The sequence below is a fragment of the Natator depressus genome, chromosome 1, assembly GCF_965152275.1.
Source record: "Natator depressus isolate rNatDep1 chromosome 1, rNatDep2.hap1, whole genome shotgun sequence".
Taxonomy (NCBI): domain Eukaryota; kingdom Metazoa; phylum Chordata; order Testudines; family Cheloniidae; genus Natator; species Natator depressus.
In genome coordinates, this window is record NC_134234.1 from 101,559,592 (window position 1) to 101,631,680 (window position 72,089).

Consider the following 72,089-nt stretch of genomic DNA (forward strand, 5'->3'; position numbering starts at 1 on the left):
CGGGCAGGGGAAAGCAAGTCACAAAGTTCCATGAAAATGCCCTTACGCATGCGAAAGTTTCGCAGCCACTGGGAATCGTCCCAGACTCGCAACACTATTTGGTCCCACCAGTCTGTGCTCGTTTCCCGAGCCCAGAATCGGCGTTCCACTGCATGAACCTGCCCCATTAGCACCATGATGCATGCATTGCGAGGGCCTGTGCTTTAAGAGAAGTCTGTGTCCATGTCCTGATCACTCATGTGACCGCGCTGACGTCGCCTCCTCACCCGGTTTCGCTTTGCCAGGTTCTGGTGCTGCATATACTGCTGGATAATGCGTGTGGTGTTTAATGTGCTCCTAATTGCCAAAGTGAGCTGAGCGACCTCCATGCTTGCCGTGGTATGGCCTCTGCACAGAAAAAAGGCGTGGAACGATTGTCTGCCGTTGCCCTGACGGAGGGAGGGGCTACTGACAACGTGGCTTACAGGGTTGGCTTACAGGGAATTAAAATCAACAAAGTTTCTTTGCGAGAAACTGAATGGCCCCCTCAAGGGTAGAAGTCAAAACCTCAAGGATAGAACTCAAAACTGGGTTTAGCAGGCCATTGATTTCACAAAGGGAGGGAGGAGAAAATGAATACAAAACAAATCTGCTCTATTTGTTGTTTTGAGCCACTTCATCTATCTTTATACATCTTGCTGGCAGCAGACTGTGCAGTACGACCACTTGCCATTGTCATCTCCTGGGTGCTCAGCAGAAGACGGTGCAGTATGACTACTGGCCATCGTCTTCTGCTGGCTGCTGATTAAAAGACAGTGCACCGCCGGTAGGACTTAATCACCATGAGATGAAACTTAAAAGGGAAATGACCTGGCTGAGTCACTCCCATGTTTGCCCAGGCGCCCCTGACCTCATCGAGGTCGGTTAAAAGAGCACCCAGGACTACGTTGACGACAGCTACCAGTTATACTGTACCGTCTGCTGCCAAAAGGCAATAAACTGCTGCTGTGTAGCAATGCATTACCGCGTCTGCCAGCACCCAGGAGACATACGGTGACGGTTAGCTGAGCGGGCTCCATGCTTGCCGTGGTATGGCGTCTGCACAGGTAACTCAAGAAAAAAGGCGCAAAATGATAGTCTGCCCTTGCTTCCACGGAGGGAGGGAGGGAAGGGGGGCCTGACGATATGTACCCAGAACCACCCGCAACAATGTTTTAGCCCCATCTGGGATTTCTACCCAGAATTCAAATGGGCGGCGGAGATTTGGGGAACTGTGGGATAGCTATCCACAGTGCAATGCTCTGCAAGTCGATGTTTGCCTCGGTACTGTGGACACACTCCGCCGACTACATGCACTTAGAGCACTTGTGTGGGGACACACACAATCGACTGTATAAAAACGCTTTCTACAAAACCGACTTCTATAAATTTGACCTAATTTCGTAGTGTAGACATACCCTTAATTTACCATAACGTAAGAGTATCTATATTGGTGTAACCTGACTGTGTGTGTTTGTTTTTGTTGCCGAACTTTCCTCTCTGTAATACTGCTTGCCACTTCCCAGCAGTTCTCTGGATCAGTGAGGGCCACTCCATGAGTATAGCCAATTTTTTCATCCCTTAGCTTCTTGTAGAACAGGTCTCTACCAATCTGAAACATCCCTCTCTATTTTTCCTATTTATCTTTCCTGAGTTTTTCCAATTTCAGTATTATTCTATGGAAGTTTAGGTGCTATACAAGACTTCAGGGCTATAATGGGGCTAATAACCTGGAGAAAGATATTTGCATATTCCTGCCTCAAGAAACGTGGATAAACCCACTCAGTTGTACTGGTTGGAAAGTCACTCTATATGAAAGGAGGAATTTACTTGTGTAACTGTGTCTTTCTAGGGGTATGAAGAATGTGCTTCAAGTTCTTGAAGTCTAGGAAATATCAGAAATTAAGAGTCTCTGTTCCTTTTTGGGGGAGAGTTCTGAGTGTAAACTTCAGTTCGTTTAATGTTTCCATACAGCTGAAAGGCCTTAGTTTTAACTTTTCATCATTTGGAAGTCCACGCACATACAGCGAACTGCATGGAACTTTATTTATCTACCTCCCAAGGACGAAAGGCTGGGGTGACTTTGATAGGATTTGACCTTGTGGTTCCAGGGCATCTAGTATTTCATGTAGGAGTCTTACAGCAGTAAGCCATCCCCTCTGGGTAGTACCTTTTGTAGAAAGTGAGGTGTTCTGATACCCCAAGCATATATCCACAGGAGTGGATTCAGATGAAAGAGGTGGCTGCAGATCTTTCTCTAGTGCAGCTGTTCTCAAACTGATCCATGGACCACCAGTAGTCTGTAAGCTCCATTCAGGTGGTCCGTGGATAGTTCCCTCTAAGGTGCGCACCTGGGCGGCTGCACACAAGAGAATGAAGGGCCACCCACCTAATTAGTGGAGCCACGCAGCCGTGGCTCCAGTAATTAGGTGCCTGGATCCTGGAGAAGACGCACATGTAATGTGAGGTGGTGGCCCTGGGGGGATGGGGGTAGGTGGGAGGGGGCAGTGGAGTGAGAAGAGGGAGTGGTGGGAATTTGGGATTTGTAGGCTGTGGTGGCCAGAGAAAGAGGTGGCTTTCCCCAGGTCCAGGGCTGTGGCTGTCGGGGAGAGATGGCCCTCCTTCCCAGCTTCAGTTCTGTGGATGCTGTGGCAGGGGAGAGAGGGAGAGAACCCCTCCCTTCCAGCTTGGGGGGCTGCCGCAGTGGGGGAGAGAGGGCACATCCAATCGCATTAGAAAGGTAAGACTACTGATATTAAAATATGAGTTGTGTGCTTTTATTTGTAGGAAAAAAATTAATTATTGTTTTTTATATAGTGCTTTTATCCAAAGCACTTTACAATAGTTAGCTAACGGTACAAACAACATTTGGAAAGAGCATTAATTGGTCCGCTGAGACCCTCAGTAATTTTCAAGTCCGTGAAAAAAAAAGTTTGAGAACCACTGCTCTAGTGGTCAGCTTGCCCCACATTTGAGACTAAGTGGGTTGTGTTTGACAGGGCTCCCAAATATAAAATATGCTCTCCAGTATTTACTGTTGCTGAGTATGGTAGAATCCTGCTGTTCTTCATTTAAGTTCTAGTGAGATTTCATTTTATGATTATTTTTTAATAGTACCACCTATAAGCAAATGAGATTGGGGCCCCGTGTGGCTAGATGCTATACAACGATAGAGTAAGAGACAGTCTCTGCCCTGAGGCATTTACAATCTAAATAAGATAACTTTCAGAGACATGCATATGTGGCTCCTCTGATATAATTGTGCCTTTTGAAAGAGATGGGAGGGGAAGATGACGATGGAAAAGATTCTGATATGTGGAGTCTTATAGATGCACTTAATGCCGTATCTTCTGTATTTGAAATTTATATACAAAGATGTACAATTATGTGCCTACATTTGCTACTTGCAGATTGAACAGGTGAGTGTACAAATCTCTCAGGCATTCAGTTTTTATAGTCAGTTGTAGTAATTGTGCATTCAAATTTAGACATGCAGTTGTACATGCATTTCACAAACAGACCTCTGCTTTAAATGTGACCCTGAATGTTTTGAAGAATACTTGGCTTTTGAATGATTTTCCCCCCCTTTTAAAAAAATTTTTTTTAATGACCTAGATAGTGACAGCCTTAGTAAATGCTATCCTATTTTTATGAATTTGTCCAGATTATGCACTATTGGGTATAGACCTCTTGCTGTTATGAAATCTCCTCCTCCCTTATGTAAGAGTACCAAGTTCTCTGGGAAGCACAGCACTATATGACCACTTCCTGTTCAAGCTGCAGCTGTCAGGATTTATTAATGTCTTCTGGTGGGGGATTGTTGGCAGTATGTAACACACACTTTAGTGCATTTCTATCTGGGACTATTTGAGCTAATTGCAGGGGAAATCCAGTGGATAAATCTCTTTATATGTCCATCTTTATTGGAAGGCCAAGAAAAAGATTCAGGTATGTTGATAGATACAAGAAAATACAGGTTTTAGATGCCGGACACCATAGAAATTCTTACTGCCTCAATTTTCAGAATACATTCTAATTAATCTGAATTACTTTCACTGCTTATATTAAATAGTGCAGATTAGTCATTGAACTGATTAGTGCTGAAGTGCTTTTAGTTAATCATAGCAAGAGAGTATAAAATGTATTAAACATGCTATGAATTAACATTCAAAGTCTAGCAGGATGTTGTCTAGTTCAGTACACATAATGGTGTATTACGGAGATGACCTTCAGAAGAAAATGTGTGGATGCTCTGAAGGGAAATGTTTTCACAGTTTAGAACGGTTGTGTAGTGAAACAATATTGTCTGTCATGCAGAGTGCTAAAAGTCTGTTTAACAATATTCATTTCTCTGACAATCTGAAGAAAACATATACATTCTACACTGTGGAAGTAGAGGACAAACTGATCAGTATAACATTTACTAACCTGTCCATTAGCTAATTGATTATTTTATGTTGTCCCTGTATGGGTTAACAATGATAGAGCACTATGGTGGTAGGGCAAATCTGTACCTGTTGTGTGGATAAAATCATAGAATTTGAAGGCTGAACACACCACCACGTCCCTAACAATGCAGAAATGTTTTTTACTTTACAATCTCTCGTCTAATTTTAAATACCCAAGCAAAAGGGTATTCACATCTCCCTGGAGGAAATTCTTCTACAGTCCAATAGATTTTTACTGTCGGGAAGTTGTCCCTAATATTCAGCCTATATTTTCACTTTCATAACTTTATTCCTTTACTGCTGTTTATAGATCCTCTCACTTAATCCTCTCCCTCCTTGGTATTAAAATATTTATAAAGTATTATCAAATGCTGCCCACAACCATTCCTTAGCCACTCCAGCCATTTGTAGTTCTCCTAATCTATTATTCATAAATCTTGCTGCCCTGGATCATTTTTGTATTACTCTTCTCTGAACTCCCAATTTATCCATATTCATCTGATAATGAAGTGTCAAGGACTGAACACAATACTCAGATCAGTTGAACTAAATCCATACACAGAGGGACTATTAACCTCATTCTTTGCATGGAAGCTTCTGTATATGCAGCCCAAAATTGCATTGCCTTCATTGCAAACTTTTGTGTAATATTTTTGTTGAGTATATGTGTTTTGAGTTCTTTCGTGTGTGTGTGTGTGTGTGTGTGTGTGTGTGTGTGTGTGTGTTGCATTTTTTCAGTTAAGTGTTTTCTTGAATTTTTGCAAGTTGAATCTCATTTTGTTGTTTTCCTCCTATGTTTCTAATCTTTCTAGATCTCTTTGTATTATTTCTCTGTTCCGAATGGCATTTGCAACTCCTGCTTCCTGCTTATCATGTATGAATTTAATTAATATGCTTTTTACACCTCCTTCCAGATAATTAACAAAGTTAAGCAAGGCCAGTTCTTATGGTGATCTCTTTGATACTATGCTGGACAGTTTTCTCCTCCGCCATACATTTCTCATGAACTTTTTATGGTCTTTCAGCCGTATTCCTATCGAAGACAATTTGAATTAATTTTCAAGTAAGATTTAATAAAATAGTATTAAATCCTTCAGTAAAACCCCAAATTTCTATCATCTGCATTCCCTTAATCTATTTTTTCTTTGAGAATAAAAAAATCAGATTTGCTTGAGAAGATTTATTCTTTGTTCCATGCTCCTTTAGATATTTAGTGATTTTTTTTTTCTTGACATTCCATTATTTTACTAGTGATAGAAGTTATTTATAGGATTGTAATTGCCAGGATCACTCTCTTCTTTACTTTTTTGAAAATCAGTACAATATTTGCTTGTCTACATCCTGCCAGTATCTCCCCAGTTCTTTAAGATTTTTTCAGAAATAATTTCCATAGTTCAATAAATTCATTAGCTAATTTTCTTAATTGCCTAGGTAGCCATGTCATCTAGGTAAGCAAGTTTGTATATATCCAGGTTTTCCAAGTATTCCTTTATTTGTTTAATAATAATTTTTACAAGTGCTTCCTTTCTTTCTAATTGTTCATCCCTAGTTTTTATTTTATGTTGTTAATTTATTTATTTATTTATTTTTGTTTAAAACATTTGAAACAAGTTCAATATGTGATTCATTTGTGTCATTAATTGAATCACCGCAGTCGTTTGTGTCATTTCATTACTGGTCCCTACTTTGTCTCATACTGCCAGCCCGATGATATTTTTAAAACCCCATCTTATCCTTTTTAGGTAATAGCAACTCATTTTTTAAAACCACCTTTATATTTTCCCTGCAAATCTTAACTGTGTATTCCTCATTTTTTGCCTCAGCCATTTTTCCTAAGCAGAATTTTGGTTTCCAGCACCTTTTTTACACACAAAATTCTTTCTCTCACACATAGTGTATATATTTAAATAAATAATATTCCATTTGATATTTTAATAAGTATATTTTCTGTCCAGTATTGTATCACATGAAATGGACATACCATCACAATGTAATCATCTGATATCGGCTGAATTAACAAGGAAACCAGAATACAAGGAAGGTAATTTATTTTTCTTATTTGCTTCATTTTCCCGTTATGCTTGAGAAGGTTATTAAGTAGGAGGGAAAAGCGTTTTATCCATGAGGTATTTTCATATTCATTTCACTTAACGAACTGTGTTAACATTTACATAAAGATGCAATAGTGTTATTGCAGTATTGTAGTGGAAATTTGTAATGTTATGCCATGGCAGCTCTCGCAAACCCTGGCAGCTTCCTACCAAAGTTTAGAGCAGTGCCTCTGGCTGGTTCCAGTGAATGAAGTTGTTGCCATAGTTCAGGATATTAATGTCGAGTTTCTATGTGGGATGTCAATAAGCCAAAATGAATTACTTACAAGCTCAATTTCAGTCTGGACTGCCTCCAGCTTAACCCTGAGAGATCTTCACATAAAACTAGTAGCGGGATCAGGCTTTGCTCCCACAAAGCTTGTGGCTGCAGGCCCTGTGACTTTTTTTTAAAAGACCCTTAAACATCGAAGTTAATCTCAGATTTTAGGTTTAAACAGATCAAAACTTTTGAGTACTGGCTGTGAAGGAAGTTTTCAAAATGTTAATTTATAGCTAAGACTGAAAGTTAGTCACGGTGAATGGACGGTGTGCACTTAATGAGCAGCTATTCAGTATTTGCTTTCTCCTCACTGTTCAGTGTGTGGTCTCATGCCTTTTTTTATTGCACAAAATTCAAACCCTGCTTTAAAAACAATTATTAATGTCCTCATGTGTCTTTTCAATTGTATTAATCACTACAGTATCTGCATGCTTCACAAACACTAACAAATTTGTTTTCACGATACACACCTCCACACTGCCCCGTGAGATCAGGGAGTGGTATTATTCCCATTTTACTCAAGGGAAATTGAGGCACAGGGAGATTGAGGTCAAAAGTATCCACTAATTTTGGGTGCCCAATCTGAGATACTTAGGTACTGTGAAAAATCAGGTCCTACCATTAAATAGCACTTTGAACATATAAAGCTCAGTGCCCATAGACATTTGTTGCTGCTATGAGTTTTCAGCACTTCTGTAAATCAGACCCCAGGGTACCTCAAGTTAGGTAACCAGAAAAAGAGGAACACACAATTGTTAGAGGGTTTTTCCTTCACCCCCTCCCCTGGTTCTTGTCACACAGAAGACAAGAAGTCTGAAGTTCAGGCAGTGCGATGTTTATTGGGGTTAGTTTCAAGCAGGCATATCCATAGCTCTACATGCCGGCAGAGTCTGTTTCCCAGAGTTCTGTTCCCAGCTCTGACGTTGCAGAGTCTTTACCCCATGTCTCCCTTCCCAGCAGTGACGCTGCAGAGCTTTCGCCTGTGTCACTGTTCCCCATTCCCACCTCTTCCTCCTTAGTAGGCCCAAATATACCTAGTCCCACCCCTTACAACTTATGGTCATGTTCCATTTAGAAGGGTTGTGAGTCTGGGGTCTTCATCCCACCTCTTTTTGTGTCCCATGAGAGGGGTAAGGAGTGAGGTTGTGCCCTGGACATGACCAGGCTTTTCTTTGTCTTTTAGTGTGTCTTATGCTTCCACTCCTAACTGGTTGCTTGATCCTCACTTGAGAGAGGAGCCAGGCAGCCTTCCAGTATATGCTCATATATTACACTTCCACCATACCCTGTAACACTTTTGACTCCGTCTCTTCTCTTTTCACCCCATCTGCTTGTGGGCAGATGTAACACAGTGTCTTTGTTCTTTGTTCTCACGCATTAGTAAGGATATCAGAGTATCAAAAGTCAAACCCCAAATTCTATCCCAGGCTAACAAACAGGCCTATATACTAACAACAATTAGTAACCATCCATGAAAAATTTGATTTAAATGACTTGCCCAGCATGACATTGGAACTCTGTGGCAGAGGCAGAGAGAGAATCCAGTTCTCCAGGGTGGCATTCAATTGCCTTAACCATGAGACCATTCCCTCTCTTCCTGTAATCCCCTGCCTCATACACTACACACCTTCCAACTTCTGCAACAAGTGAAGCATAGGTCATACAGACAACATCGTCTTTCACATCACAGGCTAGCCCTTCTCCACCTGTAGAGCAGAGTGGAAAAAATAGCATGTAACTGTGTAATTAAAAAGACTGTATTGTAATGCATACAATGAATTAAGATTATACAGGCAACCTTAATATTGGGGTTTTCTAATATTTGAGTGCTTGACCTTGCAACCTTAATGATCCTTTAACATCGTTTTTTGTGTGTGTGTAATTTCCTAGATTTTTTTAAACAAGCCAACTGAAAAAAGAACTTCTATCATGTGGCATCATATTTCATAGAATCATGGAATATCAGGGTTGGAAGGGACCTCAGGAGGTCATCTAGTCCAACCCCCTGCTCAAAGCAGGACCAATCCCTTGGCCCCCGCTGCTTCCCGCAGTCCCCATTGGCCTGGAACGACGAACCGCGGCCAGTGGGAGCTGCGATCAGCTGAACCTGCAGACGCTGCAGGTAAACAAACCGTCCTGGACCGCCAGCAGATTTCCCTAATGGGCTGCATGCCAAAGGTTGCCGATCCCTGCATTAGAAGCCGATGAGTTGTACTAACTCATGTAGTAGCCTATGTCCCTGTCTGGCTAGCCAATTGAAGTTAAAAGGACCACCATGCTCCAGTAAAGTGTGGATGGGACTCAAGTTAGGAGCAAGACTCAAGTTAACTCTGCAGGAAAGAGAAGCCCATATATGTTATATTTCCTTCCTCCCAACCCTGAGTTTGTGTCAGTTTAGATTGTAAGCTGTTTGGGGGCAGGGATTGTCTCTTGCTCTGTTTGTACAGTGCCTGACACAGTGGCATCTCAATCTTGGCTGGGTTCCATAGATGTTTGTGATACAAATAATAATACATTGGGGGCGACAACTTACAAAAAGTTCAGCATAATAAAAGAAAAGAGTAAGTGCTGTGCAGAACTCAGTGTAATAGTAATTAATTCAGAAAAGTAAGCAGGTGTCGGTCATTTCCTAACAAATTTCTTCAGACGTAATCAGTACTGATTGCGTCAAAGTACATTCATTCACTTGGGTAAAATACACTGTTTTTTGTTACAGAGTTGACTCATGAAATGATTAAGATTTTTGTTCTTTTCTAAATTTGGATGTTCATTTATATGAAGTGAGGGGGGAAAAAGGAGGAATGCAGCATTGGGGTGCTGGTTTTTGCATGTACAAAAGCATAGAATTGCAAAGTTCTGATATCCTACAACATCTGTCTCAGTCCTTCTGTGTTTAATAAAAACTACTTCTCTATAATCTACCTGTTAATAACTTAACTTGCTATGTATGGACTGTATTGTGCAAAGGGTGCAGGTCTGTGCCAGACTAGCTCCTGGAGGCAATGTGACTGATATGCCTCAGGAAGCCCACAGAAGTAGGATATGTATCGTTGCATCCTTTCAAAAGGTGTGTGCTCCTCCTGTGGCTGGCTCAACTCCTCTGACAAATGCACAGGAAGGGGCAAGGCTGTGGCTCCTTCTGAATTCCAACACTGGGTTCTGTTTTGCTGACAGGTTTCTGCTCAGAGAGACCAGGGAGTTGACACACAGGGTCAGAGTCTAGAGGAGTAGGAGACTGAGATGGACTACAGGAGGTCTACATTTCCGTGATCAGTTGCTCCTGCCACTATAAACAAAGACTGAAGCTTGACTTTTCCATGCTAATCTAAGACTGTATGCCAGCAGACTAATAAATGCTGGCTTGTTTTGAAAATGATGCCCTTCGTTGCTGCAAATACTTACTGGTTACATTGTTCCCTAAATGAGTACAGCTTTTACCAGGAGTCTTAACTCATTTGGACTCGCTGTAGAGACACATGGCAAGTACACAGATACCATAATCCACAGGTTCAGTCTCAGAGTTGTGAGACTGCATGGTTTGCCCTTGTAAAAAGTTGTACCTGAGGCCTAGAAAATAATAGAAGTACACCCATAGAGACTATATAAAGGCTGGGGTATTAAACCACACTGTACATCTATGACAAAAGACAGATTAGATGAGGAGCTTGGAGAAACAGACTAGGACTGGGAGCCAGGGGGGACAGGGAAAATGGAGTGTCTGGATTGACTGAAGACTGTGGACAGAGAGACAGACAGATTGGGGACTTGGGCAAGGAACTGGGACAGGAAACAGACAAACAGACAGATCTAGTCTCCTGTCCCAGTTCTGTTTTGCCTACCTACACTTCCTTTGGAGTGTCCATCTGCTGTGGAGGTGTTCACTCCTCTTCCTATGCTGTTGTCATTTGTTCCTCCCTAGAGATGGCTTCGTTTCAATGGTGAGCGAGGTGTCTCTTGCCTTACTGCATTAAGGTGGTGTGAATAGTTTTATATCAGATATAAACCAATTAAAACACCTGGAGAACCTTTGCTTAAAATGTGCTTTGAAAATGCAAAGTATAATTAACTACCAGTTGGGGAAAATTGGTGGGGACCAGATTACTGAGCTCTTTCTTATGCTGCTGGGGGTGCTAGCTCCTGGTCCATCAGCAGCAGGGCAGGAGGGATTGAAATTCTGTCTGATTTCTGTACCAGGATACAAGGGGAGAGGATTACTCCCCTACTCTGGGCACCAGATCAGGGCTAGGCACAGTCTAGCTCACTAGATGCCATCTGTGCAAGGGTTATAGCTGCTATGGGAGTCATGCCTTTAAATTTCTACATCTGTGTGTATAAAGTTTCAAGCATTCTATTACATTGACATAGGGTCTCGAGTTGATTTTCATGGCGAATAAAGAAGTCCCACACCTAGAAATAAATGCAGTGCAATTACTGTATTTCAGTGTCTTGTCTTCAAAATTAACACAGATGCATTTGATTATATATTTCCAGACATACCCTCCCTCTCCCCCTTTGCAGGTATTAATAGCAATAATACTGGTTTACCGGCAAGCCCTATAAAGGATTAAGCCAAAGAACTTGAGTCAAATAGTCTCTAGGTAAATTTATTCTCTGGAAAAATATTTTGTTTCATATTCTTGGAAAGTAGCACATTACTCTTAACATGTGTTAAGTGGAGTGGAAGGATTTAGTGTTCTACACACTCTAATAATCACTGCTAGGTTGTCTAACAATTGCTATATTTAAGTAGTCTGCAAGGCTCTTCCTGAGGGCTCTTTCAAATCTGTCAAGGTCATGGTTAATGTTCTGTTCTATCTAGGTTCTTATACTACATTCATCCCAGTAATATCATCTGAGCACCTTCCAGAAGTCCATTAAGCAGCGTAACTATCATCTGTCACATTATTTCTCTCATCTTCCCTCTGGGGGAGAGGGCTATTTGCAGTAGAGTGTTTGTTTTGGAATTTTTTAAAATTATAGGTGGGTCTGGTAGATGGGGAGTCTGGAAGGATGAGACTAGGAATGACTGGGATCAGAAACCTGAGGAGTGTAGTCTGAGACCGACTAGGTGAGGAGAATGGGATGGAATAAGGAGCCAGTGTTGAAGTAGAGAGAGGACTGGTGTACAGAGACAGAAGGGGTCAAGCTTGAGGGAAATGGGCAAAAGACTCTGGCCCTAAAGTACACTCCCCCTCAAGCCTGGAATGCAACCAAAAATCCCAGAGTCTAACCATTCCCCTGCTGCTTCCTTATCCCCCTTCTAGTGCTGGTCCACATGGGGGATAACAACTTGCTACTGGTATCAGTTACTTCTGTTAGCTCAAGTGGCAGAGGTCTATGAAGTTGGATTTAAAGGTTCCAACGTTGCTAATGATCTATTTGGGTGTCAATATGATGCTGTGTGATATTTTGTTTGTTTGTTTGCTTTTTTAAAAACCTGGGCAATTACACACAAAAATACGTTAAAAACATTGTTAAGGTTTCAAGTCAAGTATGCAAAAGTCATGAAATGCCACAATGAAGGTTGCCTGTGCAACCCTGATTTGGGCCCCTTGTGCACATGCATTATGATAGTCTTTAATTACATGAACACTTACTGGTTTTTTTGTGTGTACGTACACACACACACATGTGCTTGTTAGAGAAGGTAGGTCAAAGAAATGTGCCTTGCACTTAGAGCAAGTGATGAGGTTTGTGATGGTCCTGGGCTCCTGGGGGAATACGTTCCACAGGCTTGGACCAGTCCTTCCTGAAGTTCTGTCTCCAGCATGGATGAACTTTCCATTTATGGTAGAGAGTTCTGTTGTACCTGAGGGGTGAAGTTGTAGACTATGGTCCTCATCCTGGAGTGTTAGGCATTTTTAGATACCTTGGCCCCAGGCTGTGGAGCACCTTGAAGATAGGGACTGAGAACTTGAACTTGATTCAGTGTTCTACTGGAAGTCAGTGTAAAGAGCAGAGGACAGGTTTGAAGAGTTCATGGTAGCCTGTGTTTCTGAAGAGATGAGCTGTGGCATTCTGGATCAGTTGGAGTTTCCTAAGTACTGAAGGCTACATGCCTAGGTGTATTGCGTTGCTGCAGTCCAGCTGAGAGGTGACAAGGGTATGAATAATTGAGGATTCCCTCCCTTGTTTCTCAAAGACCCATAGGACTAGGTAAAGACAAGCAGATAAAGTGAAACAGGCACAAAGATTGTGGCACTCTGGGTCCCAGTCTTGCAGCCTTTGCATGTGTAAGGAGTTCCTTAGTGGTCATTGGCTTCAGTGGGACTTTTCACAAGAGTAAGGGGGTTGCAAGATCACGCCCCTTATCCTGAAAGGTGCTAATAGCTCAATGGGACTCCACTACTCTCAGGATTGGGTCCTAATCTGGATGGAAATAGAGACCTGCTGATAGTTTGAATCTCTTTGATGTATAAATAATATCTGAAAAATGTGTTGTCATAAATATAAAGGGAAGGCTAACCACCTTTAGATCCCTCCTGGCCAGAGGAAAAACCCTTTCACCTGTAAAGGGTTAAGAAGCTAAGATAACCTCGCTGGCACCTGACCAAAATGACCAATGAGGAGACAAGATACTTTCAAAGCTGGGGGGGGGGGGACACAAAGGGTCCTCTCTGTCTGTGTGATGCTTTTCCCGGGACCAGAGCAGGAATGCAGGTCAGAACTCCTGTAAAGAGTTAGTAAGCAATCTAGTTAGATATACGGTAGATTCTGTTTTGTTTAAATGGCTGATAAAATAAGTTGTGCTGAATGGAATGTATATTCCTGTTTTTGTGTCTTTTTGTAACTTAAGGTTTTGCCTAGAGGGATTCTCTATGTTTTGAATCTGACTACTCTGTAAGGTATTTACCATCCTGATTTTACAGAGGTGATTCTTTTACTTTTTTCTTTAATTAAAATTCTCTTTTAAGAATCTGATTGCTTTTCATTGTTCTTAAGATCCAAGGGTTTGGGTCTGTGTTCACCTATGCAAATTGGTGAGGATTTTTATCAAGCCTTCCCCAGGAAAGGGGGTGTAGTACTTGGGGGGATACTTTGGGGGGCACTTCCAAGTGGGCACTTCCCCTGTTATTTTTGTTAGACACTTTGGTGGTGGCAGCATAAAGGTTCAAGGACAAAAGGTAAAAGTTTTAACCTAAGCTGGTAAGAATAAGCTTAGGGGGTCTTTCATGCAGGTCCCCACATCTGTACCCTAGAGTTCAGAGTGGGGAAGGAACCTTGACATGTGTATTCAAAATGAATAATAGCTTTTGAGGATTACCCCTGACTGTTACTAAATGCTCCCTTGTGCTCCCTCCCTCCCCCACACCCTTTAGAATTGGGAGAGTTACTATTATTGGAAGTGAAAATAAAGAGTAAATTACATAATTGCTGTAAGATGAAAGCACTATTGTCAGAAAACAATACTTTGCTCATGCAGTCCACTAATTTCAAACCTCCAAAATGTTATTTCAAACCCAAATTCTTCAGACAAGCCAAAACAAAAAACCATTCCCCACACTTATATGCAAAGTTGGACATTTTTAGGAAACCTGCTTTTGAGTTATCCAAACCCAAATTTCTTGACTGCTGAAAAATACTCTTTCCCACTGTGATAATTCAAAAATGGACATAAGAATTTATAAGAAACTTTCCACATGTGCACGTTGCTGCTTGGCTGCATCTCAACATGATAAATTTCAGCCCCCAAAATAAGTTTATGAAAAGAAAATACTAACTTGGAATGCAAATTCCATCTCCGCCTAAACTCTTTAAATTGTTGCTACAGCACTGGTACAGCATATATTGGTAGCATTCATCCTTCAGTAGTTTGAGGGCAACATTGCCATCACATTGAGTCCGAGAAAACCACAAAAGACATTAATATGCTTAAAATATAAAATGGAGCAAGTTTATTATGAAGTAATACTTAAATACAGCTAAATAAAGGTGTTATCTTCACCTAAATTGTGACTTTCGGAGCTCCATTTTAGGACAATTTGAGATACTTGAAAGGGAAGAGGCCTGGTTTTCAGAGGATGGATTCTCAGCACGTTCTGAACATCAGGCCCATTTTAAATAGCTCAGATGGGGCACCCAAATTTGCTAGTTGCTTTTGAAATTTTAGGCCCATCTATCATAGAGCTTTTGTGGTATTGTTTAGGGCTCAACATGGACTCTGACATTCAAAGTTTAGTCTGTGTGTTGAATTGGCTCATCATCATAAATATAACCATTAGAAACTGTGGTTCTACTGAGAGCCTCAAGTGTCTATATACTTATATATTTTCATTTGAAATAGCACTTGCCCCAGAGAAAATGGCCATGTCACCAGTTTGTCTAGGTATTCGTGCCATGCTCTGCAAACCTAAGAAGACCTAAGATTGTAGTGCTTGAAGGAACTGCTTGCAGTTCCAGAGCTGCACGCACTGATACATGATACTTAGAAGTACAGGGCTTGAATTAACTCTGTGGGTGAGAGAATATGTAGCTTCTGTAGCAGGTTGAATATGTTGTTGCAGAGCTGAACCTTGTCAGGTCACATCCTACATTGCAAATTGGAAGTCTTGGGTTTCTGTATTCATGTCAGCTGGAAAAGGTCTATCCAGCTGAGAGAGTTAAGGTCACAGCACAAGATGATATCACTTCAGGGTAAATAAAATTGCTGTCTGCCACATCAGACATCGAAAGTTAAGTAAGGTTAGGTTAGATCAACACTTAGAAGGGGTTATGGACTTTTTCCTGAGGAAGTGATGTTGGAGACTCAGTGGGTGGCGCTCTTGCATCTGAATCAGTGCTGTACTAGTCTACCAGCAAAGTATACAGAGAATGCTTGACTGCTGTATATGTGTCCCATGGATGAGACATAAAACTGCTATCTGTCTGCTGATAATCATTACAGATTCTGTATAGGCGGGGCATTTAATCCCATTGTTTTGGTCACATTCCAGCTTGGATACGTAACTTTTGCTTATTAACATTCCTACTACAGTTTCAATTTAATTGTCCTCACTTCTTTTCCTCCACTTTACGTGCTGTTGAAGGATGCCACGTTCCTTCCCAAAAATTGCTGCTTTTCAATAGTAGGTGAAGTGTCTGTGTCCTAACTCACAAAAGGATATGAATTTAATTAATGTTCATAAAGCACTTTATGATCTTCTGGATAAAGGTAGTCTGTAAATGCAAAGTATTAACAACTACTTATTGGCGAGAATTCATTGATTGCAAGCAAAACTGGAGTGGGCACCTGATTACTGCACCAGCGCCTTCACTACTCCAATACAACAGAGACATCTTGATCAGGCCTTGCAGCAAATTATCTGGTAATGAGGGGACTCTTTCTTAGCTAAGAATTTATTGAGGAAAGAAATTGCATGAATTCATCTTATCTCTTATAGCTGGGGTGGGCGAACTTTTTGGCGTCAGGGCCACATTGCGGTATGGAAATTGTATGGCGGGCCATGAAATTGGGAGTAGGGGTGCAGGATGGGATGAGGGCTCCAGCTGGGGGTGCGGGCTCTGGGGTGGTGCCAGAAATGAGGCATTAAGGATGCAGGAGGGGGCTGCGAGCTGGGGCAGAGGGTTGGAGTGCGGGGAGTGGTGAGGGCTCTGGCTGGGGGTGTGGGGTTTGGGGTACAGGAGGGGGCTCCAGGCTGGGACTGAGAGGTTCGGAGGGCAGGAGGGGGATCAGGGCTGGGGCATAGTAGGGTGAGGGCTCTGGCTGGGGGTGTGGGCTCTGGTTGGGCCGGGGACGAGGGGTTTGAGGTACAAGAGGGGGCTCTGGGCTGGGATTAAGGGGTTTGAAGGGTGGGAGGGGGATCAGGGCTGTGGCAGGGGATTGGGGGAGGGGGCTCAGGGGTGCAGGCTCTGTGCGGCGCTTACCGCAAGCAGCTCTCAGAAGCATGTCCTTCCTCCGGCTCCTACGCAGAGGCACGGTCAGGCAGCTCTGCGCACTGCCCTGTCCACGGGTACCGCCCCTGCAGCTCCCATTGGCAGGGAACTGCGGCCAATGGGAGCTGTGGGGGTGGCGCCTGTGGAAGGGGCAGTGTGCAGAGCTGCCTGGCCATGCCTCTGCATAGTGCGAAGGAGCCGGAGGGGGGTCATGCTGGCTGATTCCTGGGAGCCATGGAGAGCCAGGCAAGCCTCTGACCCTGCACCCTGGTGGGAACTGAGGGCCAGATCAAAAGGTCTGATGGACCGGATGTGGCCCGTGGGCTGTAGTTTGCCCACCCCTGTCTTACAGTATATCTAAAGTGTGCTAATAATTGAGGGATGGTACTCTACTCAATTTTAAGACTACTGCTTCCTGATTTAAACAATCTACTATTATTATTTAAAGTGTGTGGGTGCAAATTGGACAGTTCACAGAGTGTACCTACTTTTAAACAGATTGTTTAGAAGTGGTAGGAATACTAAGTATGCACACTCCACATAGGTCTAATTTGTCCCATTCCAGGGATTTCCTTTATCGTTAACTTAAACAAAAAACAAACAATAAACTTTAGCACAAGTTTCCTTCTGAACTCAACTGTTTTTCGATGTTTTTTTCCTGCAGGACTCCTCTGTCTCTGCCCCTGGCTCCTTCTTCTTCAGAGGGAAACTCGACCCCTTTTTTACTCCAGTTTTGAGCTAATAAAAGTCACCTAATTTGACATTAGAATGATTGAAAAGAGCTCTGCCTCCCTGTGCAAGGTTTAATAATCGGTTACACTGTTCTATAACTAGCCCTCCACTAATTAACCAAGAAGCTCCAATGTTCCAGATGATTTACCATGAGAGCCCATTTTGAAATCTATGTCCATAGTTCAGCGTAGAAAATGTTGCTAACTCCTGTGCCTTTTATGGTGGTTATATTTACATCAATTTTGCATGATAGTGTGATTATAATGCAAGTCATGTGACAGTATGTATCTAAATAAAATGTGTATGTATAAATAGAATTAAAACATGCTATTGCATCATAATGCCACTGCAGCAGAGTGTGTGATGATGACATAACTGAGGTTAATTTTCTGCTCTACTAAACAAAAATTGACAGTGTAGTCTGCGATTGTGTTAGCTGTCCTAAATGTTCTTCACACAGCAACAAGGAAGATATCTGGGTGATCTAGCCAACTGGAAAGAATCTATGTACAAAGGTATGGTGGGCTGCATGGATATGCTTATCTGCCAGCAGCAGTGCTTTCCTCTCCTAGCTGTCATAATGTGTATTGCTAAGGTTTCTGTTTCACATGTTCAGTGACCGATTCAAGTTGGTATTTTAACTCCTTTTGTACATTGTCAAAGAGAATAGCACTCTTAGAACCCATAAAAGGGCATAGGAAATAATAAATGAAAAATACACAAACAAAACTACATGAGAGTAAAGAGCATAGCTGCAGCAATTGAAAATACTTCCTATTGTGTTGTTTAAATTAATAACAAGGTATTGTCACTTTTTTCTAACTTTATATTTTCTGTACCCAGCTGCATCAGCAACAAGGAGAAGAAATGCATTATCTGAGCTGTATAAATAGTTTTTAATTCTATTCCAGGGGACTCCTCCTATGTTGTAGTTGTTAGTAGTAGTATTACCATAGAGAGTAGGACCATATCATACCAAACAATTTATTGTAAAATGCATTTCCACTATCAGGTATAAGCCAAATTGCAAGCTAGAGAGCTGCCTGTCTCTATAAACCAGTATCTTTGTGATCAATCAATTCTGCTTCTATGTCACAGTTTTGTTGCAACACTGTATAACCTATATGATCTTTATTATTTTACTTCCAGGTAAAAATGAAGATGAACAGACCGTTGCAGAAATCATGAGAAGGCGTTTTTCTCCTGCTGTTCTAACAAACATATCCTGGGAAGGTTTTCACTTTGCTGACCATGAGATAAAAATTACAGAAGCCACTGAATGTTATGGGGCAGTAGTCTGGCCATCGGTACAATATTTATGCAATATTATTGGTTTTTATTCCCCTAAAAACTCTAGCCCTTTACGTTGTTTTCCATATATGTTGCTTAGTCCTGTAAAACCAAGGGAAATGTTCTGCATTTTCTCTGCCTCTTCTTTGCAACCCACAAATCTTTTATGTTAGCAGTGTGCAAGTGGGAGCTGGCCACACATCCACAGAATTAATCATGAACTTGCTGATGCACAGGGCTCCCTTGTCCCTCAGTTGAAGGACTAAATAAAGGGAAATATATATCATTTTTCAGTTTTTGTGCTTTCAGCAACTTTTGGGTCAATGCCCCTCATTTCATTCTGAACCTGTTACAAATGAAACAAGGGAAAGAACTATTTTGTTCTATTCTGGACCACTAAAAAGTGGCCTTCCTAAAAGTCATTACTCTTGCAAGGAGACCAGAAGAGCTGGCAACCATTATATCTGTTTTTCGTGGGGAACCGGGAATTTTCTACCCAAAGTTGTCATCTGACTTTTACCTGAACTTGGAAATAGTTTTTAATTTCTGCCCAAACCTGTCTTCAGATGAGGAATGGAAGTAGTGCTTTCTGCTTCAGTAGTGAGTTGAAATATCATGTAGAATACACCAGATCTATGAGAAAAGGAGTACTTGTGGCACCTTAGAGACTAACCAATTTATTTGAGCATAAGCTTTTGTGAGCTACAGCTTCCGATGAAGTGAGCTGTAGCTCACGAAAGCTTATGCTCAAATAAATTGGTTAGTCTCTAAGGTGCCACAAGTCCTCCTTTTCTTTTTGCAAATACAGACTAACACTAACTGCTACTCTGAAACAGATCTATGAGGTTTACTGACAGCCATTTTGTGGGTATAAGTTAGGGGAGTAAGGAGGGATATAGAAAGTTAAGAGGCTGCTTGATCAGTCTGTAAGTGCTTACATGGAGAGAAGACTATGAAGAGTTCTTTAACCTAGCAGACAAAGCCATAACAAGAGCTAATATCTGGAAGCTGAAGCTAGACAACTTGAAAGTAGAAGTGAGGGAGCAGATTTTTAACAGTTATTAATGATTAAAGCTGTTCACCAAGGGATGTGGTGGATTCTCTGTCACTTGAAGTCTTTAAATCAAAATGAGATGCCTTTCAAAAATGTATGCTCTAAGTCAGCCAGAAGTTATTGGATTTCAGTCAGGAATTACTGGTGACATTCTATGGTTTGTGTTCTGCCGGAAGCCACGCTAGATGACCACAGCCGTTCCTTCTGGCCTTCAAATCTGTGAATCTATATCCAGGGTTATTTTGGCATATTTCTGCAGCTTATATAGCTCAAAGATGGTTGCGAGCCTTGGTCCCTTCAGGAGGGGGATTGTCTTTAGGGGTATGTCTTGTACAGTGCCAAAGCATGTTGTAGGCTCTTAAATAATAATTAGTAATGGCTTCCTCCAACCTGCTTGGAGAGAGGGAAGCTTCTTTGGAATACATATAAATGAGTTTTGTGTTAATCTATGCATGTCCAAGGCACTCTACAAATGTGATCTCTTTCTCTCCCCTCCGCCCCCAACTCCCATAGACTAGGAATCAACATAGTAAACAGCAACTAATGTAGATCTTGAGAAAAACTTTTCAGTAAGGATATAAATAAGAACAACTGAAATGTTGTCTTTTGAAAAGTCCCAGTGACACACATGGGAATCATACCCCAAAACTGTTATGTTAAAGGATATTCATGGTCCAACAGATAACTCACAGAAACATGGAGATTCAGAATCACTGATTCCCCTCCCTCTGCTGGGGGTGAAGTATATCTCAGTCTGCCAGCAATCATTTCTGGGTTGGTTCACCTGGTCCTGACGAAACATCTCTTCATTCTATGCTCCCATTGTTCTCATTGTTTCTATCCGAAAGTGATGGCCTTGCGTTTGAGGCACAGGCATAGGAGTCAGGAGACATGGGTTGTGTTCCCAGCCCTACCACAAGCTTGTGCTGTGAGCTTGGGCAAGTCACTTCAGCAATCTGTGCTTCAGGCTCATCAGGCCCCCTCAAAACGGGGATGACAGTACTTCTTTATCTCACACAGACAGGTGGGGAGATGTTGGACAAAAATGTATGATGTTTGTGAAGTGTTTTGAGAATCTGGAATGGAAGAAGCTATTTAAGTGCAAGGTGATATTATTCAGATGGCTGTGATTGGAAAAATAATGCTGTTCCACAAATTAGGCAGCAGAAGGCTCTGTTGGAGGCAAAAGATATAATCTTTGCATCAGGTAATGGATAAAGGTTGATCTTTTATTGCAAGAGAGAGCTGAGATAAAAATGTGCCTTATTACTGTGCAGTTGGACTTATTCAGCTTAGATAGATGTGAAATAAATAAATTACATAAAATCTTGACTTAAAAAAAAAGCTATTTTTCTTGTAATTCATATTCAGAAAGGTCAGTGCTCATATAGCTATGTATTTTATGTATGCACAGAGTGGTATTTCTTCAATATGTTCTTGTGTTTTCCCTGGCAGGCTCTTGTTCTATGTCACTTTTTGGAAACAAATGCTGAACAATACAGCCTGGTTGATAAAAGTGTAATTGAAATTGGAGCTGGAACAGGGCTGGTCTCCATAGTAGCCACTTTACTTGGTAAGTGCTGGCTGTTGCTTTGCTGGGTTTGGAAACTTCATTAAGATGACTGCTGATTACTATTGGAGCATATAGTAAGTTGTTCAGTTCCTCTAAAATGTTGAAAACCGAGGAAGAAACACTGAATTCTTTGGGGTTTTCAGCCAACTTGGAAGCCAGTTCTGCTTTTACCTCCATAAAATTACTTGTCCTCACTTTAGAATGCCTTATAGGAGGATACAGTAGATGTGACTGCCATCCAGTATTAAACAGAGGACAGAAATTAGGTGCTGTGAGAACTAGGGTTCCTACCAGACCAGGAGGTCAGAGGCATATAGAAGAGGCTGGATTCAGACACAACCTCTCACAAGAGCAGTTTATCTTCTGACTATTAAATAACCCCTTCCCGGTATCCCAAGTCACTTTTGTTTTCAGATTTGTAACCTGTTCTTTAAGAAACGTATCCTTGAGCTCGCTGTCCTGGCATTGTCCATTCTGTCTTTGCTAACAGTAACTCGAATCACTAACCACTTGCAATGTAGCCAAGGACACAGTTTAGTCTGCAGTATCTTTTATTACTGTATGAGAAGGAAAGAATCCAGGAGATTCTCAGATCCTGGCTGACTTTGCAGGGTTGATAGAAACCCCTCCCCCCATCTTTTGACTTGTATACCAAGCAGATTTGATATAAAGACCCCATAAAGGTGGATCCCCAGGATATCATTTTTACTTTGCAGAGCAAGATCATATTTTAATGAATTTTTTTGATGTGGAAACCTAATTTACATGTCTAGTGTAATGAAATGCCCAGGAGGCTTTTTACAGGTATATTGTATCTATATATGGGAGAGACCGGGAATGCAGTTGTTTGTGCAGTAGGTTTTGTGTACAGATTTCTTCTTCATTCTTGAAGTATAATCAAGGGTTAATCTGTGGTGGTTGTTTTTTGTCACAGGTGCACGTGTAACTGCCACGGACCTGCCTGAAGTACTAGGAAACCTTCAGTACAATATTCTCAAAAATACCAAAATGAAGTGTAAGCATCAGCCCCAGGTTAAAGAATTGTCCTGGGGAGTTGATTTAGAGAAAAATTTTCCCAAGTCTTTGTGTCAGTTTGACTACATCATGGCTGCTGATGTTGTGTACTACCATCCCTTCCTGAAGGAGCTGCTTCTTACCTTCCATCATTTGTGTCAGGACAACACTGTTATTCTCTGGGCCATGAGATTCAGGCTGGACAAAGAGAACCAATTTATGGGCAGATTTCAGGAATTGTTTGACCTGGAGGTAATTTCCAATTTCCCCAGTTTAAACATAACATTGTATAAGGCAATGAGAAAAGGCAAGATGATGTGATGTTCCAACTTGAGTATTAGAAAGTATGTGTGTGTGGAGTTTGAGTTTTTTCACAGGTTCCATGTTAATGCTTGATGACACCTGTAGATTATGCAAGCAGCATGCCTTTTGGGATGTCAGGGCAGCAGATGGATGCCTCTGTCCCCTTCAGAAGAGAGTCACTTCCCACCACCCTTTGCCTTCTCTTACACAGGGTGATTACAAGCCTCACAGCCTTGGGGCAAGTGGCTCCTCTTCCTCATGTTATAAACATTAACAAATGGTCTTGCGTAAGAATAGTGCAGCATACTACCAATTCCCTTTTAAAAAAAATTCTCAAATCCTTGGAGCTTTGCCTTTCTCAAAATAGACCACTGTGGACCTCTAGCTCTGAGAGCACAACAATACTAACAATTGCCCTCAAGAAAATGTTTTGCATCACTGCCTCATTGTGGTAGCTTGAGACCAAAAAGACTTACTTTGCATGCTTAATTATGGGCAGATCATAGAAAAAAGTTGCTTAGCATCTTTGGAAAGGTCCACTGTGACTGTCTGTATCCCTGTGTTCACCTTTTTACAAAACTATAATGCATTTTGTACGAAGTATGCCTTGTGAGGTATTGTTTGAAAATTCATAATTTACTGATCATTATTGTCCTGGTAAACTGTGTGTGACAACATTGTATGTGAAGTTATAAGGCTCTACTGTATGAGATTTATTGAGAGATATTCCAACTCTGCAAAAGCAGGCACAAACCAGTCCCTCAGAGACAAAAGGCAAATCGACGCCTCAGCCAGGTGTCAACAAAATCACATGGACTATCACCTGGTTAAGCTGCCATTCTTTGGTAGGAAAAAGGGTGTGAGTAAGAAATGTACATCTTGGCAAATAAAAAGCTGCAGGTTCCCATCTCCTAAGACCTTCTGTCTTCTGAACCTCAGCTGGAGATAATTTTCAAAATAAAAGAGAACCATAAGAAAAGGGAGCAGATGCCTCAGAATACTCCTCTCTTTCTCTCTACCCATGACATCAACAACACCTGAAAGACAAGGAAAGTAACACTGAACCGGGGAGGGGGGCTAGGGGAAAGAATCCTGGCCAACTGAAATCCAGACCGTAAGACTGCTCAAACGTGGTGAGAGAGACCTCTGCTTTGAATTAATTTAGCTTGTTAAGTTAGATATTAATTGCGTTTTACCTTTTATTTTCTTGTAACCAGTTCTGACTCTTATGCTTCATTACTTGTAATCACTTAAAATCTATCTTTCTGTAGTTAATAAACTTGTTTTATCTAAACCAGTGTGCTTGGATTGAAGTGTTTGGAAAACTCCATTTGCGATGGCAAGATTTGTGCGTATCACTTTCTATTAATGAAATGATAGACTTTATATGAGCTTGTATTGTCCAGAAGGGTGCCAGGCAGTAATAAGACACACATTTCTGGGGCAAAGTCTGGGACTGGGAGTTCTCTGGTGTTACCCTGCAGTGTAATTCATGGGTGGCTGGCTATAGCATTTATACAATATAGCTGGGAGTGATTTACGTTCTGCGTGTGAGCAGACCAGGAGTTGTTGCTCTCACAGCAAAGCAGTGTAAAAAGTACCCTACGTTGGAGAATTGAGGGGACACAGCTGTCTGTCAGTCAAGAATATACCCTGGGTAATTTCACTCCCACAAATAAATTGTTGTCCTGTTCTTTAATTGTAATAGATTTCTGTATGTGATGACCACACAACTTTGCTCGGAATTGACCAGAGGATTTTGTTTTAGGGAGGCTTATATGGATTTTTTAGATCCTACCAAATTTTCCTGAGTCACTTAGTAAGTATGTATAAGATCTTCAGGTCAATTCCAGCCTAACTGTGCAGAAAGGCAAACCCCAGCTGCTTGTGCTGGGGTCCACGCATAGAGTTACCATCATTTAGAAAAGTTTTGTCAAGGACAATTGTTCAACTAACCTGGGGTCTTGGGGGTTGATAGGCCCTCACCTAACACAGCCTTTCTGTGTGCATTTGTGTGAACTGTAGCACTTGTTTGTTCTGATTTACAAAATGCCTTAATCAACAGAACTCCTGGGTCAAACTGGATGAAATGAAGCACTTTGTCTAAGATCACCGAGTGACAAAACCTGTATTAGAATGTAAGGATCCCTTGTTCTCAGTCCTGCACTTGGTCCACTTGGCTATGCTGCTTCTCAGACTACTGAGCTTTCATTCTCCCAGTGGTTAGAGAGCACAGTGGCTCTTGACGGAGGGGCCAGCTGAGCTGCAGGAGGCAGCAAGGAGGGACCTTGTGGTGATCCTAGAGTCCTCTGTGGCTCCCAGCACAGTCCAAATGGGAAGGGAAATGTAGAGAGAATGGCCCATGATGTCTTCTCCCCTTTTTTTAAAATCTGGTGGCAGATATGGTAAAAACCAGCACTGGATGTTTGGTGGGGATGAAAATTAATAATTGAGAATTTTTAGGAAAAAATCAATGACAAACTTTCCACCCTACTGGATCAGTTTGTTTCCAAAACTCTCTGCACAAGGAAAAAAGGGATACAATTTTTTTTTAAAGAAAGCAGAGTCGCTCTGCCATTTCTAGATTCCCTGAATCATAGGGGCTTGTGGCTGTGAACCTGGCACCCCAAAGATCATTTGTACATAGGAACATGCAATAGATATATGAATAGTGCTGTCTCTTAACATGTAATTAACAACAAGGCCCTGCACACACCGAAAACTGGAACATTCTTTAAAAGGGGAAATGAACTCCAAAATATTTCAGGAAAATATGGCTGGTTGTTTGAAAGAAGAAAACTGAAACCTTCTGTGTTACAAAGAAGCAATAAAATGCAGCTGCTTTTCAGTGGCTGTTATACTGATTAGTTCTTCAGCTAAGGCCCAATTCTTCAGGCTGTCCACATGCTGGACTCCCTTTGAAGCCAACAGGATTGGGCCCATATGGAGAATTGTTTATTAACATTACTCTGTTTTCTCACACCTCTGTTTTAGCAAAGGTATATGAAACTTCCTGGGAATGCTTTAGTGACTATCTGTTCTATTGTGCCTGTGACCTTTGGTCCTCTGTTATGACTAGCAGTGAATTAGCCATGACCAATGAGAGGTTGGAGCTCATATATTGCATTTGCATAGAGAAATTATTTCTTTTCTTCAGTAATAGTGCTCCCACAATAATGCCAAGTATGGTTATAGCTCCCAAGGCAAGTTCCCCACAAACTATATTTTTTAAAATTACTTACACAGAGTTTCTTGTTTTTTCCTCTTTAAAAAAGATAATCTGATGCCCATGCTAGTTGTTGGCTTGCTAAAGTACTGGTATATTTGCATTGCACAGAACTCTACACTCTAGTCTAAAGATCTTTGATGTTAGCTACAACTGGTAGTTGTTTTGAAGGAGGAGAAAGCAATGAAGTCCAGCAAATTTTTTTAAATGAAAGTCCTAACTGTGAGGAATTGCTACAGAGGTTGTAATGAGATTATATTGGCTGTGAGGAGAAGGCTATCCAAATTGGGAGGTACTGTATAGAACAGTCAGCTGGTTTTCCACGTAATTTTACTTTGTTCTTTATGTGCTAATCTAACAATTATTTCACAAACAGCAATATCTGTAAAGTAATGTGACAACATTTGTTAGAATTTCCTTGCCTCAAATGTCTTGAATCTTAAGCTTTAATGTGTTTCATCCGTTTAATTTTTGAATCTAGTATTTATTCAAACATTACAGCAATGTTCTACCATTCATTGAGTATCATAGTGTCTAGAGAGTTCTATTTACATATTGAATATTTTTCTCTCTTACTGTCACACAGTGAGGTTTTCCATGTTCATGCAACTAGATCAGGCTTTTGTCTCTAACAGGTGCAAGAGGAAATGCTGGTGCTGAGCATTTCAAAGAGTGCAACTGGGGTGCTGTTCTTTTGGCTGCATTTGCATTTGGCATCACCAATATAGTGGAGAGGTGTGGCCTAAAGAATGCAACTGTCAAGAAATTTTCAAATAATTGCACGTCGGTGCACGTGGTAGTTAGGTAGCAAATAGCTCGTACCAGATTTTGCACCTCTATTAGTCAGTATAAGGTTAACAGCAACTCACTCAAGTTGCATTGCGTGGCCTCATCAACCTCTCTTTATATTGTGGAGCAGCTGGAGACATATTGACTGTCACTAGGCTGAAGAATGTAAGTAAGTTGGAGGGGTCCTGATGTTTTATAAACATTTGAGTTAACCTGAGGTACAGAAGAGTGAGGGGTCTTTAGCAGGAGGTGGCTTTTTACAGGTGCCATGGATAACACACGAGTCGGACGTAGACTTTCCTATCCACAAATTTTTGTCCTGAGATGCAGGCTTTTGGGAGATTTCTCAGCCCCTCAGGAATTCCTCCAAAGTTATGGGAATCTTGGGCCGGTCATAGCCATCAGTGCTACAGTGGTAGCAACCATGGAGTGACCTCAGATAGGTTAGAAAAGATAGAGATGTGTCCAGGCAAGACATCACTGTTGCATCTTAATACTTTAAAGTCATAATGGATTTATCTTCACAATACCTCTGTGAGGTAGGGAAGCATTATTATCCCAATTTTACATATGAGCAGGTTGTAAGGCACAGATTAAGTGATTGCCCAGGGTCACACAGGAAGTCTGTGGCAGAGCGAGGAACTGAACCCAGATCTCCTGAGTGAGAATGTAGTATCTCAAATCACAAAAATGACAACTCTTGATTCCTTGTGCCCTACTATTGTTGGAGTTCACATACAGTAATGCAGGAATTACATTATTGTTATGATTTAAGTTATTTTTCAAGTCTGGGGTGGTTGTTTTTTTTAAAATGGGAGAGAAACAGGATAGATGTGTGATGATCGAGGGAGGTCAGGAGGAAAGCCTCATGCATTTCAACTTCTCATTTTATACAAGCGTGCCCAGACTACAGCCTGAAAATAGGATCTATAGGCCACAGTGAAGTTTTATGACTTTATCTCAGAAGTCTTCTGAAGCTTACAAGTTTGACCACCTCCATTCTGCACCTCTGTGAGGAATTAAAAGGGGATATGAAGAGGCACGTATGAGAAGTGTGTTCTACTTTTGATGGTCAAAGTCAACACCACTCTGGGGTTGCTGGCAGTGTGAACATTTCAGAGACTTAAAGGAGTCACCTCCAGTGATAAGCTAGACCTCTCCAGTTGCATCGAGCAATTGTGTATTATTCTCAGGCAGGTTAATAATTACACTGATTTTTTCCAGAGGCAGCAAATCAGTATAGAAGTCTTTGATATTACAGACTTCCAATCTGTCCTTTGTGCTCCTGACTATACTCATGTTCCTCCTAGGCCTCTGGGGAGCAAAAAGGGGTTCCATTAACTCAAGCTGCAGCTCACCTGTGAGGCAAATTGAATAGCCACAGGTGTTGCTCAGGAACATACCATGGCTGTCACATTCTCAGATGCTGTGGTGTGGCAGTGAAATAAGAGACCAGAGAGATTGCGGGAGGCTGGCTTCTGGATAAAGACAGAAAATCAGCTCATGGTAGCATTAGCGCTCTTGTTATGGTTAGCTGCTCTGGGCTGGTGAACAGAGTTCTTGCTCAGAGGGAATACTCTCTATGCTTTGAAAACATGGCTCATGACGCCTTTTACTGATCTCAGCAATACCTCAAAAGGAAAATTATAATTCTCTTCACCAAGCCACCAGCTCTACCATTGACAGAGCTTTCAGAACTCTGACAATGAGATTCTGAGAGGATCTGCTGTCACCCTGGTGTATAAGTTAGTAAAGGTTTATGTACTCATTCTGGCTTATTGTATGCTGTACAATGATGCCTTGAGACATAGAGAGAACACACCCAAGGAGCTGAATATAGGTAGATGTAGAGGATCTTCATTTTCTAGCCAGTCCCTGTGAGACAGGCAGGGCAGAGAGGGGCTGATGGTTGGAAACCTCTGAGATAAATACTATACAGATAATTGCACTTTCCAATAGGTTCATGCTTCATCAGAAAAAAAGAGAGAACAGACAGAGGAAAAACAAGGAAATAATTGCAGACAGGTTAATTGTACGCTGTCTATATTTTTTTAAAATGCATGAATCCATGCAAAACTCATTAGGAGAACACAACAGATAAAATCTTCTCCGTGTGGAAGGCTTCAGTAGCAATAATAAGGAAATTAAAGCTGAGTGGTTTAAAACAGCGCCATTTTATTTAGTAGCGTGGTTGCATAAACAAATCTGCTAAACCCAGGTAGGCCACACACTGGCCACAAGCAACTGAATAACAGGGGCAGGAAAAAGCTTAAATAAGGAAAACTAAAACTCAGTTTAATGTCTCTTTCCTTCCTTTTTTATATTCTAGCATCAAGGCCTCTTGTGACTGTACTCTCTGAAGCAAGCAACTGCATGGGATTATTTTAAATCAAAGCTGCAGAAGCTATCGAAAGCCTGCATCCCAACTAAGGGAAAAAAATTCATAGGCAGGAGTTGTAGACCAAGCTGGATGAGCAAGCATCTCAGAGAGGTGATTAAGAAAAAGCAGAAAGCATATAGGGAGTGGAAGAAGGGAGCAAGGAAAGCTACCTTATTGAGGTCAGAACATGTAGGGATAAAGTGAGACAGGCTAAAAGTCAAGTAGAGTTGGACCTTGCAAAGGGAATTAAAACCAATAGTAAAAGGTTCTATAGTCATATAAATAAGAAGAAAACAAAGAAAGAAGAAGTGGGACCGCTAAACACTGAGGATGGAGTGGAGGTCAAGGATAATCTAGGCATGGCCCAATATCTAAACAAATACTTTGCCTCAGTCTTTAATAAGACTAAAGAGGATCTTAGGGATAATGGTAGCATGACAAATGGGAATGAGGATATGGAGGCAGACATTACCATATTTGAGGTAGAAGTGAAACTCAAACAGCTTAATGGGACTAAATCGGGGGGCCCAGATAATCTTCATCCAAGAATATTAAAGGAATTGGCACAGGAAATTGCAAGCCCATTAGCAAGAATTTTTAATGAATCTGTAAACTCAGAGGTTGTACCGTATGATTGGAGAATTGCTAACATAGTTCCTATTTTTAAGAAAGGGAAAAAAAGTGATCCGGGTAATTATAGGCCTGTCAGTTTGACATCTGTAGTATGCAAGGTCTTGGAAAAAATTTTGAAGGAGAAGGTTAAGGACATTGAAGTCAATGGTAAATGGGACAAAATAAAACATGGTTTTACAAAAGGTAGATCATGCCAAACCAACCTGATCTTCTTTTTTGAGAAAGTAACAGATTTTTTAGACAAAGGAAATGCAGTGGATCTAATTTACCTAGATTTTAGTAAGGCATTTGATACCGTGTCACATGGGGAATTGTTAGTTAAATTGGGTAAGATGGGGATCAATAGGAAAATTGAAAGGTGGATAAGGAATTGGTTAAAGGGGAGACTACAACGGGTCCTACTGAAAGGTGAACTGTCAGGCTGGAGGAGGTTACCAGTGGAGTTCCTCAAGGATTGGTTTTGGGACCAATCTTATTTAACCTTTTTATTACTGACCTTGGCACAAAAAGTGGGAGTGTGCTAATAAAGTTTGCAGATGATACAAAGCTGGGAGGTATTGCCAATTTAGAGAAGGATAGGGATATCCTACAGGAGGATCTGGATGACCTTGTAAACTGGAGTAATAGTAATAGGATGAAATTTAATAGTGAGAAGTGTAAGGTCATGCATTTAGGGATTAATAACAAGAATTTTAGTTATAAGCTAGGGACGCATCAATTAGAAGTAACGGAGGAGGAAAAGGACCTTAGAGTATTGGTTGATCATAGGATGACTATAAGCTGCCAATGTGATATGGCTGTGAAAAAAGCTAATGCGGTCTTGGGATGCATCAGGAGAGGTATTTCCAGTAGGGATAAGGAGGTTTTAGTACCGTTATACAAGGCACTGGTGAGACCTCACCTGGAATACTGTGTGCAGTTCTGGTCTCCCATGTTTAAGAAGGATGAATTCAAACTGGAACAGGTACAGAGAAGGGCTACTAGGATGATCCGAGGAATGGAAAACCTGTCTTATGAAAGGAGACTCAGGGAGCTTGGCTTGTTTAGCCTAACTAAAAGAAGGTTGAGGGGAGATATGATTGCGCTCTATAAATATATCAGGGGGATAAATACCGGAGAGGGAGACAAATTATTTAAGCTCAGTACCAATGTGGACACAAGAACAAACGGATATAAACTGGCCACTAGGAAATTTAGACTAGAAATTAGACGAAGGTTTTTAACCATCAGAGGAGTGAAGTTTTGGAATAGCCTTCCAAGGGAAGCAGTGGGGGCAAAAGATCTATCTGGCTTTAAGATTAAACTTGATAAGTTTATGGAGGAGATGGTATGATGGGATAACATGGTTTTGGTAATTAAATATTCATGGTAAATAGTCCCAATGGCCTGTGATGGGCTATTAGATGGGGTGAGATCCGAGTTACCCAGGAAATAATTTTCTGTAGTATCTGGCTGATGAATCTTGTCCATATGCTCAGGATTTAGCTGATCGCCATATTTGGGGTCGGGAAGGAATTTTCCTCCAGGGCAGATTGGAAGAGGCCCTGGAGGTTTTTCGCCTGCTCTGTAGCATGGGGCATGGGTCACTTGCTGGAGGATTCTCTGTTCCTTGAAGTCTTTAAACTACGATTTGAGGACTTCAATAGCACAGATATAGGTGTGAGGGTTTTTTTGTAGGCGTGGTGGGTGAAATTCTGTGGCCTGCGTTGTGCAGGAGGTCAGACTAGATGGTCATAATGGTCCCTTCTGACCTAAATATCTATGAATCTATGTAAGATCAGTGGCCTCTCATGGTTTTGAGGAGACATCTGAACATTCTGCTTCTGGTTAGTACAGAAGATACAGCAACTGTAACCTCACCTCTGTCCCTTATGAGTTGATATTAATTCATGAGGGGTAGTTGCAATGTACTCAGTCTAGTCCAGAGTAAAGAATTTTCTCTTCAGAGCTTCTAACGATTGTCCTCACACCTGCACCAAACACAGTAACTGGCTGACACTACCCTGCTGTCAAAAACAGAGACCAGCCTAAACATGTAAACTGCCAGCCTGCAAACTAAATTCCAGTGGGCCCAAATCTTCAGTGTTACAACATCACTCTGAGCTCCTTCAACATTTGTTTCAGCTTCCTGTGCCTCGTTTCCACCTCCCCCACCAAATCCAGCATCCTCCCCATTGAATCTCTGTCCTGTGCCAGAGAATCAGAGAAAGGAGAGAGAGAAGCCCAATCAGGACTGTGGGGAGTTAATTTGACCCATCTAGGCTATCAATTTGGTGTACCTGTTCTGTGGCCTTGAGTCGAGCACTGTCAGGCTGTCACCATTCCCTTAGCATTTTATTCATTCTGGGGCAGCTTTGGTCTTGGGGTGACAGTGAGGTTGGGAGGCAAGAGAGCTTGGATTTCCCCCCAGCTGTGCTGCTGACTCACTATATGGCCTTAGGCCAGTCACTTAACCTCACTGTATCTCAGTTTCCCAAATGTACAAGAGGGCACCTTGGTAAAGCATTTTGACAGGAATCCCTTACACATCCTAACGTGGGGTGAGTTCTTTCCAGCTTGACTGAATGTTGGTTAGATGAGGGGAAAACATTTTTGGGGCTCTTCACAGTTGGACCAGTTTGTCCCAGAAGTGAGAGCAGTTTTATGGCTCCAGTCTGTATACTGCCTTGTACTGATAAAGGTTTGGTGATCAGCGTGTAGTGTATGTTTGTGGTAACCTGTCAGAAAGGGAAGAGTGAAAATGGGTCTTTTGAGCAGAACAACAATTTGAATGAAATAAGCCTACCCAGCACCTCAGGACCTTCCCTTCCCTTCCCCATCACAAGATTACTTGCTCTTCAGTTTAAGCCCAAACCTAGCACCTCAACAGTAACATTCATGCTCAAATAAATTGGTTAGTCTCTAAGGTGCCACAAGTCCTCCTTTTCTTTTTGCGAATACAGACTTACACGGCTGTTACTCTGAAACCTGATTACTGAGTCTGTCAGTCCTCTCATCTACCTTGCAACCTTGAATATGAGTAACTAAAGTATCTGCAGTGCTCAGAAACCACACTGATGCGTGCCTGTACAAAACCTGATAACAGATAAGAAAGTAACTCCATTGTAAAGCCAATTTGGGGTGATAGTGGGCGTGGGTGAGTGGTTAGGTAAGGGTTAATGGAATGGAGGACTGCTATTGTGGGCTAATCGGTGTGTGTATGTAAAGAATAGAAAATTTTATTCTCCCCAGGAGGATCTGCAACTTTCAGACATTGAAGGGTTACCACCTGGAACAAATCTGATCTACCGGCCCCAAAGATATTTTGTGGTGGTTATATTCTGGACTCCTTGAAGTCCAGAATACTCTGTTTGTTCTAGGGAAACAATTTATGCTTTTTTCCTCAGCCATATATTAGCTCTTTCCACTCGTAACCCTTTCCTTGAAATTGAAAATGGAAAAGCTGGTCTCCATGTAGATTTTTGCTTTCAGATTTTTTAACTTTTTTACCTTGCCAGCCTCTTTCTGTGATAAAGGGAAATGAAAATGATGAGCTCTAAATTAAGAAATTCTGTTAGGGAGATTTATAGAAATATTTGTTATCAGTAGGGCCCTACCCAATTCACGGTCCATTTTCATCAATGTCACGGTCATAGGATTTTAAAAAATCATAAATTTCATGATTTCAGCTATTTAAATCTGAAATGTCACGGTGTTGTAATTGTAGGGGTCCTGACCCAAAAGGAGATTGTTGGGGGGGTCACAAGGTTGTTGTAGGGGGGAGTTGCGGTACTGCTACCCTTACTTTTGCGCTGTTACTGGCTGCGTTGCCTTAAGAGCTGGGTGGCTGGAGAGAGCGGCTGCTGCTGGCTCAGAGCCCAGCTCTCAAGGCATTGCCCTTGTCAACAGCAGTGCAGAAGTAAGGGTGGCATGATATGGTATTGCCAGCCTTACTTCTGCACTGCTGCCTTCAGAGCTGGGCCCTTGGCCAGCAGCTGCCACTCTCCGGCCACCCAGCTCTGAAGGCAGCAGCGCAGAAGTAAGGCTGGCAATACCACAACCCCCCTACAACAACCTTGCAATCCCACCCACAACCTCCTTTGGGGTCAGGACCCCCAGTTTGAGCAATGCTAGTCTCTCCCATGAAATCTGTAGAGTATCGGGTAAAAGTAGAGAAAAGACCTGATTTCACGGGGGAGACCAGTTTACATGATCTGTGACATGTTTTTCATGGCTGTGAATTTGGTAGGGCCCTAGTTATCAGCTTTACTTAATTTAAGTATACTTAACTTGCTAAAGAAACGGCTGAAGAATGGGTTCTGTAAACTCAGGTCTCCCTCCTTAGTTTGGAGATAATACAGCTAGCATTTCAGCTTTGATGTTGCTCCAAGGATGGATGGCTCGCCTGTCTCCCATTCCAGATCAGCATGTCACACTTAAATAATAATCAGGGATTTGATTACCCAAAATAGCATTATGAACCAAAGGGCTGTTCACTCTGACTGGCCACTGGAGGTCACCATAGCTCTACAAAAATAAGCAACTCTTAATCAATAATTCACAATAAAAACAGCTTAAAAACGGAGCTGCTCTGAGACTTTATAAGTAACTGGTGTGAAAACTGTGGGGTACAAACACAATAAACTACAATTACAAATATATGACATTCACAGGAATTATTTTAAGCAAAAAGTGTAGGAGTCCACTTCCCACAGCCCCCTTCTGTATAAAGTGAGCATCTACCATACTGTGAGTGGCTGAAGAGAGGAAAAGTTAGCCTCTGGTTTCTCATTTTTACGTAGTGGAGATGGAGTTGCTTCACATAACTGCTGTCTGAGGTTTCTTCTTGTGACTCTCCTCCTCTCCCAAAGCAGAATGTCTTTCAGCTGGCCACTGATTTAGGGAACTTGATCCGCAGGGGCCTAGGTTGAGGGTCTATGAGTGTCTGTCTCCTGAAAGCTTACCTCCTCATGAGCATGACACCTGTTATCCTGCAGGAGTATCATCTTTCCCTTCCCTGCAGCAAACCTCTACGTCAGTAAGATTCATTGGCCAAGAACTGGAAGCAACCTGGGATATACTTGAAGCACAGTTGCGTGCTCGAATTAGCTAGTAGATAGCTGCCTCGATAGAGGCATACCAAATATCCATAATTTAAAAATAAGCAAAATGTGAAATGTAATAGAAAAATGTATGACCCTTCAGCAATCCTCTAACAAGTGGGGTTTTTTTTTGCCTTTCCGGCTAAGTACCTCTCATAGCCTGTAAATACACATTCATTAGACTTCTAAAATTTTCCTCTTGTGTCAACTGAAATAAGGCCAAATCCTCCTCTGCTCTCTGAATTGTAGCTCTCTTGTATGTACCATGTACAGAATGAGCAATACAAACCCACACTACTCCTGGGAAAGGACTGTTTTGCCCACTAAGAGCTCTGATCCTGGGAGGTACTAAGCAAGCTGGCTCTGATCCAGCAAAGCACTTAAGCACATGAGCAGTGCCATTGACTTCAATTATTCAAACTAGACGGGGGTGAGAAGATGCTGAGCATGTTGAGACACAGCAGCCATGGGTGCTTATGAAGCTCCTTAAATTATTATTTGTTATCTGTGTTCTGGTAGCACCTATCCTGGGCACTCTGCGGTCAAATAGGAAGGCACAGCCTTTGCTCCAATGAGCTTACAACCTCAGGCAAGCAACACAGGAAAAGGGAGTGAGCAAGACAACACGCAGGGCCAAAGTCTCTGGTCTGCTGCAGTTCCTTTGCGCCACTCACATAGCACAAAGGGGTGGTATTTTGGCTGGAGGTGGCTGGGGGAGAATTCCCCTTGTGCAGGGGGGGTGGGGGGCATGCTTTCTCTTCTGGCATAAAGCTGTGGGAGGTGGCATAAAGGCCTCCTGCTCCAACCACCCATCCCCCCCCCCACCTGTGATGCAGGGACTGAGGAAGGGAAGGGGAGGAAGTGTGCAGGGAGGGTATGTGGTGGAATGGAGCTTATACTCGGCAGCGTCTCAGCCGCTCTAATTTGCTCTGGGACCTGCTCCCTGAGACCCCTCCACGCTGTGCCAGATGGAGTTCCGATACAGGGGACAATTTGAGCCACAATCAGTATTAGTTACGTTTAAATATTGGCTGTTCCCCTCTGTCCTGCTACTTATTCATTTGAAGTGGGACTCAAGGAGGGATTTGAAGAAGGTGAGGGAAATGGCTTTACAGTTCCATTCAGGGAAGGTGTCCCAGGCACAAGCAATAGCATAGAGACGTCTTTAGGAAAAAGCAGACAAATGGGACACGGTCAGGACTGGTGTTATTACTGGAAGGCCTGTGGGTGACTACAACGAAGTATATAGACATTCTTGCATGTAAAGAGTTACTGAGGTTCGACCTGTCCTGTGGCAGATCCTAGACTAGGTTATAAAAGGAAAGAAAACTGGTACGAAGGAGGCTATGAAAGGGGAAGGCTGTCCTCTTGCTCCTCTCAGCTTGCTGCAGCTGGAAAGGCCTAAGGTGGTTAGTATCCAGTAGTCCAAGTTGTTTAGTTCTGGTTTTGAGTTTGGTTTTTGAAAACTGAGCCAGCCTCAAAGAAAGGGATGTGAAGAGGCCTTAGCTGAAACCTTACTTTTTTCCTTCTCTTGCAGTTGAATCCGCACTGCAGATTGGCAATGTGGTAATAAACAAGAGTGGGTAGAGAGCAGGGAGAGGAGCACTGTTAAGGCGAGTAGTCTGGACTTGATGAACTGGAGGAGAGCTTCAAAGAGAGAAGTGACATGATCAGAGAAGCAGGCAAGGCAGATGATCTCAGCAGCTGTGATTGATATAGATTGGAGGCGGGCAACATAGGTTTCAGGGAGGCCAGAAAGAAGTTGCAATAGTTACTGAGTTTTCAGAAACCTCCCACTCTCCTCATAGTTGAAATAATATCACATGCTCTTAGCATCTTCTAACCCAATCTTCAAAATAAAAAACAGGAAGTGTTTTTTTGTTTTGGGTTGATCTCTAGTGCGCAGTGAGCACCACTATATAGTTTGGAAAACCAATGCCCTAGTTGCTGATTAGAATGCGTGGATGTTAACTCTGCAGAAACCAACAGTGCTTTAAAAATGAGCTCTGATATCTGAAAGACATAATCCAACAACCCGTTTTCAGCACCACACATCACATCCCCTAATAGAAGCAGCCTAGTCTGCAGGAAGGACCACAGAGCTGGGAGTTGAGAGCTCTAGGAGTGCAGTCCTAGCTGTATCACTGACTCAGTGGGAGGTCTTGCTCAAGGGACTTCACCCCGCCCTATCTCTAAAATGTTTGCTTACTGCAGAGTTGTACTACATCTGCCACCTTGATACTTCTCCACAATTCCGGCATTGCTGGTTTGTTCACCAGTCCCTCCCTCTGTTCCACCCATATGTTTAGTAGTTATATGCAGGGACTGGCAACCTTTGGCACGCGGCCCATCAGGGAAAGCCGCTGACAGGCCGGGACGGTTTGTTTACCTGCAGCATCCGCAGGTTCGGCCGATTGCAGCTCCCACTGGCCATGGTTTGCCATCCCAGATCAATGGGGGCTGCAGGAAGCAGCAGCCAGCACATCCCTTGGCCCATGTTGCTTCCCACAGCCCCCATTGGCCTGGAATGGCAAACTGCAGCCAGTGGGAGCTGCGATCCACTGAACCTGCAGATGCTGCAGGTAAACAAACCATCCTGGCCCAGCAGCTTTCCCTGACGGGCCATGGGCCAAAGGTTGCCGATCCCTGAGCTATAGTCTCATTGTTTTGTCTGGCTGTATGAATAGTAATCCCAAAGGAGGAATGCGCAGAGAGAGAGAGAGAGAGAGAGAGAGTTATTCACATAAGAAACTTAAAATGCTGTGAGATTCATTTAGCGTAAATAACTCTTCCTATAGACCCTCTTTCATGATTCTGCGTTTCTGGTTATAAATAATTTTTAACAATAAAAGTGACGGGTTGCACATCGATTTGTATGGGGGGTGTGCACGGAGAACTTGCATTTAACTAGGAAATAATTATCAAAATATCACATAATGCAGCAGAAAGCCTGCTGTAAGCTTCAGACAGCAGTGTCTGTTCTGTCCTCCTGGAGTCTAGAGCCCCACTTTTCTAAACGGAGGATGACCTTTTCTCTCTGCAGCCATGTCTCACATCCGTACACCACACAAGCAGCTGCTGCACACAGACTGTAGGAAACTTCACAAATAAAATGAGTTACATTCCTCAAAATGAGGAAGTGCTTTTGAGGGCTATGCCGCCAGAGAAGCCAGTTCCTCTCAGAACAGGAGAGAACTTGACCCTAACTACCCCACTAACACAAAGCACAATATGTCAAAGAAAAGGAACATTGCCAACTCTTGCAAATAGATTGAGAGCCTTGTGATGTTTGTTGTTAAGATCCCAGCTCCTGGAATCAAGTTGTTTTGTGAGAATCTCAGCTTTGTTTTTGTTTTGTTTTTTAAAGTAAAGGTCTGACACTCCTGGTTGCAGACAAAGGCTTGAACACTTAATCCAGTGCAACCTTGGAAACTAGAAGGCAAATAAAAAGAATCCAAATGTGTAATTTAAAAAAAAATCTCATAATTTTGAGGGCCTGACTCATTATTTTTGAACACTTGGGGTTGGCAGGACTGGAAAAAAATAGTATTAGGTTGTGTTGAAACTATTTTTAATGTTTGAACTGTAAATAGAAATTCATAATGAAGATATGACACTTTATTGTACAGTTTCTTTAGTCTCCTTATAATGTCAGTATTAAGTCAGACAGATGGATACCGAACAGCCCATGCCTTACAATATACAAAAGTACTTACATATTCCAGCACATCTCCTTGCTTGTAGTTTCTAACTATAGTACTTTCTACCTGAAATCCCTTTACTTTATTGCCTAAGAGCCACAGCCATTTTCTCCTGAGACATTCTCTTTGGAGGAGGATCGATAAAGATTAATGAATTGTTTTCCAAATTAAAAAAAGAAAAGAAAAGAAAAGAGCAGTCTCAACTCATATTATAGTTTAAGCTAATTGCTCAAATCAATAGGAGATGTAATGATAATATTTAACATATTTGCTGCTTGGAAAGCCACAACACTTCAGCTTTCCATATAGCCATGCTAAAAATAGTCTTGCGTCTTATTCAGCTACGAGCATGTGTTAAATAGAAATAGAGACGCAAAATGACTGCCTGATGCCAATTCAAAGAATTAAAAAAACTAGTAAAGAAAGAACCGAACACTGATTTTAGAGTGGTTGCATGGTTTGCACACTGCACAGGAAGCCTGATTTCCACTAAAGACACTGACTTCTATGGCCTTGGGCAAGTTGCTTAATTTCTCTGCCTTGGTTTTCCCCTCTGTGAAATGGGAGTAATGATACTTATCTAGTTCATAGGATAGTTGTAAGGATTAGTTAAAGTGCTCTGAGCATGGAAACCACTGTATGCATGGTTGGTGTTATCAGGGCGTAATGCACATATAGCATTCCTGTTCACGTGTTGTTTCTGATTATTTCAATGAATACATTGTACACATGCTGTCCGTGGCCATGCCTCTTCCTCTATCAGCTTTTGGAGATGGCCAGTCTTTCTCTTGTACTGCAGGAATAATGATGTATGCCTTATAATTCATTTGGACATATGGACTGTATCTAAAATGAGATGGTTATTAGGGCAGCAGCATTTGCAACTTAGGGCTTGTCTAAACTACCGCTTAGGTTGATGTAACTTACATCACTCAGGGGTGTGAAATAACCACCGCCCTGAGCCACGTAAATTACATCACCTTAAAGTGGTGTTTCCACCATGCTGTGTCAGTGGGAGATGCTCTCCCACCGACATAGCTTCTGTCTCTTGTGGAGATGGAGTAATTGTGTTGATGGGAGAGCTCTCTCCCATTGACCATGCGCATCTTAGCATGGTAGTGAGGACAAGCCCAAAGAGATTTAGTAGAGCCTTTCCATGTTGTCTATCAGCCAGTGTGAACATCATGTGTAGGCACAGATGATATAAGTACTCTGGCTTCAATTCACCAGTCTATCTCTATTCAGCAAAGCACTTACATACGTGGTTAACTTTAGGTAGGTGCTTAAACGTTTCCTAATGGTGATGGACTTGAGGAGGTGCTTAAACATTTTGCTGAATTGGCAGCTATAAGCCTATCAAGCTTTCCCTAGTGAAGGAGGTCAAAGGAGAGGTGACAGAAGTGATGGGCTGACTAAGGAGGGGAGAGAAAAGCCGAGAATGAGGAAAGATGTGATGCAAGCGTTAATGTCCACACTGAAGGTGAAATGTGGAGGGGAGGTTGTTAAGCAGAGCTGTTCAAAAATGGAAACCAAAAATCCACAAAAATTCTTTATTGAAAAAAAGTCGTTTTTATTGAACGCTCCTTTTCATTCAGAAATGTGACCATCTCTATAGTTAAGAGGATCCAAAATGAGGGACTGCATAGGGCGAGGCAATGCTCAAATTGGGTGAGCATTTTGAGGCATGCCATACCCACTATAATCATTACTGACAATCGAAAAGGCCCAAGGAATTTGCCATCATTTTTTCCTCCCATATGAGTTCTGAGACTTGCAAAATATGGCAAAAATTAACCAAGCACTTACAGTGTGTGTTATATTTGAGATGGTAAAAAAATCATGTAGCAAAAGAGGGGTTTGAACAAAATAGAGAGTCCCAAATGAAAAACAAAAGGGTCCAACTAGGTAGCAATTCAGACAGGCCAATATATTGAGAAGCTGGGCTGTTTTCTGATCGTCTGACAAGTTGACCATGCCTGGCAATCTGGGGGAGAGAGAGACTGAATTTAGTGGGTGATGGTGGGGGCTGGAGAAAGAAAGAACAGTGAGACTAATGAATGCTTGGTCTTGCTCCTTTCTACCTCTCCTCCATGCAGAGTGCTCCCAGCTGCAGTAAAGGAATGGAACTATCACTTACCTAGTCCTGCACCTACTGTGTCTGCTGTGTAATATGTTTACTGGTAGCTGTCTCTGTGTGCTATATATATGTAAGCAGAGTCAGGATGAGCTCTACCCTGACATCTGGTGACGAGTTGTCGAAAAGAACTTTAGGGCGGATCTCATTTGCATAGGCACACCCACCCCACCTAGATGGTCACTTTGGCTGCTGTAGGAGCCCCAGTTTCTCTGTTATTTGGGCAGGAAGAATAAACTGTTATTAATCTGATTATGTGAATCAAGGACAGTGGAACTGTACTTGGCCTTTTGTTATGATGGAGGGACTCGCCATCAACCTAGCAGCACTCGCTAGGCAAGGGTCATGGGTTTCAAAACCCAGTGAATGGAGAGAGGCTGGGGACAGGTATTAATACTTGGTGGTGTGGTCTCCTGGTGAGGGCTCTAAATACCAATTGCACCTTCTTCTTTCTCCACTATCGAATATCAGATCTAGTTTTGATTCCATTAGGAGTCTAGTTACAAGCTGCTGAGCTGAATTAACTTTGGGTCAATGGTGCACCAGTAGTGAGGCTTCCCTACTACAAGCTGAAATCGCTAAAGAGCTAAAATTACTAAAAGCTGAAATCACTGGGTGCTGTGTTAAGTAGGGGGGGGCTGAATATATATTGCAGAGTGGCTCACGGGATGGCTGGCAGAGCGGAGCAGTTGGCGGGATGGCTGGCAGAACAGCTGGAGGAGTGGGACAGCTGGAGTGGCTCATGGGATGGCTGGTGGAGTGGAGCAGCTGGCGGAGCGGAGCCGAGCGATTTGTGGGACGGCTGGTGGAGTGGAGCGGAGCCCCACGGAGAGGCGAGGCAGTCGGCTTTGGACCATGTAAGGTGCCCCTTAACCTTCCCCATTTTCACCCAAGCTGGGAGGTAAAACTCTGCAGATAAACTTTCGAACTCTGGGGCTGCCCTGATCAGGGACAGAGACTTTTGGGTTGTTGGACTTTTGGGACTTTGGTGACTTTTGTGTAGCTGGACTCAAGAACCCAAGGGAAAGGACACGGCCCAATTTGCTCGGGGTGGGTTTTTGCTCATAGGTTGTGTTATGAATCCTGTTGGTGGTGTTTCCCCAATAATATGCCATGTTGTTTCTCTCTGTTATTAAAAGGCTTTTGCTACACTGAGGTTCTGTGCTTGCGAGAGGGGAAGTATTGCCTCTTAGAGGCGCCCGGGGGGTGGGGTGGTATACATTTGTCCCAGGTCACTGGGTGGGGGCTCGAGCGGTTTTGCATTGTGTTATTGGAATGGAACCCCTAGATACTGAACCAGGCCCTTGTTGCTGCCAACTCTGATGGGCAGAAGGGTTACATATAGGCAGAGTGTGGTCCCTGGTAAGCAATTGAGATGAGGCTGAGCCTCAAACTGTGCGAAGCCAGTTTCTTTGTGTTTATAGTTTAATTGTTTGTTTTCTTTACTAAATGATTCTTGTTTAAGGTGAGACAAGGTGGGCTAGGTAATATCTTTTATTGAACCAGCTTCTGGGGGTTAGAGAGACAGCTTTCAAGCTACATCCAGCTCTTCAGGTTTGGGAAAGGTACTCCCAGTGTCACAGCTAAATACAAGGTGGAACAGATTGCTTAGCATAAGTAGTTAACACAAATTCTAAGGGACCATTCAAGGTCTATTAGAATTCTTTGTGGGGGCAACAAACATGTGCACAAGGATGATCCAGTAGATATAGTGTACTTGGACTTTCAAAAAGCCTTTGACAAGATACCTCACCAAAGGCTCATAAGCAAAGTAAGCAGTCATGGGATAAGAGGGAAGGTCCTCTCATGGATCAATAACTGGTTACAAGATGGGGCAAAAGGGTAGGAATAAATGGTTAGTTTTCACAATGGAGAGACCTAAATAGTGGGGTCCCCCAGGCATTTGTACTGGGACCAGTTCTGTCCCACATATTGATAAATGATCTAGAAAAAGGGGTAAACAGTGAGGTGGCAAAATTTGCAGAGGATACAAAATTATTTAAGATTGCAGTCTGATCTGGACATTACTAAGAGTTACAAAAGGATTTCCCCAAACTGGGTGACTGGGCAACAAAATGGCGGATGAAATTGAGCACTGATAACTGCAAAGTAATGCACATTGGAAAACATAATCCCAATGATACATACAATATGATAGGATTTAAATTAGCTGGTACCTCTCAAGAAAGAGATCTTGGAGTCATTGTCGATCGTTCTCTGAAAACATCTGCTCAGTATGGCAATCAAAAAAAGCTAACAGTGTTAGGAACCATTAGGAAGGGGCTATATACGAAGACAGTAAACATCATAATACCACTTTGTAAATCTGTGGCATACCCACACCTTGAATACTGTGTGCAGTTCTGGTCACCCATGTCTGAAAAAAGATACATTAGAAATGGAAAAAATACAGAGAAGGATTACAAAAAATTATTAAGAATTTGGAACAACTTCCATCTGAGGAGAGATTTAAAAGACTAGGACTGTTCATCTTAGAAAAGAGACGACTAAGGGATATGATAGAGGTCTATAAAATTATGAATGATGTGGAGAAAGTGAATAAGGAAGTGTTATTTACCCCTTCACCTAACACAAGAACCTGGGGTCACCCAGTGAAATTAGCAGCAAGTTAAAACAAATTAAAGGAAGTACTTCTTCACACAAGGTGCAATCAACCTGTGAAACTCATTGCCAGGGGATGTCATGAAGGCCAAAACTATAACTGGGTTCAAAAAATAATTAGATAAGTTCATGGAGGATAGGTCCATCAATGGCTATTAGCCAAGATGGTTAGGGATGCAACCCCATGCTCTGTGTGTTCCTAAGCCTCTGACTGCCAGATACTGTCGACATGGGATGGATCACGCAATATTTTCCCTTTTCTGCTCATTCCATCTGGGGCATTGGGCATTGGCTGCTACTGGAAGATGGGATACAGGGCTAGATGGACCATTGGTCTGACCCAGTATGGCTGTTCTTCTGTTCTTAAGGTGAAGTGGCCCATTAACACCTCTGCAGCCATAGGAAAAACCAGAGGTGGGAGGAGTTAGTGGGTTACAGATTGTTGTAATAAACCACAAAATGCAGTGTCTTTATTAAGACCGGGATTTTCAGTATCTAGCAAAGTTATGAATTTAAGCTCCCAGGCTTCTCTTTTGAAAACTTTGTCCAGGTTTCCAATGAGGACTGAGAGGTCAGATATGGAGTGATCATTTTGTGAAAAGTGTTTGCCCACAGGTGATATGGTGTTTTTCTCTTTTATCATTTTTCTGTGTGAGTTCATTTGTGACCGTAGCGATTGGTTTCACCCACATAGTTGTTGTTGGGGCATTTAGTGCACTGGATGAGGTACACTGCATGTGGTGGTAGGCTGTGTGTGTGTGTGTCATTATGGAGCATACCTTTTTTATTATTGTAGTGAACTTTCATAGCTGAAGAACGGGTCAGATTATTTCCTCCGGGACATTTTATCCTTTGTTTATTCATAGGACAGGCATAGTGTGGGAAGTGACAGGGCAAGTTCCCCATGTTCCCCCTGCAATGTTCCTCATCCCTCACTTGGAGGAATTACATCTAAGGGGTGAACGAGTAGTTTTTCCTTCAATTATTGGCTCCTCTGGGGCTGAGAATGCCAACAAAAACCAACTAGGATGATGGTTTTTGTGATGATGCCATTTGCTCATGGGAAACTTGGCTGAAGTGCTAATTATTTCCCAGATTGGTGCATATTCATATCTAGTTGTTCTAGAAAAAGAGGATAATAGAACTGGGTGGGGGAAAAAACCCAAAATTTGTCTGTTAGTATCGAAGGACTTATTCATTTCAGTCATGTTTGATTGAAAATCCAATAAAAATAACCATTAATTTTTCCTTAACGAAGTTAAGATCACATCCTACGTCTAATCAATAGCTTGCTTTGACATCTGGGCCATCAAATGATCATGATAGTCCCTTCTGGTCTTAGTCTATGAGTCTATAAGAATCAGGAAACTCATGATATATATGCCACATAATTATATCTGGGACACAAATTCACTGCCTCAGCTGTGTCTTGCAAACATCAGGGAAGCTTTAAACCTAACTATGCATGAAATTTCAAACAGACTTAATATATATGAGAAAATTTGCCACCTAGCATTTAAAATGGTAAATTCTTCTTTTAATTGTGTTCTAGTTTGATGGACAACAAGATACATTAGTTTCAAAAGGGCTTGGATTCTTAGATATCTCATTATTACAATTAACAGTATCACTGCAAGGGAAAATCAGTTTGAAGGTTGCTGGTCCCTAAGTTGTCATGAAAGCTAGTAAAAAGAATTGCTTTTTACTAGAAAAAAGCAAGCTGTGAGATTTCAGGATAAGTTATTACACTTGTGAAAATCTACTTGGCAGTTCATTTCATTTGTCAGGGTTGCCATTCTTTTCTTTTTGAACAATTTCTTGCAGATCTAAATATAGCCTTCACTTTTAAAGAGAGCTCTTTGAGGCACGGACTGTCTTTTCGTTGTGTGTGTAGGGCCTAGCACATTAGGGCAGAGGCCTCTTCTGTATTTTACCACAATCATAGAATCAATCATAGGACTGGAAGGCACCTTGAGAGGTCATCTAGTCCAGTCCCCTGCACTCATGGCAGGACTAAGTATTATCTAGACCATTCCTGACTGGTGTTTTACTAACCTGCTCTTAAAAATCTCCAATGATGGAGATTCCACAACCTCCATAGACAATTTATTCCAGTGCTTAACCACCCTAACAGTTAGGAAGTTTTTCCTAACGTCCAACCTAAACCTCCCTTGCTGCAATTTAAGCCCATTGCTTCTTGTCCTATCCTCAGAGGTTAAGAAAAAAAAATTCTCCCTCCTCCTTGTAACAACCTTTTATTCACTTGAAAACTGTTATCGTGTCCCCTCTGTCTTCTCTTTTCCAGACTAAACAAACCCAATTTTTTCAATCTTTCCTCATGGGTCATGTTTTCTAGACCTTTAATAATTTTGTTGCTCTCCTCTGGACTTTCTCCAATTTGTCCACGTCTTTCCTGAAATGTGGTGTCTAGAACTGGATGCAATACTCAAGCTGAGGCCTAATCAGCGTGGAGTAGAGCAGAAGAATTACTTCTTGTGTCTTGCTTACAACACTCCTGCTAATACATCCCAGAATGATGTTCGCTTTTTTTGCAACAGTGTTACACTGTTGACTCATATTTAGCTTATGGTCCCCTATGATCCCCAGATCCCTTTCTGCAATACTCCCTCCTAGGCAGTCATTTCCCATTTTGTATGTGTGCAACTGATTGTTCCTTCCTAAACGGAGTACTTTGCGTTTGTCCTTATTGAATTTCATCCTATTTACTTTAGACCATTTCTCCAGTTTGTCCAGATCATTTGGAATTATAATCCTATAATCCTATCCTCCAACGCACTTGCAACCCCTCCCAGCTTGGTATCATCCACAAACTTTATAAGTGTCCTCTCTATGCCATTATCTAAAGCATTGATGAAGATATTGAACAGAATCGGACCCAGACCTGATCCCTGCAGAACCCCACTCGTTATGCCTTTCCAGCATGACTGTGAATCACTGATAACTAGTCTCTGGGAACGGTTTTCCAACCAGTTTTGCACCCACCTTATAGTAACTCCATCTAGGTTGCATTTCCCTAGGTCATGCAAGACAGTATCCAAAGCTTTACTAAAGTCAACATATACAACGTCTATCACTTCCCCCCCATCCACAAGGCTTGTTACCCTGTCAAAGAAAGCTATCAGGTTGGTTTGACATGATTTGTTCTTGACAAATCCATGCTGACTGTCACTTACTACCTTATTATTGTCTAGATGTTTGCAAATAGATCACTTAATTATTTACTCCATTATCTTTCCGGGTACAGAAGTTAAGCTGACCGGTCTGTAATTCCCTGGGGTGCCCTTATTTCCCTTTTTGTAGATTGGAACTATATTTGCCCTTTTCCAGTCGTCTGGAATTTCTTCCCATACATATAAATAAATAATTATTAATGGTTCTTTGGCTAACACGGGAAACATCAAGATTCTTTCTCAACTTTAGAGCAACACCTACAGTGTGGATGACAGAGTCATTTCTTTTCAAAACGAGGATTGTATTGATTGCATATGGTGAAGCTAATTATAAAAATCTCTTGGGTTTATAGATTCATAGATGAGCCAGAGGAGTCCAGGTCATGTTTTGCAGAGTATAGGAGGCTGTGCTATCACAGGAGCCCCAGAAGAAATTCCAACTGACTTTGTCTCCTGGTAAAAATATTGTCCTATTGTGATATATGTACCGTGATGTCTTGGAGCTGTGTCATACCATTGTGATAAAGGATCAGGGCATAATGCTGAGACTTTGTCTCAAGAGATATTTTTGGATGCCTTAAGTGTTTTTGCTGGGTCAGGGCCTAAAGTAGAGCCCTGCGTGAGACTCTTTTTTTTTTTTTTTTTTTTTTTTTAATCCCACTCCCATCCCAGCCCACAATATACATTTCTACACCCACCTGTGCCCGCATTGTCTTTTGTATTTTTATCTCGCTCCCACCTGCAAAAACCTTAGATCCTACAAATCCTGCAAGGGAGACCGATTCTCCCCTGCTACTAAGAACAAAACAAACTCCACCCCCACAATACACATATATATATAAATGGAATTCAGACACAATTTTACCACTAAAGAATAAAACAAATCTTGCTTAAGCACATAAAAATACTTTAACTCCAGTTATAAAGGCCCTAAATCTCTTTCTATCCCTCACTTAAATTTAAGTATTAAAACCTTTATTTAATAAAAAAAGAAAAACTTGCTTTACATTGCTGAAATTCTATTTATGACAAACTAATCAGAGATTGTATTTTCTTGCAAATTATCACAGTCTGTTTCCCCCCGCCCCCACCCGTCCAATCCTGCTGGCAACAAAGTACATTTTACCTGCTATTCTGGCAGCAGGTCCTGCAGGATCCACGGGATCCCAGCCAGAGGTGAAAGTAAGCCGGTGCGCCCCGTACCGGGGTAGATCGGCTTCCCCAGGCGCAATTTAAAGGGCCTGCAGCTCCCAGAAGTGGCTGGAGCCCCCGGCCATTTAAATTGCTGCCAAAGCCCGGCTGCCAGAGCCCTGGGATAGCGGCAGTAGGGCTGGGGCTGCGATTTAAAGGGCCTGGGGTGGTAGCGGCGGCCGAGGCCTGGGCCCTTTAAATCGTCCCTGGAGCCCTGCCGCCGCTTCCCCAGGGCTCTGGCAGGCTCCAGGGATAATTTAAAGGGCCTGGGGCAGTACTGGCGGCCAGAGCCCCGTCCCCGGAGCCCTGCTGCTGGAGCCCTGGGGAAGCGGTGACGGGGCTCCGGGGACGATTTAAAGCCCTTTAAACCACTGCCAGAGCCCCCGGCTGCCGCTGTTACCCCGGGGAGGGGGAAGGAGGCACTTGCCAGTACAGGGTGGGCTGGGGCTGGCTCTGGCTCTGACCTCCTCCAGCCCTGCCCCTTCCGCCCGAGGCCCTGCCCCTTCCGGGGGCCAGAGCCGGCCACAGCCAAGCCCTATACCGGTAAGTCCCTAGACTTACTTTCACCCCTGATCCCAGCCCCTCTGCAGGGCTCTACACTTAAGCACATACTTAACTTTATTATTCCACTGACCAAGACCACTCCATTGACCATTATAGTCTGAGAATCCAACAGCCCTCAGCCCCCGTTCCAAACAGTACAATTAAGAAACTTCATGATTTGAAATTCAGAGTTGCCTGGCTTCCTGCAAGAGTTTTTAACCACACTGGGCAGCAGGTAACACTAAACCTGGTGGGATTATGGGTCAAGGATGAATATAAAATAATATGTTCACAAGGGGAAATTGAAAAACAGTATCTTTCCCTGCAGGCTTAGAGATACTAAAACATTGTACAGATATTTGATTTAAAATCAACTAAACTAATCAACACATTCTTTAATGAACTCTACCACTGCAGCTGCAGTCCCAGCTGCAGTACAGGATTTAAGACACAAGACGACCCAGTTTGCTTTTATAAAGAAAGCCATGTCAATCTACCTACAACAAGAGCACTGAAAATCCTTTGAGTAGACTTTGAAGCTGCATGATAGGGACTAGCTTTTTGATCTGTGTTTATAAGCACCTAGCACAATGTGGTCCCTGGTTCATCGCTAGAGCTCAGAGGTGCTACAGTAATTAAAAAAAAATAGTAGTGTGCTTTACTAGTGAAGTACAGACACACAGTCATACGTTCTATTGCAAAAATTTATCAGCAATTTAATGCTAGTATTGAAATGGAAATTCAGGATTTAAAAATCTTCTAGTTAATCTTTCAATGAACCTCTTTCCCCTCCCCCAGGGGAAAAAAAGAGTTTTATAGCTTAGGTATTTTAAATACTTCAGGGCTAAATCTCAGGGCTAAATTTGGCACCTATTTTTACCCTGCACAATCCCACTGATGTACAGGATGCAAGTCAGCACAGATGGCTTTATCTGGTTAAGCAGTATTTTCGATACAGATGGTTCAAATATAGAATTAAGTTCAGGCTTTGGTTGCCAGAAGCACACTATGGTATGGCAAGGAGGAGCAGAGCTGAAGCATCTGAGAGGCTGTTCATGGATGGAGGCATTCTGCCTGCATAAAACAGATGCAAGCAGAATTGCTCAGGGTCGCTTGGGGGGCAGTGCAGTCATCTACATTCCATACAGCTGCTTTCTAGAAAAGCAATGTCAAATTTTATCCTCACTTCCACCACCAGTGCCTACTGTTGGATGCCAGCACACATGCAGTGGAGGTGGCAGCTGGCAGCAGGATGAACCTGTCTTGCCATAATCCCAGGAGAAGATGGAGTCATGATGATCCAGGGTGGATAGCATATTGGGGAAGGCTTGATTGACAGTTTTGACTGTGTTTAGAGGTCAAGTAAAATGAAAAGGTCTGACAATCAGGCTCCTGACACCTCAAGGGGAGAACAGGGTCTCGTCCCCAAAGAATAAGCAACTGAATCAACTGGCTGTATATAATGCTATTGTGAATAAAAATATGGCAAGTAAGGTCTTTTATGAAAGCGTGTAATGTTCTGAACTTGATGGTCATGATGAGATATGTAAACAGATCATGGCTATGAATCTGTATATTTATGTATATAGAATAGTATGCTAATGACTACTACTACAATTTCAAGTAGACATCACAGCAGGATGGGGCTCCTGTCAAGCCAGTTATTTACACAAAACTAACTTCAAGTACCCATCTGTTGGCCAGCCGGGAAAAGACCATGTTGGACCATTAGAGTTGATGGGAAAACCTTGAACCAACTTGAAGCTGAAAAGAAAACCCCAGCCTTGGAAAACTAAGGGAGCGGGGATTTTCCCCACCATGAATCACCACAGTCGGAAATTAAAACAAAAAACTGCAAACCGTTAAAAAAGAAGGGGTTTGAAATGAAAGACATCAGACGCTGAGGGAAGCCTCTAAGCGGGAAGCTGTCTGTGAAATGCTGAGTCCCGTCTGTGCTGAGGGCATACTGGGAAACTGTTCAGAGGCAATGGGTAACTTGTATTAGAGAAAGGAATTTAGCTAATATAGAAGTGTAAAACTTGAAGATATGTCTTCATGGTTATTTTCTGGGTAACTTGTATGTGTTTGCTTTTCCTTATCATTGTATCTTTGAATCTGATTTTTCTATTAAATAAGCTTTTTTGTTTATTTTTATCCCAAGCAGGTCTCTGTTAGGCCAACTGTTTGCCAAAGTGAACTAATAACGGGGGAGGGGCAGGTTTCCCCCCTCTAGGAGTGACGAACCAGAGGGGAAAGCTCCCTGGTAGTTAAAATTTGGGGACGGATTTGGGGAGACTTGGGCCAGAAGGGTTATTGAGGTCACCCTGCCAGGAATCACTAGGTTTGTGGAAGCCCGAGTGAGGCCTTTATGCTTATAGGCTGGCTACTAGTGTCACGGCTCTGAGCTGTAGCAGCAAAGCAATAAGGTACCCAAGGTTACAGGGCAGGCAATGACAGAACCCCTTTGTGGTTTGACAGGTTTCAGAGTTGCAGCCGTGTTAGTCTGTATCCATAAAAAGAAAAGCAGTACTTGTGGCACCTTAGAGACTACAAATTTATTAGAACATAAGCTTTCGTGAGCTACAGCATCCGATGAAGTGAGCTGTAGCTCATGAAAGCTTATGCTCTAATAAATTTGTCAGTCTCTAAGGTGCCACAAGTACTCCTTTTCTTTCTAGTGGTTTGAGTAATCCCCTAAACATCACAAAAGGTATGCTTGTAGTCCCTTGGCTCAAAAAGAAGCAAGAGTCAGCAGTACTGCATTGCCGGAAAGAGCTGATGTAGTCACAGAGGAACATAGTGTAAAAATCGTATTAGTAAAAGTCCCTGGGAATTAAATTATCTTGGGAACTCACCTAAATAGCCTGTCAAAGGCTCTCTGTGCAGCAACAAGAATTGCCATAGATATGATGTTTAATCTATTTGCTTGGTGTATTCAATTAGATATTTTACGCATATTACCAGCAATAAATTGGCCTTGCAGGAAACTAACCTGATCTCTATGAATTAGTTTATCTGTGACCCGTTCTGAAGTACCTGATGGGATTTTTTGAAACACACTCATTAATTAAATAGGACAAAAGTTATCACCTAGTATAAGGTTCCCACCTATGATCTATAGGGATTACAATTGTGAGTATGCAGCTCATTGGGGCAGCCTTTACTCCATTATATATTCCTCATATAGAACCCACTAATTCTTTCTGAAAAACTATAATATATTCTGTTCGGTACCCAATCCATCAACTCAGTAGCACGTTTCTATCTTGCTGCCCTCATTTCCTCTGTGATAATTGAGGCAATCAGTTTCTCTTTATCCAACTGATCCAGCTTCGGCATTTTAATATTAGAAATTTCATAATGTCCAGTTTATCAGCTGCTAATTTTAATGTAAACATCTGTTTATACAATATTTTATAAACAGATATCTCCCTATTAATTTTGATACAGTCGGTATGTTATCATCAAGAGACACCCTAATTCTACGAATAAAATTAATGTCTTGTACTTTGAATTACTTTTATAATTAACTTTTTTTTAAGTACATAGAACTAACATGAAATGTGACAAACATTTACATATAAAATAATGGACAGTAAAAACAAAGTTATTTTCACTTTCTACCATAAACATCTGACTGTTGCTATATTTAAATGTCTCTAGTTAGATGATACACAAAGGTAACTTTAATCATAACTGTCAAGGGAAGCATAACATAGTGCTTTAATTTTATTTATTTATTGAGCACCTAAAAATGGACTAGGCACCTTTCAGATAGAAAGGCAAGTTGCACTCATCTCACAATATAATTTTAGACCTGGATTGACAAGTGGGAGTAACCAGACTGCGTGGGGGAAAATATAGGATGAGGGAGGATGCAGGTTACAGCAATATCACATGGTATTCTCAGTTTCCCAAATGTAGGCTTTTCTTGTCGAGCTGAGGGGATTATTTTGCCTCTTTCTTAGACTTAGTTCAGAAAACTTAGTGTGAAATCTTGGTCCCATTGAAATCAACGGCAAAACTCCTGTTGATCTCAAAGGGGCCAGGATTTTACCTTCACAATGTCCTGATTTTTTTCAAAGTTAGGCCCTGATTAAGCACAGTGCTTAAGCATGTGCCTAAATGTAGGCATGTGAATAGTCCCATTCACCTAAAGCCACCATTATCTTCAACTTTGAGGTCAATGGGATTACTTGTGCTTAAATTTGGGCATGTGCTTCAGTGTCTTGGTGAAGCCGAGTCCCAAGTACTAAACATAAAGCTGTGACTCGGAACCATCTGGTAGCCTTTTCTGATGAGTGCCCTTTCAGAATGCAGAATACCCACTGTCCAATGCCCGTCTGCTCATGTGAGCCAAAGATTTTCTTAAAGGGCAGATATTCAGATGGTGTAAATTGTCAACGCCACTCTGAAGTAATTTGAGCTATGACAAATTATACCAGCTGAGAATCTGCTTTTTTTCCTGCCCTTGACTGCTGAACTGCAAATGTTTATTAAGTTTGACTGACCTCTAATAAGCCATCTTTACTTCTCTGAATGTTAAGTTACTTCCCTTGAATTTAATACGCTGATTGATTCTGCTGCTGGTATAGGTCCAAATCATGATTCCAGTTTACATGGCAGCAAGTGGAGCATGAAAATGAGTAGGCTGTATAAACCAGCTGGGAACAAGTCAGGCCAGTATATTCTGGGAAATATGTTCAGAGGCAATAGGTAACAGTTTTGACAGTGTTTAGAGGTCCAGTAAAATGAAAAGGTCTGACAATCAGGCTCCTGACACCCCAAGGGTCTGGTGCATTAAAGAGGGGAAGGGAACTATAAAGCTGCTTAGAGCAGTGAACTCATGTAAATGAGCTCCTTGATTCTCCCCCTTCCCCTTCTGCTGGTACCTCAAATGCAACAGTAACCCTATCAAGGGGGAGAGAAAGGGATTGCACTATGAACTGAGTTCACAGTCTCTTTGCCTTCAACAGAAAAGCCCATTCCACTTGGGGATGTGGAAAGGGAGATGCGAGGCAAGATGGGAAAGATTGCTGACAGGGTCTCTCTTCTCTCCCCACCCTATCCCCTGCGTGTGTGTGTAACTTCATCCCAACAAGCCTTATTCTCATCTCCTTGGCTAAGTACTATTTCAAAGCTGTCAACCAGCCTTTACAGGGAATGTCCCCATTTTAGTTTCTTTCCAATGAAGGAGTCCATCTTCTTCTTCTCCTGAAATATCGGGGAGGCACTGCTCATGTTTAGTGCCTCCTCCAGTGCCATTCTCCTAAGACTGGGTTTCTCAGATGTCAGTCAGACTCTTCCCCTGAGAAGGATGAGGCTTATTTGGCCCCTTTAGGGGGACCTTCATTCCTGCAAGATATATATTAGCCTCTAGAGCTGCAAAGCTCCAGTGGGCTCCATGTTGCAGACCCTTTTATACTGTGGGCTGAGAACACGGTGTTGCCAGCTATCATGGTGGTTGGTATTTTTTTATTCACACCCCAGCTGCTGGAATCAAGAGCTTGCATAAGAAGCTCAATGTCATTAAAATAATAATAAAAAAACTTTCAAGAGCCACTGGTTGAGAAAATCTTGAAAATGTGAAGCAAGCTGCATGCTGAAGGCTCAAAGGCCAGAAGGCATATAAAAAGAACAAAAAAAATATTATTTTAGAAGATCTCATGATTTTTAAGCCAATCTTATAATTTTTGGGGCCTGACTCATGAGTTTTGAGTTTGCATTGTCAGTCCTGGGACCATAATTTGCAAAGTCTCTTACTCATATGTGGTTCTGTACAAAATGTATCAATTAAAGGTTACTTCCACAGTAGTTTTTCCCTATCTACTAAAGAACAAAACAAATTAAGAGTTAAATTAGGCTTCATAGGTTGTGTATTAATATACCAATTCCTGTGTAATATCTTCCTGTGTAATATCTAATTAGTATCGGTGGCACAGTGGCAGCATTTAGATTGTGAAAATATTAGCAAATAAGGCAATGCGTGCTAGACCTAGCAATACAACATTGTAATTAAAAGTGACCTAACAGCAATTTAGAGGAAACTTGAATGGGCTAAAGAGGTAAATATATATTTAACCACTGGGTATGAACAATAATCTCAGCATTGAGCTCGCTGTCTATTTGAATTTGTCAGGAACTGCTAGGAGAGAACTGGTTTTAGGGACTTCTAAACGTGGCTTTCAGTGAACAAGTGCAGTGCTTCCTTGTGTTTCAGTGCTCATGAGGTCCTTGGAGAGCATTTTAAGGGCACTGATCCTGCAAAATGCTCCACATGGGCAGACCATGGAGCCCGCATGGGATTTTTGTTGGTGTGGCAGTTCAGGCCAGTTACTCTGGATCCTTTCCAGTTTCTCTATATCTTTTCTATGCAGCGGTGACCAAAATCGGACACAGTACTCCAGCTGAGGCTTAACCAGTGCCAAGTAGAGAGGGACTGTTACCTCCCGTGATTTGCATGCAATGCCTCTGTTAATGCAATGCAAAATTGCATTTGCTTTTTTTGCAACAGCATCGCATTGTTGACTCATGTTGAGGTTGTGATCCACCACAACTCCCAGATCCTTCTCGGCAGTGTTGCTGCCAAGCCATTCTGTATTTGTGCACTTAGGTTTTCTTCCCTAAGTGTAGCACCTTACATTTGTCTTTTGTTGAATTTCATTTTGTTGTCTATAGCCCAGTTCTCAAATTTCTCAAGATCCCTTCAAGCAATCCTTTAGATATCCTGGGACCACCAGCCCACTGAGCACCTTTAAGATAAGGACCAAGAACTTGAACCTGAGTTGATATTTTATTGGAAGCTAGTGTAAAGAGCTGAGGACAGGTTTGATATTCCTATAAGTCATGCCCCTAGTTTTAATTTGCCTGAGGGTCAGGAAGGGTCTAAACATCTCCATCTCTTGTTACATCCCATGATCTTTCTAGAAAGCTTTGGTAACCCCTATCCTTCTGCATGAGACCCTAGTACAGGAGCTTCCTTCCTGTGATTCTCTTGCCTTTTAGCCTCTGTGATGAGCCTTAGGGAACTTCACATGCGGCAAACTCTTGCTTTCCTTCCATCTCTATCATCTCTCTTCTTTCCTTATTTCTGTCAATGTTTTCTCTCCTTTGTATTTATTTTCTCCTCTTTCTCATTTCTCACTTTTAAAAACAATGCACTTTTCCCTCTTTTTTTCCACCAGACTGTAGAAATGTCTCTTCCCTTGTATTTTAATTTTTATGGGTGAATTTACTCTTCATGAAAGAGGGCAGATGGACAGCTGATAGGGTGGAGTTCTCTGTTTATCCATGTGTAAGCAGGGCCTGAATGAACTCTCCCCTGACAGCAAGTTGGGAGGTGGAAAGACTTCAGGAGCAAGTTGTATTTACATGAACACACCTACTCTGCTTAGATATCCATTAGATAGAGCAGTGTTGCTCAAAGCGATCAACTTTTGCTGGCGTTGGGTTACAAATCACTTTAGTACTGAATGCAGGGGTAGTGAATTGCTGTTATCAATGTTGTTGTCTTTACTGTATGAATAAAGGGGAGCAGAACTGTGCATAAACTGTTCCAAATGAGGGAGTCACCCTCAGATGAAAGGATCTAGTTAAGCCAAGGACTTGAATGCCAGACCCCTGTGAAAGGAAGAGGGGTGGAGAATCTCCCTAATGGTCCCCGATCTGGTTTAACCTGTTCCTCCCCACTGTCCAAAGATAGAGCTAAATAGGCTTAATTAGGAGCCTTTTGTTATGTTAAGTACTAGGGCTGCTGATTAATCACAGTTAACTCACGTGATTAATTCAAAAAAATCGCGATTAATCACAGATTTAATTGCACTGTTAAACAATAGAATTTCAATTGGAATTTATTAAATATTCTGGATGTTTTTCTGCATTTTCATATATATTGTATTCTGTGCTGTAATTTAAATCAGAGTGTCTGGTTTTTATTATAAATATTTGTACTGTAAAAATCATAAACAAAAGAAATAGTATTTTTCAATTCACCTTATACAACTACTACAGTGGAATCTCTGTTGTGAAAGTACAACTTACAAATATAGACTTCTTTTTGTTACATAACTACACTCTAAAACAAAACAGTGTACAACTTTAGAGCCTACAAGTCCACTCAGTCCTACTTCTTGTTCAGCCAATCACTAAGACAAACAAGTTTGTTTACATTTACAGAAGATAATGCTGCCCTTTTATTTCCAATGTCACCAGAAATTGAGGACAGGTATTTGCATGGCACTTTTGTAGCCGGCATTGGAAGATATTTACATGCCAGATATGCTAAACATTTGTATGCCCCTTCATGCTTTGGCCACTATTCCAGAGGACGTGTCCATATTGATGACTCTCGTTAAAAAAAGTGTTAATTATTTAGTGACTAAACTCCTTGGGGGAGAATTGTATGTCCCCTGGTCTGTTTTACCCATATTCTGCCATACATTTCATGTTTGCCCAGCACATGTTTTTCATTTTAAGAACACTTTAACTGCAGATTTGACAAAACACAAAGAAGGTACCAAGGTGAGATTTCTAAAGATGTTGGATCATATTAAAGTAGTTCTGTATTAAAATCACACATGAGTTTGATTCCCCATAGTTTAAATTCTAGGGTATTACTAACTAAGAGGTCTCTTGGTTTTTGGTGCTGTTTCTCTCCTTCTATGTGTGAAACTTGCAAGCTGCTAATTGTGTTAGTACATTCTAAGACAGTCTGTTCTCAATTAATTCTTTGTAACACCAACTACTCACACAGAGAGAGACTCAAAGCAATACTCTGTAACAATAGAAACAGCACCCAGAGACTATCTGCCCTTTTGTTGTATTCATCTCGCTTTGTTAACAATTGTGATTAAAATAGAGAGAGAGGATGTATGTGGATGGATGCTTGGTGTGGATAATAACTGAATGATCAGGGAGGTGCCAGCCTAAGAATCCAGTGTCCATCGGCTGAAGAAGGCCTCAAGTGGAAATAACCAGAGGAGCCCCGGAGGGCAGACTGGAATCCACCCAACAGCCTCAAGAATGGGAGAAGCAAAGAACAAGATAACATCTGACAGCACGGAGCCCTCAGGAATGTGCCATCTGCTGATTGATTCAGCAACAGCATGATGAAGCAATTCCCATAGACTGGCATAGGAAGAAATTCCGATAAAAATGGACTCTAGAAAGTGAGAACTTTGGGGTCTGATTCTGGAAACCAACTTCCAGGAGCATCAGATGAGCATCTGACAAGGCCCTGCTCCCTCCTCATGTCCAGGCCACCTGGCCAGTGGCTTGGCATGAGCAACTCTAAGGCTGGTAACTATGATAACAACTTTGCAGAATTTGTGTGTGTGTATGAATGAATGTGTGACTAAATATGAAATTGAATGGAATGTTATAGCCATAACTAACTGCTTACTATGATTCTGTATTCACAATAAACGTGGCATTTTGCCTTTTCCCCTTTAATAAAATCCTGCTGGTTTTTATTTTATTAGTATAACAAAGATAGTTACAGCACTTGACCCAAGGTTTAAGAATCTGAAGTGCCTTCCAAAATTTGAGGGGGACGAGGTGTGGAGCATGCTTTCAGAAGTCTGAAAAGAGAAACACTCTGATGCAGAAACTGCAGAATCTGAACCACCAAAAAAGAAAAGCAACCTTCTGCTGGTGGCATTAGACTCAGATAATGAAAATGAGCAGGCATCGGTCTGTACTGCATTGGATTGTTATTGAGCAGAACCTGTGATCAACATGAATGCATATCCTCTGGAATGGTGGATGATGCATGAAGGGACATACGAATCTTTAGTGCATCTGGCACGTAAATATCTTGCGACTCCAGCTAAAACAGTGCAATGAGAACACCTGTTCTCACTTTACAGTGTCACCAGAAACAAGAAGCGAGCAGAATTATCTCCTGCAAATGTAAACAAAGTTGTTTTTCTGAGCGATTGGCTGCACAAGAAGTAGGACTGAGTGGACTTGCAGGCTCTAAAATTTTACATTGTTTTATTTTTGAATGCAGTTTTTTTGTACATAATTCTACATATGTAAGTTCTACTTTCATGATAAAGAGATTGAACTACAGTACTTGTATTAGGTAAATTGAAAAATACTATTTCTTTTGTTTTTTACAGTGCAAATGCTTGTAATAAAAATAAATATAAAGTGAGCACCGTACACTTTGTATTGTGTTGTAATTGAAATCAATATATTTGAAAATTTAGAAAACATCCCAAAATATTTAAATAAATGGTATTCTATTATTATTAAACAGTGCACTTAATCATGATTAATTTTTTTAATCGCTTGACAGCCCTATTAAGTACTCAATGAGAGCTGAAATCACTTGTGGTGGGGCAGTGTTTCTGCCCAGCCTGCTGAGAGCTGACAATCACTAAGAGACTGACCTACAGTGGTCACAGCAGCGAGGCAGATGGCAGCACGAGGTGACTGATGGGTGGCTGACGAAAATGGTGAGCAGCAGCTGGCAGGGTGGCCAGGCCAACCAGAGCAAGTGCTCAGATGGCAATGCAGGCCAGATGTCTTCTTCCTCGGGTGGGAGGTGAACTCGCACAGATGGACTTCTGAACCCTAGGTTCTCACTGACCAAGGGCAACCACTGTGAGTGGGGTTCGGTGAGGGAGCAGAGAGGAGAAAAGGAACTTTAGGTTGTATAACTCAAGAACATGAGGCAGAAGACTCTGCCCCCTGCACTCTGGGGTGGGTTTCCTGCTCACTGTTTTATGATTATGAATCCTGCTTGCGGCATTTTCCCTAATTAATGTTGGGTGACTTCCCTCCTTTCATTAAAAGTTTCTTTTTTACACTCCGACTCTGTGCTTGCGGGTGGGGAAGTATTTACTCTCAGAGGTGCCCAGGAGTGTGCAGGGGTGGTGAGTTATATGGGCCTGTGGTGGCTGGGCTCCAGCAAATTCAGTGCCCAGGGGGCTTGGCTCCACCAATGTTCGAGGCTGGGTCTCCCCCTCAGCCCTGCCACCCCCACACACCTCCCCTGAGCATCCCTTCCTGCCCTGGGCAGTGGGCTGCTATCCCAAGCCTGGGGCAGGAGGGCAGCCTGCCTGCCGCACCCCAAACTCCTCACCCCCAGCCCCTGCACCCCAATCCTCTGTCCTAGCCCAGAGCCCGAACCCAGCACCCAACCCCCCTCCCCCTCCTGCACCCCCAACCCCCTGCCCCAGCCCGGAGCCTACACCCAGCAACCAAACTCCATCCCAGAGCCCGCACCCAAACTTTCTCCCAGAGCCTGCACCCCAAACCGCGTCCTGCACCCAAACTCCCTCCCAGAGCCTTAGGTAGGTGTGTGTGTGTCTGTGTGTGTGTGTGTGGCCGTGGGGGCTGGACTTGGGCCCATTCTGGGAACCACCAAAAATTATACAAACCTGCTGCCCCTGGGGGTGGTGTGTAATTTTCCCAGGTTACTGGTGGTGTCAGATGCCACCAGTGTGGTGCTCTGCTTTATCCAATGTTGATAACAGTCGGCTGCGTGCATGTGTTCCTTCTGTGTGCTGCCCTGGCTCTGTGCAGATAGCTGACACAGCAGACCCCGAGAGAACCCCCAATGACCACAGACTCTGATAAGGTACGAAGGCACCTGTCCAGGTTTATTGCCAAACGAAACACAGTCTCTAGCTCCCCAGATCAGATGTCTACAGTTTTGCTAGTAGATATGTACTCCCTGATAATGGACACAGCTCAGTTAGTGGTGGGACACTCCACTGCCCCCTAGGCTGGACAAAGACATCCACTCAGGGATGCATTCTTATACACAGGTACAAACAAGTTACACATCGCTCCTGACGTATTGAGGTACAACCCCTCTACGTAGTAAGGTGCTGCCTCTCACCTTGCACATGTTGGTTTGAACAAAACAACTCTATCCATCATATTACCCCTTTGTCCCTGTCTTTAGGATGGGTCTGCCTGTTCTTTGTTATCTGTGTGTAATGTACAAGTATTGGACTGTTCTGGTATCATCCTGGAATATGTTTATATCTCTAGTGTCCAGTACCTTTTAGGTATGTGTATTTTTGCAACATCAGCCCTTTCCTTGCCAGCTTCTGTGAACAGGGTCTGCCTCTGGCTCACAGCTTAACTTTGCTTTATGTTAGCAAAGTCTTGGCCATTACTTTAGTTCAGGCCTCAGGCCTTATACTGGGCCTCTGATAATGGTTTATGTTTCAGGGCCTTATCCTACTACAATCAGTGCTGGTGAATATAACTTGGAGACTGATAAGTTATATGACACTGATGCTGATAAGTTTTGTGACTTGAAATTATTCCCTGATGGGTGAAATGGCAAAGTTATTTTACACCTGACAAAAATTGATTATAACGTATTATCTCACCACCAGCGCTATAAAAATTCAACTGAATTGCTGTCTATGACTTCTGGGTTGCTCCCCTTTCATTACAAAGCAGCTTATTTATTCTAATCATGTCTTTCTTTTTAGAAGAAATGCAGACTCAATATGTGTTGTTCCCCCCCCCATTACTGTATTTCATTATGACTGCTATAACACTATATCTCCCCTGACCTGAGAGACCCAATTGTCTCAATTAGATACAGCCTTCCATACATTTAAAGGTGTAATCCCAGGAACCTAACTTCATAAAACAGCAGCTAATTTAGCATTTGTGCATCTGATTAACCTTGTTTCTAATAACAATTGGTGTCCAGCTAATTTCTTTTATTTTTCCAGCAGTACATCAAATATAATAAGATGCACTGAACACTTACAATGTTATAGACAATTGATCTGCTTCTACTCTCACAGCAGGCCAGTTTTACACCACTGTAATCTCACTGACCTCAGCGGCATTACTTTTGAATCAGACTCCTAATCCTTGTTTAGAGCAGTTCATTATGCCCTGTCTTTTCTCTTCCCTCTCTGATCTAGGTAGACCTAGGTAGATCTAGCAAAGTACTAGTAGTTAAGATAGTCATTCCTGTATAGGGTGACCAGATGTCCTGATTTTTATAGGGACAGTACCGATTTTGGGGTCTTTTTCTTATGTAGGCTCCTATTATCCCCCACCCCCATCCCGATTTTTTCACATTTGCTGTCTGGTCACCCTTTTCCTGTAGCAAGCTCAAAATGTAACTGTGAGCATCCTAGAAAGACCAACAAATTAAAGATTGTTGTGAGATCCCTGGTTTACTTATTTGGTCAATGGTTGTCTCAGGCAGGATGTTTGTTGGCTAATGACTCCTGTGTCCATTGCAGTAACTCTATTGAAAGTCAATGCCAGGGCCTGTCTAATTTAGGAGTCCTGCTACTTGTCTGCCTTGGTTAACGGTAGGGACTCTAGGCTAATCTCACAGAATTCATTGAGTGAATTTCTCAATTTAAAATAAACCTTGTTCTCCCTTTCAGAGTTTCACCAGAGGGTACCTCTAGCTCTGTCCACTACAATTTAGGAGCTACAGCTAACTTTCTTGCTCTGTTTCATTTCTTTAGGGTCCAGATCTAGTTCAGGTAAAAATGCAGATACCAACACTGATCAAATTACAGTTTTGATGCTGGTGACTGTTGCCGACACCCGGTGCCGAGAGGCTGAACAACAGCTTGAGTTGGTTCGCTACCCGGTGTGCGTCACCCAATAATCACAACGGGGTGGAGAAGCAGAAAAGTTTATTTGAAGCTTCAAAAAGGTACCGGGAGATTTGAATCTCAAATCCTGTACACAGAGCAGGAAGTTACACAGGCTTTTATACATCCTTTTTCCCAGTGTTGCCGGCACCCAGTGCCGAGAGGCCGAACAACAGCTTGAGTGGTTCGTTACCCGGTGTGCTACACCCAATAATCACAATGGGGTGGAGAAGCAGAAAAGTTTATTTGCAGCTGCAAAAAGGTACAGGGAGAATAGAATCTCAAATCCTGCACACAGAGCAGGAAGTTACACAGGCTTTTATACATCCTTTTTCCCAGCATACTCATCCAATAGCAAGCTGCCCTAAGTATCCATATAGCCAGCCAATCCAGTTCCCAGCTAGTTCCCTGGTTCTCTGTATCATTTGTTAAACTATACATAAAGCTGCTTTATTCAGCATTGTTCTTCCATATCTCCCCTGTTTGGCCTTGCTTAGTTTCAGGCAGTCTGACTCTGCAGCATATTGTTGCAGATCCTCAGCATAACTGCTGTGTGTGCCTCCAGGCGGGGGGGCCAAGGACACTTGGGCCTAGTACCCAGAGCTGCTGCGACTGCCTCCAGGTGGGAAGGGGGAGGGGGCAAGGACACCTGGGCCTAGTGCGAGGGGGCTTCGACACTTGTGGTCTTCCATCCCCTCGAGTTACCTAGTGGCCATGCCCCAGTGTCCCCAACATGACTAAATATCCAACCATCCTAAGTAGCTTTTCAACCAGACTGTCTTCCAGGGTGTCTATTCCAGCCTATTCAGCCAGGCTGGAGAGATACTTAATGTGTTACTCTTTGGGGTCTCATGTGTAGATACGAGTGAATAATTGATTTTTCTGTTCCAGGACCAAACAAACTTTTCATTTTGAAAATGTCTTTTCAAACTGACATTTCTGCATCGTTTGTTTTGATTTTTTTTTCAAAATAAACCATTTAAACTCTTTTGGCTAAAACTATTATCTGAATTTGATCCAGGTTCACGAATCATGTTGTCCGGAAAAATGTAATTGTTTTTGACAAATTCACTATTTGTGGAAAAGATTTTGTCCAGCACTCCCCACATGTGCCAATTGTGATGTTTCTTACTCCTGTCTAATGTCAGGGCTAAAAAGGGGAGGACATAGCCAATTGCCTCATTTATGTGCTGAGGATTACACTTGAGCTTCAGGTCTCTTCTGACACACGCCTAGTCTCCCCCACACCTGACACGTCTTTACACTGCATTGTAAGGTGTAAGGGAGAAGATGTATAAGGGGTTTGAGACTGACTGCTGCTTAGTGTGAAGGCTCATGCCTCACTCTTCATTTTATTTGCGTGTGTGAGATGCTGCTGGAGTGCAACAGCTTTGAGCTTCCTGCTGCACATTACTGCAGAAGGACTTGCAGAATCAGTGCCAAAGTGGGTAGGCTGAGTACGACTGAACTAGATGTTTCCATTTTCCAAAGTGGTTCCTACAGATAAAGCACTGACCTGTTCAAATAATAGCATGTCATGGTGAAATGCTGAAATGGCTCAAGACATTGTTAACCACATAATTGACATAGTTTTATAACGTTCTGCCTTGTAACAAGAGGAAATGAGAGATTTCTAAAGAGGCTCAATTTTACCTTTTTAGATTATTTCATGAGCACATTCTTTTTGCATATTGATACCTACTAAGAGTATCGGGGAAGGCATTTCCAAGTTAGTTAGAGCATAGGCAGAAATATTTTTGATTGAACAATTTTTCATTGGAAAAGGCAGCTTTGTCAAAATTGAAACATTTTGTGGAAACGTGTCAGTTTAGATGAAATTTTTGACAGTCAAAAAACAAATTGTTTCACTTTCCTAGCTAACTTAATTGAAATAATGTTGAAACATTTCATTTTACTAATAATACTACTATCTTTCACATAGCACTTTTCATGTTGAAATGATTCATTTCAGTACGATAAATATGTTTTGTTTTGACTTGATCATTTTGATTCATTTCATGTTGGCTTTAATATTAAATAATAAGCATATAATTTAATAGAATATAAAAGTCAATGTGAAATGAATTGAAGCAATACATTCAAAATAAAATGTTTCCATGTGTCTGAATCAAAATTTTTTGGAATTTCAGTCCCATAGGTATGTTAACTTTTTTGTTTCAAGTCAAAACAAAACAGATTTTGAAGTGTAGGAATTTCCCGGGGACTAGAACTTCTTTTTCCTGACCAACTCTAATTGTATTAAAATAGCACCTGACTTCCCCAGTCAAAGACAGTCCCTGTCCCAAAGAGTATACAGTCTGAGACAAGTCTCAATAAGTGAGTGAAACAAACAGGGAGGTTGGGGATGGGAAGGTAAAATAATATGAATGTGATTTTACAAGACTGATTGAATTTTGCTTGAAAAATGTTTGTTATAGAAGTAGTTCATACAAGTTTGTAGTGAAGGTGCACTTCCAATGAGTGGAAAAGCAGCTGGAATCACAGCATGATAAGAAGGGCATCTCAAATGAGATTTGGTTTGTACACACTTTAAATGAAACAGTAAAGATGGTTACGCTTATCATACACAGCCCTCTCACTTAATATTTCATTCATGTCCTGCAAGAAGTAGTGGAATCTGTCTTGAGCTTAAGCAGCTTCTTCACAACAAAGTTTGATAATTTTCACATGAAAATGTGTATAAAAACTCACTGAGCTGCACAAAGAAGTTTAGAGTTCACTTCTTGAACAATACACAACACAAATATCATCCGGACGATAAAGACAGGGTATGCAAGCTGTCATAATATGCTGACATTTCAGAAAGGTAAATGAATTAAATGTGTGTTTTCAAGGTTATGATGCTAACCTATTAACCAGAAGTGACAAAAAGTATTGCTATTCATCAAAAAGCTTGATTTATACATTGCAAAAAATAGTGGAAGGGAACTTGGCATTTCTCCCACTGTTGAATGACTTTTTAAAGGAAAACCAGTTTGAGTCAGAGGACAGCTGGAATGCTGGGGAATAACCTCCTGGGAAGCTGCAATGGGAACTTCCATTTTACTTCCTGGAATTAAGTGTCCTAAGCACTCTGTGTTAATGTATAAGAAATCCATTTCATGACAAAGCCGTTTTTGATGCTGAGTTTCCAGAATATTTGCAGTAAAAATTAATGGAATTCTCTTTTGGATTAATCACTATATGTTTGTTTCAAAGGAAGAATTGAGACAAAATTTAGAATTGAAATATAGAAGTGACCAGACTGGATCAGACCCAAGGACTAACTAGTATCATGTCTTCTGTCAGACCAGATGCTTCAGAGGATCTGAATCTAACGCATATCTAGCTAGATTACTTACTAAGTTCTAAGACTCCATTCCTGTTCTGTCCCTGGCAAAAGCATCACACAGACAGACCCTTTGTTTTTCCCTCCCTCCAGCTTTTGAAAGTATCTTGTCTCCTCATTGGTCATTTTGGTCAGGTGGCAGCGAGGTTATCCTAGCTTCTTAACCCTTTACAGGTGAAAGGGTTTTTCCTCTGGCCAGGAGGGATTTTAAAGGTGTTTACCCTTCCCTTTATATTTATGACACGCCCCCCAAATCTCAGCTAGGGTGAAACGCTGGCTGTGATTTCTTCCTGGAGCTCTAGGAAAAACAGAGTTAATAAGACACATGTACCTCTAAATATACTACCAAGTATATAAAGACTAACAATATTTTCCACATCTCAAGGACGATTTTAACCAGTTGATTCTGGGAAACTTTCACGGGAAAGTGCATCAGCCACTTTGTTGGAAGCTCCTGAGATGTGTTGGATGTTGAAGTCAAAATCTTGGAGAGCTAAACTCCACCGAAGAAGTTTTTTTTTATTTCCCGTGGTGGTATGAAGCCACTGTAGCGCAGCATGGTTGGTTTGCAGGTGGAAACGCCCTCCCCAAACATATGGGCATAGATTTTCCAGAGCGTAGACAATGGCGTAACATTCTTTTTCACTGACGGACCAGTTGCTTTCCCTCTCAGACAGCTTCTTGCTGAGAAACACTACAGGGTGGAATTCTTGATCCGGTCCTTCCTGCATTAAAACTGCTCCCACACCACGCTTGGACGCATCTGTGGTTACTAGGAACGGTTTGTCAAAGTCTGGGGCCCTTAGTACAGGGTCAGACATGAGTGTCACTTTAAGCTGGTTAAAGGCCCTCTGACACTTTTCGGTCCACTGAACGGCATTTGGCTGTTTCTTTTTGGTTAGGGCTGTCAGTGGGGCGGCAATTTGGCTGTATTGCGGTACAAATCGTCTGTAATAACCGGCCAAGCCTAAGAAGGATTGGACCTGTTTCTTTGACTTTGGGACAGGCCCCTTTTGGATAGCATCCACTTTGGCCTGTAGGGGGTTGATAGTTCCTTGACCCACCTGGTGTCCAAGGTAAGTCACTCTGTTTAGGCCTATTTGACACTTCTTAGCCTTAACAGTTAGTCCTGCCTCCCTTATGCGCTCGAAGACTTTTTGTAGATGTTCCAGGTGTTCTGCCCAGGAATCTGAAAATATGGCCACATCGTCAAGGTAGGCGACTACATATTCTCCTAATCCCGCTAGGAGACCATCTACAAGTCTTTGGAAGGTGGCGGGTGCATTCCGCAGCCTGAAAGGGAGTACATTAAATTCATACAGCCCGACATGTGTTGAAGGCTGACTTTCCCTTGGCGGATTCGTCTAGCGGTACCTGCCAGTACCCCTGGGTTAAGTCCAAGGTAGAGATGAACTGGGCCCGTCCCAGTTTCTCTAATAGTTCATCTGTGCGTGGCATTGGATAGTTGTCGGGGCGAGTTACAGCACTTAGCTTACGGTAGTCCATGCAAAAACGTATCTCCCCATCTGGTTTGGGAACTAGAACCACTGGAGATGCCCATGCACTGTCAGAGGTGCGGATTACCCCCATCTGTAGCATATCCTGGATCTCCCGTTCTGTAGCAGTTTTAGCTTGGGGAGACATCCGGTAAGGTTGGACTTTAATTGGGTGAGCATTACCTGTGTCAATGGAGTGGTATGCCCGTTCAGTCAGTCCTGGGGTGGCCGAGAACATTGGCGCGCAGCTAGTGCATAGCTCCTTGATCTGCTGTCGCTGCATACACCCAAGGGTCATGGAGAGGTTCACCTCTTCCACGCCACCAGCACTTTTTCCTTCGTAGTAGACACCTTCAGGCCACTCAGCGTCATCTCCTCCCTGGGCTGTAAACTGACAAACCTTTAATTCTCTGGAATAAAAGGGCTTTAGAGAATTAATATGGTACACCTTAGGCTTTCGGTTGGAGGTGGGGAATGCTGTGAGATAATTAACAGTTCCCAGGTGCTCCTGGACCGTGAATGGCCCTTCCCACGACGCTTTCATTTTATGGGCCTGGAGCACCTTTAAGACCACGACCTGGTCCTCTACTTTGAAGGAACGCTCTCTGGCATGTTTATCATACCAGGCTTTTTGCTCTTTTTGAGCATCCTGTAAGTTTTTTGTAGCAAGGGCTAAAGAGGTTTGGAGGGTGTTTTGTAGGTTGGTTACAAAGTCCAGAATGTTAGTTTCTGGAGAAGGTGTAAACCCCTCCCATTGCTGCTTCACCAACTGTAATGGCCCCTTAACTTCGCAGCCATATACAAGTTCAAATGGTGAAAACCCTAAACTGGGATGTGGTACAGCTCTGTAGGCAAAGAGCAACTGCTGCAACACTAGGTCCCAATCATTGGAGTGCTCATTTACGAATTTACATATCATGGCCCCCAAAGTTCCATTAAACTTCTTCACCATGCCATTTGTTTGATGGTGGTAAGGAGTGGCAACCAAGTGATTTACCCCATGAGCTTCCCAAAGGCTTTCCATAGTTCCTGCCAGGAAATTAGTTCCTGCATCTGTGAGGATGTTGGATTTCTACCCTGGCAAAAATGTCTGCTAGTGCCTGGCACACACTTTTAGCCCTGGTGTTGCTTAGAGCTACTGCTTCTGGCCATCGGGTGGCAAAATCCATGAAAGTCAGTATGTACTGCTTTCCTCTGGGTGTCTTTTTCGGAAAAGGACCCAGAATATCCACAGCTACTCGCTGAAATGGAACTTCAATGATGGGGAGTGGCTGGAGAGGGGCTTTGACCTGTTCTTGGGGTTTTCCCACTCTTTGGCATACCTCACAAGACTGGACATAGGTAGAAACATCCTTGCCCATTCCCTCCCAGTGGAATGACCTCCCCAAACGGTCTTTGGTCCTGTCCACCCCAGCATGACGACTAGGATGATCGTGGGCTAAGCTCAAGAGCTTGACCTGGTACTTAATTGGAACTATCAACTGTCTCTGAGGATGCCAGTCTTCCTGGTGTCCACCAGAAAGAGTTTCCTTGTATAAAAGTCCTTTTTCTACAACAAACCTGGATCGATTAGAAGAACTGAGAGGCGGTGGGTTGCTCTGTGCCGCTGTCCAAGCTCTCTGGAGGCTTTCATCTGCTTTCTGTTTGGTCTGGAACTGTTCCCTTGATGCTGGAGACATCAGTTCCTCATTGGATTGTGGACCTAAGCTTTGTCCCTCTGGAAGCGATGTAGGGGATGGGGCTGTTTCCATTGACTGTGAACCGCTCTCCGCTGGTGCAATATGTTGGGGCTCAGGCTCTGGCTGAGCCTCTGGTGTTGGGTTATCGGCTGCTGCCAGTTCAGGTTTGGTGGGACCCTCTGGTGTTGGGGTTGCAAGTACTGGATTCAGTGCTGGCAATGGGTCTGGTGCTGGTTGTTCTGCTGGTTCCGGTTCTGGGACTGGCTCTGTCTGGGTCTCTGGGACTGGATCCACTACTGCTGTTGCAGACATTGGCCTGGGGTCTGGGTCCATCAACTCTGACCGGGTCCTGGTAGAAGTTTCCGGAACACAGCTAGGCGTGATGGCTTGTGTAGCCTGGCTGCGGGTGACCATTCCCACCCTCTTGGCTAGCTTCACATGATTGGCCAAGTCTTCCCCCAACAGCATGGGGATGGGATAATCATCATAGACTGCAAAAGTCCACATTCCTGACCAGCCCTTGTACTGGACAGGCAACTTGGCTATAGGCAAATTGAAAGAGTTGGCCTTGAAGGGTTGAATTGTCACTTGGATCTCTGGGTCGATTAAATTTGGGTCCACTAAGGAAGCATGGATAGCCGACACTTGCGCTCCGGTGTCCCTCCACACGGTGATCTTCTTCCCGCCCACACTCACAGTTTCCCTCCACTCCAAGGGTATCTGGGAGTTATCTGGGCCTGAGGACCTCTGGTGTGATTCCGGTGCAATGAATTGTAATCTGTTGGGGTTCTTGGGGCAGTTGGCCTTCACATGCCCTGGCTCGTTACATTTAAAACATCGTCCAGCTGACAGATCACTGGGGTGAGGTGCGTTGCTGGAGAACGGTGTGGTGGGACAATAAGGTGTCTGGAGGGTTCCTTGCGGGGTAGTTGGGGCCTTGGGCTGCCCCCGGTAGTAGGGTGTGGTCTGAGGGTGTCCCTTCTGGTATCCGCTCCAACTGCAACCAGTTTTTTTCTTTTCTGCCACCTCCACCCATTTGGCTCCAATCTCCCCCGCCTCGATTACAGTTTTGGTCTTCCCATCTAGGATGTATCTTTCTATTTCCTCAGGAACACCCTCTAAGAACTGCTCCATTTGCATTAGGAAGGGCAAATCTTCTGGAGATTTAACACTTGCTCCTGATATCCAGGCATCCCAATGTTTCACAATGTGGTAGGCATGTGGGTTAAATGACACGTCTGGTTTCCACCTTAGGGCTCTGAACCGCCAGCAGGAATGCTCGGGTGTTAGCTCCATTCTGACTCTCGCCTTGGTTTTAAACAGTTCACACTTGTTCATGTGTTCCTTAGGCATTTCAGCCGCCACCTCAGCTAAGGGTCCACTGAGCTGCGGCATCAGCTCTACCATGTATTGGTCTGGAGAGATGCTGTACCCAAGGCAGGCCCTTTCAAAGTTTTCTAAGAAGGCCTCAGTATCATCGCCTGCCTTGTAGGTGGGGAACTTCCTGGGATGTGAAGTGGTACCTGGAGAAGGATTAGTATTCTGCTGAGCCTTTGCCTTCTCCATCTCCAGGGTATGCTTCCTCTCTTTTTCCTTTTCCTCCATTTCTTTTTCTATTTAGCTAGATTACTTACTAAGTTCTAAGACTCCATTCCTGTTCTGTTCCCGGCAAAAGCATCACGCAGACAGAGAGAACCTTTGTTTCTCCCCCCCTCCAGCTTTGAAAGTATCTTGTCTCCTCATTGGTCATTTTGGTCAGGTGCCAGTGAGGTTAACCTAGCTCCTTAACCCTTTACAGGTGAAAGGGTCTTTCCTCTGGCCAGGAGGGATTTTAAAGGTGTTTACTCTTCCCTTTATATTTATGACAACTTGTCTAAAGGGAGAGGGTTTTTTTTCCTTATTAACCTATGGGTGTCTTTTTGAATTAAAATGCCTTGTGTCCACACACAAGTGTTCTTTTTTTTCTAAATTACCTGGCCTGAAAGTGGATTAAGTCCATTTTGTGATGAGTTAATTCAGAAAAAGGTGCCTGTGGATGCATCTGTACTTCAGAAGAACTTTTCTGCCTCTGGGCAGTCCTCCCACTGCTATCCCACCCTATATTGTGTCACATCTGGATCAACCTCCCTGTTTCCCTGTCCACCCTCTACTCCCCTACTTAAATGTTGGTGCTCAACCAGGTTCACCCCATTTCCAATCACATATTCCCAGAGTTGCATACCGTTCTCAGCATCATTGATACTGTCTTGCATGACTTTCTCATAAACAAACTAGGGAAATACTACCTAGATTGGGATGGGCAAACTTTTTGGCCCAAGGGCCACATTGGGGTTGCAAAACTGTATGGAGGGCTGGGTAGGAAAGGCTGTGCCTCCCCAAACAGCCCAGTCCTGCCCCCTATCTTCCCCCTCCCACTTCCAACCCCCCTGCTCTCTGTCCCCTAACTGCCCCGACCCCTAGCCATACCCCTGCCCCCTGACAGGCCCCCCAGGACTCCCATGCCTATCCAACCACCCCATTCCCCATCCCCTGACCGCCCCCAGAACCTCCGCCCCATCCAACCACCCCGACAGGCCCCTCGGGACTCCCATACCTATCCAACGGCCCCCTGTCCCCTGACTGCCCCTGGGGACCCCCCCCAACCCCTTACCATGCCTCTCAGAGCAGCATGTCTGGCAGCTGTGCTGCCGGGCCGGAGTCTGCCACGCTGCCCTGCAGGAGCGCGCAGCCCCACCGCCCAGAGCACTGCCCACGCAGCGGCGTGGCTGCGGGGGAGGGGTGAGGGGCTAGCCTCCCTAGTGGGGAGCTCAAGGGCCAGGCAGGATGGTCCCATGGGCCGGATGTGGCCCATGGGCTGTAGTTTGCCCACCTCTGACCTAGATGGAGCTTCTATAAGGTTGGTGCATAATTGATTGGAAAACCATTCAAAGAGAGTACTTATCAGTGGTTCAATCAAGCTGGAAGGGCATAACGTGTGGGATCCCACAGGAATCAGTTCTGGGTCCATTTTTGTTCAATATCTTCATCAGTGACTTAGATAATGGCACAGAGAGTACACTTAAAGTTTGTGGATGATACCAAATGGGAAGGGGTTGCAAGTGCTTTGGAGGATAGGATTAAAATTCAAAATGATCTGGACAAATTGGAGAAATGTTCTGAAGTAAATAGGATGAAATTCAATAAGGACAAATGCAAAGTATTCCATGTAGGAAGGAACAATCAATTGCACACATACAACATGGGAAATGACTGCCTAGGAAGGAGTACTGCGGAAAGGGATATGGGGATCATAGTGGATCACAAACTAAATATAAGTCAACAGTGTAACACTGTTGCAAAAAAATCAAACATCATTCTGCTGTGTATTAGCAGGAGTGTGGTAAGCAAGTGGTAATTCTTCCACTGTTCTCTGCACAGATAAGACCTCAGCTGGAATATTTTGTCCAATTCTGGGAACAACATTTTAGGAAAGATGTGGACAAATTGGAGAAAGTCCAGAGGAGAGCAACAAAATAATTAAAGGTCTAGAAAACATGACCCATGATGAAAGATTGAAAAAAATGGGTTTGTTTAGTCTGGAGAAGAAAAGACTTAAGGGGGACATAACTGTTTTCAAGTACATAAGAGGTTGTTACAAGGAGGAGGGAGAAAAATTTCTTTTCTTAACCTCTGAAGATAGGACAAGAAGCAATGGGCTTAAAATTGCAGCAAGGAAGATTTAGGTTGGACATTAAGAAAAACTTTCTGTCACGGTAGTTAAACAATAGAATAAACTGCCTAGGGAGGTTGTGGAATTTTCCT

At 42.6% G+C, this 72,089-nt stretch overlaps 1 protein-coding gene across 2 annotated transcripts; it reads left to right on the forward strand.

Moving 5' to 3' along the window:
• The first annotated feature begins 3,830 nt into the window (after positions 1-3,830).
• Positions 3,831-23,884, forward strand: LOC141982511 (protein-lysine methyltransferase METTL21E-like). Of its 2 annotated transcripts, XM_074944685.1 has the most exons (5): positions 3,831-3,966; positions 6,422-6,507; positions 18,591-18,748; positions 21,241-21,358; positions 22,293-23,884. In XM_074944685.1, exons 1-5 carry the CDS (start codon positions 3,929-3,931, stop codon positions 22,691-22,693), a joined length of 801 nt encoding a protein of 266 aa, XP_074800786.1. In that variant the 5' UTR covers positions 3,831-3,928; the 3' UTR covers positions 22,694-23,884. The 2 variants fall into 2 exon arrangements, with proteins under 2 accessions (XP_074800786.1, XP_074800796.1); XM_074944695.1 differs by lacking the exons at positions 3,831-3,966; positions 6,422-6,507 and adding an exon at positions 17,795-17,956.
• Positions 23,885-72,089: the final 48,205 nt, after the last annotated feature.

What these genes read in the sequence shown, in the direction of transcription:
- LOC141982511 (XM_074944685.1), top strand. Translation starts at nt 3,929, where the DNA reads ATGTCCATCTTTATTGGAAGGCCAAGAAAAAGATTCAG. An exon ending in AGGCCAAGAAAAAGATTCAG is followed by an intron (nt 3,967 to 6,421) that starts GTATGTTGATAG and finishes TTTTCTGTCCAG; the next exon opens with TATTGTATCACATGAAATGG. An exon ending in CATAGTAGCCACTTTACTTG is followed by an intron (nt 21,359 to 22,292) that starts GTAAGTGCTGGC and finishes TTTTTGTCACAG; the next exon opens with GTGCACGTGTAACTGCCACG.